This window comes from Bidens hawaiensis, unplaced genomic scaffold (genome assembly GCF_021521415.1).
Source record: "Bidens hawaiensis isolate Kalapana, Puna unplaced genomic scaffold, B.hawaiensis_p1.1 tig00025179_1, whole genome shotgun sequence".
In the NCBI taxonomy this organism is placed as follows: domain Eukaryota; kingdom Viridiplantae; phylum Streptophyta; class Magnoliopsida; order Asterales; family Asteraceae; genus Bidens; species Bidens hawaiensis.
In genome coordinates, this window is record NW_027494004.1 from 117,355 (window position 1) to 188,043 (window position 70,689).

The following is a 70,689-nucleotide window of genomic DNA, read 5'->3' on the forward strand; positions in this document are numbered from 1 at the left end:
GTGACTAGCTGATCACGTTGCTTTCCGTGTCCTATACACTTCCCTTTATGAGTCTATTTGTGCTGGTTCTACTTAAGCGGTTAGTCAAATCAAACAATCAATTATTCCTATCCCTGTCGTTCACATATCTTTTCTTTCTCATTAACATATATCATTTAATCATACACTTTACCTTTACTGATCTTGCTTGAGCGACACATGGCATTCTTGAACTGGCATCTTCTTTCCTTTCTTACTTAAATCCCATTCTCTGTTCGAGTCTAAGCATGTAGGATGCTTAAATCTCTCGAACTTTGCTCTGATACCAACTTGTAAGGCCCCGTTACCGGTAGCCCTACTTTCATGTTGGATTTACTCATAAACGCAGTTCTAAATATCAGAGTTAATTAAAACATTCGCGGAATATAAAAGCTTTCATAAAACATTTCATAACAAAACAAATCTTGTCTTAAAACATCATTTTGTCTTTCAAAATAAACGAAACATTAAACTTAAACGTCTTGAGTCTTCCGATGCCAGCCTCTTATTCAGTGCCACGTGTCTCCTCAAGCGAGCTGCCTCATCCTACTCACCTGCGTGCATACTAAAAGTCAGCTACGCTGAGTGAGTTCTAGTTAATCATACACTATACAATACACATAAACTTATATTCTTTCATTCATACTTTCATACTTTCTTTTGTATTAACTTACTTTCATATCTTACGTTATAAAGAGCATTACGCCCTACATTCCTCGAGTATTATTAGGGCTCGGTACCCTCCTTCCTCGAGTATTATTAGGGCTCGGTACCCTCTTTCCTCGAGTATTATTAGGGCTCGGTACCCTCTTTCCTCGAGTATTATTAGGGCTCGGTACCCTCTTTCCTCGAATATTAGTAGGGTTCGGTTCCCTAGTTCTCGAATATTAGTAGGGTTCGATTCCCTCTTCATTACCATACAACCATACATCATACCTCGAGTATTATTAGGGCCCGGTACCCTCTTTGTAACCATACAACCATCCTTTCCTTCTTTTATTAACTCTATCACATTCATACACATAAGCATACATATCATACTTACCTTATACTTAGCGTTACAACCTGACAGTACGTGCAATATCCGAAGATCGTTCACGTACCGTCAAGCCATCATTCATACATATCACATCATTCACACAAGGCATACACTTATCTCTTAGGATAAGCGTATTAACAAACATATCGAGTATGCACACAGCCCCGAAAACATAACACATAATTGGGGCTAGAAACTCACCTGAATCCTGTTACGCTCTCCGTTAATAGTTATTCCCTTCTTGAGCTGTGCACGGCTAACTGTATAATATTTACACGTATCAATTAACTACTACTACTCATGTTGTATTTCTATCTTTATATGACCCACAACGAACGGGGGTCCGGGGGCAGCGCCCTTGGCAGCGGGGTCTAGGGGCGGCAGCCCCTAGCAGGGTCCAAGGGGCAGAGCCCCTGGCTGGGGTCGAGCTGCCAGGTCAGCTTGGAAAAATTTTATTTACATTAACTGTCTTAACACATTTTCCATTAGGTTTTTAATTTATTTTCTAAGCGAACTTAGCTTTAGGCGAAGTTAAACCTTAAGCGAACTTAGCTTTAGGCGAAGTTATCAGTTAGGCGAACTTGGCCGTAGGCGAAGTTATCAATTAGGCGAACTTGGCCTTAGGCGAAGTTATCAATTAGGCGAACTTGGCCTTAGGCGAAGTTACCAGTTAGGCGAACTTGGCCGTAGGCGAAGTTATCAATTAGGCGAACTTGGCCTTAGTCGAAGTTACCAGTTAGGCGAACTTGGCCGTGGGCGAAGTTAAGCTTTGAAGGCGAAGTTAAGCTTTTGCAGGCGAAGTTGCCCAGTTCGCAGGCGAAGTTGTTCAGTTCAGCTACAGGTTTGGTTTTTATCAAGCATTTAGGCGATTTTAATACCCTTGTTATGGTTCGACATCACCCACTAACGTTCCCTAACCATTTTCGGTCGTATATATATCCCGTATATACTATAAAGCTTGGATCTTTAAGCTTAAGGACATTCAAAAGGCTAAACGTTCAATAAAACGTAAACTTTAAAGGTCAAGAACATACCTTTAGCGCTCGTTCGATCTTGGTTAGCTTGTTTATGCATTCTAGATCTCGTGTAATAAGATCTAATACCAACTAACGTTTACTCTCTCTCGGGTCTTGCTCGTTTATGGTGTGTGTGTGTGTTTGGAGTGTGTAGAGATTATGATGGAAATGAAATGAGGGTTTAGGGTTTTAGGTTGGTTTAGGGGATATTTATATCCCTTAAAGCCCATGGACCTAAGGCCCATTCTCATTTAACCCATCTCAATTAATCTAAATCCATGATCCGTTCTTTACTCGATATTAATTAATTAATAACGCGAAATCACTAAACGTGACTTTCTTTATTCAACATTATAAATTTTAGGATGTTACAAGTCTTCCCTCCTTAAAGAGGTTTCGGTAACTATTACTTAAACAAACTAGGGTAGAACTTGCGCATCTCATCCTCAGCTTCCCAAGTAGCATCCGATCCTTTGCGATGTTTCCATATCACTTTTACCAAAGGTATAACCTTGTGACGAAGCTGCTTCTCCTTGCGATCAACGATCGCTATCGGTTGCTCGATGTAGTTCAATTGTTCATCAACCTCAATGTCCATCAATGGCACGTGAGACGTGTTATCAGCTAGACACTTCCTCAGATGAGAAACATGGAAGGTTGAATGAATTCCTTCTAACTCATCGGGTAAATCCAGTTTATAAGCTACTTCACCCACACGATCTACAATCTTGAACGGTCCAATGTACCTCGGACTCAACTTTCCTCTTTTCCTAAAACGGATAATCCCCTTCCAAGGCGAGACCTTGAGCATCACATTGTCACCAACGTTAAACTCAATTGGTCGTCGCCGCTTATCTGCATAAGACTTTTGTCTGTCTTGAGCGGCTTTCATTCTTGCTTTGATCTGATCGAACTTTGAAGACGTTTCTTGAACCACTTCTAGGCTTCCCATTTCTTTCTGACCAATCTCACCCCAACACACTGGGGTTCTACATCGTCTACCGTAAAGCATCTCAAACGGCGGCATACCAATACTTGAATGGTAACTGTTGTTATAGGAGAACTCTGCCAGATGCAGATGATCATCCCAACTTCCACCAAAATCTAAAACACAAGCACGTAGCATATCCTCAAGGGTTTGGATCGTCCTTTCAGACTGTCCATCGGTTTGAGGATGATACGCCGTACCGATGTTCAACCTCGTCCCCATAGCTTCATGGAATTTCTTCCAGAACCTCGAAGTAAACCGTGTATCTCTATCAGACACGATCGATAACGGTACTCCATGCTTGGTTACAACTTCTTTAATGAACAAGCTTGCTAACGTTTCTGACGAGATGGCCTCTCGTATGGGTAGAAAGTAAGCACTCTTGGTCAAACGGTCCACAATCACCCAGATGGTATCATGTTGCTTAGCTGTACGGGGTAGCTTAGTTATGAAATCCATGGTAATGTGTTCCCATTTCCACTCAGGTATCTCTAGCGGTTGCATCTTCCCATAAGGCTTGTGGTGTTCCGCTTTGACTTGTAAGCAAGTTAAGCACTTACTAACATAATCCACTACATCATTCTTCATTCCTGGCCACCAGTAATCTCTTTTCAAGTCTTGGTACATCTTTATAGCTCCAGGATGGATTGAGTACCTTGACCTATGAGCTTCATCTAAGATTCGACTTCTAAGATCACCATGGCGTGGGATCCACATACGGTCGAACCTAGTCTTAACTCCATGAGTGTTTTCCATCAACTCATCTTGCTGGCCATAAATCCTTTCTTTCTTTACTAACCCTTCATCTACTAACACCTCTGACTGCACCTTGATGATTTCTTCAAAAAGACTTGGGTTCATGATCAACTTGTATGACTTCACTGTTGCAAGGACTTCCTCATTCTTACCACTTAGCGCATCAGCGACCACGTTAGCTTTACCGGGGTAATACTTAATCTCACAGTCGTAATCCTTTATCAATTCTAACCATCTTCTCTGCCTCATGTTCAATTCTTTCTGCTCGAAGAAGTACTTTAAACTCTTATGATCTGTATAGATGGTACACTTAGTACCGTACAGATAATGCCTCTATATCTTAAGAGCATGCACTACAGCTGCTAACTCCAAATCATGCGTCCGATAAGTACTCTCATGGACCTTAAACTGTCTAGACGCGTAAGCTATCACCTTCCCTCGATGCATCAACACGCGACCTAACCCTTGATGCGAGGCATCAGCACAAACAACGAAATCCTCGTCACCATCGGGTAGAGCAAGGATTGAAGCTTGCGTGAGCCTCTTCTTTAATTCTTCAAAGGCTTCTTCTTGAAACTTTCCCCAACTGAATACTATCGACTTTCGGGTCATACCGGTCAGCGGTGCGGCTATCTTGGAGAAACCTTCGATGAATCTCCTATAGTAGCCAGCTAACCCTAGGAAGCTTCGTATATCAGTCGGATTCTGCGGAGTCTTCCAATTCGTTATCGCTTCAATCTTAGCTGGGTCCACGGTAATCCCTTCCGGATTAATCACGTGACCTAAAAACTGCACTTCTCTTAACCAGAACGCGCACTTCGAAAACTTGGCATACAACTTCTCTTTCTTCAGAGTCTCCAATACCTCTCTCAGATGCTCAGCATGGTCAGACTCGCTCTTTGAATAAATCAATATATCATCAATGAAGACGATAACGGACTTATCCAACATCGGTCGACACACCCTATTCATCATGTCCATAAATGCTGCAGGAGCATTTGTTAGACCGAATGACATTACGAGGAACTTGTAGTGTCCATACCGCGTTCGAAACGCTGTCTTAGGGATGTCTGCCTCCTTCACCTTCAGCTGATGGTAGCCTGATCTGAGATCTATTCGTGAGAACCAACTTGAACCTTGCAGTTGGTCAAACAGATCATCAGTCCTTGGCAAAGGATATCTATTCTTTACCGTAAGCTTAGTCAACTCACGATAGTCTATGCACATTCTCATATTTCCATCCTTCTTTTTCACGAACAATACTGGTGCGCCCCACGGGGAAACACTCGGTCTGATAAAACCCTTGTCGAGGAGTTCTTGCAGTTGGGACATCAATTCGGTCTTGAAGTTATCAGTTAGGCGAACTTGGCCGTAGGCGAAGTTATCAATTAGGCGAACTTGGCCTTAGGCGAAGTTATCAATTAGGCGAACTTGGCCTTAGGCGAAGTTACCAGTTAGGCGAACTTGGCCGTAGGCAAAGTTATCAATTAGGCGAACTTGGCCTTAGGCGAAGTTACCAGTTAGGCGAACTTGGCCGTGGGCGAAGTTAAGCTTTGAAGGCGAAGTTAAGCTTTGAAGGCGAAGTTAAGCTTTTGCAGGCGAAGTTGCCCAGTTCGCAGGCGAAGTTGCTCAGTTCAGCTACGGGTTTGGTTTTTATCAAGCATTTAGGCGATTTTAATACCCTTGTTATGGTTCGACATCACCCACTAACGTTCCCTAACCATTTTCGGTCGTATATATATCCCGTATATACTATAAAGCTTGGATCTTTAAGCTTAAGGACATTCAAAAGGCTAAACGTTCAATAAAACGTAAACTTTAAAGGTTAAGAACATACCTTTAGCGCTCGTTCGATCTTGGTTAGCTTGTTTATGCACTCTAGATCTCGTGTAATAAGATCTAATACCAACTAACGTTTACTCTCTCTCGGGTCTTGCTCGTTTATGGTGTGTGTGTGTGTGTTTGGAGTGTGTAGAGATTATGATGGAAATGAAATGAGGGTTTAGGGTTTTAGGTTGGTTTAGGGGATATTTATATCCCTTAAAGCCCATGGACCTAAGGCCCATTCTCATTTAACCCATCTCAATTAATCTAAATCCATGATCCGTTCTTTACTCGATATTAATTAATTAATAACGCGAAATCACTAAACGTGACTTTCTTTATTCAACATTATAAATTTTAGGATGTTACAGATATAGGAAAAATGATCGAAGAAGGAGATTTTATACCAATAAATGATTTTCAAGAAATAGACTCTGATGAAAGTATATTTATTTTAACTGAAACAGAATATACGTCATCTGAAGATGAATAGATTGGATACAGCCTCTAGTAGTAAAATAAATAATAACATAATCGATTGTCAAAATGAACAATTATGAGAATATAAACAAGAAATTTTAATAGATAAGAAAAAGCTTAAGCAAATACAACATGAAAATTTTTCGTTATCAAACTATTCAGGATTTAAATTGAATACTTTACTAAGATTAGGAATAAGACCTAGAGATCATCATTTATATTATGGATTAAACATTCAAGAAATGGCTCTAGATATTAATATAACATCCAATAAAGTTATGATACCTTTATTATCTAAAAAGGATATTCAAGAAAAAATACAAAAGGTAAGACCAGAAATAAGAAATACTTTAGGATGGGTTCACGTTGGAGCCATCCAAATAATAATAAAATCCACATTTAAAGAAGGTATAGATACTCCTATAGAATTAGCAATCATGGACAATAGGATCCAAAATAGAGAAGAAGCGTGTCTTGAAATATTAAGAGGAAATTTACAATATGAAAAACTTAAATTTAATATTTATCCAAGAATTTCCTATCATATTCAAGACAAGGATTTTGATAAAACGTTAAGTTTATTACAAGATTTTAAAAGAAAAGATTTCTTTAAACAACAAAACAGGCCATATTCTATTACATATGCTATCTCTTATGCAATATCGAATACTCATCATTCCGATTGTTTTAGTATAAAAGACACAATAGATTTTCCTTTTTTATTTAATGATGTGTGTCAGATACAAACGCCTACCTTACCTAAAATAGAAGAAATAGATTCAAGACCATTAAGTCTTGATTTACAAGATAAACCGTTATTATTATCTAATAATGTTTCTTCTAGATTATCATTTTCTAATAAAAGTGTAATTAGTCACCCTTTAATAAGAGATACAAATTCTAATAGATTCTCTGACATAATTAAAGCAAAAGAAGATACTATAAAAAATTACAAAATAAAAGGAGAATACTTTAATGGAAATAAATATTCTCATGTAAACATTTTAATAGATACAGGTGCAAATGGAAACTATATAAATTTCAAACTTTGTAAGAATTTACAAAAATATCCATTAGACGAACCTCACCAGTATACTAATTTTAATGTTGAACTACATGAGATTAATGAAGCTGTGGAAACAATGATAAAATTTGGAGATGAAAAAATTCCATTAAGATTACTAATAAGTAATGAGGATGAAAACGACACATTAGAAATTATGTTAGGATTGACATTTTTAGAAAATGTTAAACCATATCAGATAACCTCCTACGGGTTAAAAATAACACTATATGATAAACTAATATATATACCAAAATGACAAGCCCTAGAAGTATTTATATTCCAATAGGAATCACTTATAAAGATTATAAAGCCGAGTATTTTGCAGCTTACATAGATAGTGGTTCAGGATTAAGTATTTGTAAACCAGAATGCTTTCCAGAAGAATACCATAAGGATTTAACACCTTGTAATGGTATTAGTTTTTCTAAGGATATAGTCTCTTTAAGAAGAGGAATAAGAAATCCAATAATATTGTTAGGATCATATCTAGTTAAATGTCCTTCGTTCTACTTTTATGATTCAGGATCAGACGTATTATTAGGAAGTGATTTTTTAGAAAGATTTAATAAGATAACTTTTGATATAATAGCATATAAAATAATATTAAAAACACCATGCCACCACTTAATAGTTGTTAAAAGAATAAAAAATGCATACGGAAGAAAATTTCCAATTAATTTTACAAAACGCGTCAGCAAGCGTGGTGATATAGGCTACAAACCAAACCCAAAACTTGAAAAAGGAATCCCGATTTTACAATGTTACCCAGAAAAACCATTAGACTATCAAGTAAATCTAAGAAATTTAGATATCCATATTGAAAATATAAAGCATAAGCTTAAACAATGTTATACAGATAATCCATTACAATTTTGGAATAAAAATCACATAACAGCAAAATTAGAAATGAAAGATAAAGATAAGGAAATAAGAATAAAGCCCAAGAGATATAATCCAGAAGACCAAAAAGAATTTAGCACCCAATTAAAAGAACTTTTAGATTTGAGATTAATTAGAGCTAGTCACAGCCCACATAGTTCTCCTGCATTCCTGGTAAGAAAACATGCAGAAATAATAAGGGGAAAACCTAGAATGGTAATAAACTATAAAAAATTAAATGATAATACTGTTTTTGATGGATATTTCTTACCTCATAAAGAAAGTTTAATAAACTGGACTAGAAATAAAAAGATATTTTCTAAGTTTGATTGTAAAAGTGGATTTTGGCAAATAAAAATGCATCCTGATAGTATTAGTTATACTGCATTCTCCACCCCTCAAGGTCAGTATGAATGGCTTGTGATGCCTTTTGGATTAAAAAATGCACCACAGATTTTTCAAAGAAAAATGGATACTATATTCAAAAATTACGATTTTATTTTTGTTTATATTGATGACATTTTAATATTATCTGATAATATCAATAATCATTTAAAACATCTTGATATATTTATAGATTTATGTATAAAACATGGTTTAGCCCTATCTGAACGAAAAACTAGCTTACTAAAAGATAATATTGATTTTTTAGGAATGAAAATAGATGGTAAAGGAATAGAACTCCAGAGCCATATTCTTGAAAAAATTATATCCTTTCCTAATAAATTAATAGATAAAAAGCAAGTACAAAGTTTTCTTGGTATATTGAATTATGCTTCAGATTTTATTAAAAATCTCGCAGATATAAGAAAGCCTTTTCAAAACCTATTAAAGAAAGATAAGATATTTAGTTTTGATAAAAGCTTAGAAGACCAAGTGAAAAATATAAAAGAATATTGTAGGAACTTACCAAAATTACAATTACCTAAAGAAAACGATGATTTGATATTAGAAACAGATGCTTCAGAATATTATTGGAGTGGGATACTTAAAAAAATAGACTATGACTCCGAAAATAAAAAAGTTGGTGAAAGCATTTGTAGATACTGTTCAGGCACTTTTAGTGACACTGAAACAAGATATCATATTAACGAAAAAGAGCTTTTAGCAGTTGTAAAAAGTTGTCAAAAGCTTTATTATTTTCTATTACCAGTTAGATTTTTACTAAGAACTGATAATACACAAGTAAAAGCTTTTATAAAAAACAATTTGCCCTCTAAACCTGAGTATAAAAGGTTAATTAGATGGCAAACTTTACTATCCGAATATAATTTTGATATAGAAATAATTAAATCTGATAAAAATGTATTAGCAGATTTTTTAACCAGAGATGGAAGATCATGAGATAGCCCAAAAAATGGATAAGCATATTGAAGACATGGATAGGCAGGTGGTGTCTATAAAAGAAATAATGAAAGATATGAAAGAGATGCTAAGTTATTTTAGCACTCTCCCTGAACAGGTCTCAGACCTAAAAGATTTGATCACAAGAAATTGTCTTCTTATAGACTCAAAAATAGTCTTTTATGAATATGATAGCATGATATTGAAATCTTTGGTAAAGCACCAAATAAAAGAAAGAGTGGATTTATCTCCTATATATAAGGAGGTGAAAATAGAAAAAAGAGATATCCCGTCATCTTCAAAGGGAGTTCAAACAATAGATCTTACTTCTGATCAAGATGAACCTAAAGAAAAACATTTTAATTTTAAACCACATTCTGGGCAGACTTCAAATTTTGATAATACTTTCCAAAGGATACCAACTCAACAAGATCTTGTTGAGCAACAGTGGTTTAAAATGAGAGATTTATATAACCTTAAAAATACAGATATAAGATATGTTGATTGTACTGGGGTTTACCCCAGAAATAATTACTTACAAGGTAATTCCCCTGAAGAAATAAGATACTGGTATGATTTTGGATCAATAAATTCAATATATCTTACATCACCAAATTTCCCAGAAATTTCCTTTTTACCAAAATGGGTTAGGGACGGAGTAAGGGACAGTTATTTATATAACTCTACTATTACTCCAAGTGATGTTATGGTGTTAAAACTATTTTCTGCAGGGCCTGATTTTTATAAAAACAATAATTACCCTGCATATCATCTGATTATAATAGAAAAGGTTCATGCATCTCTTTCTTACAATATAGAGACAGAAAGATTAAAAACTTTTCAAAGTTTTAATGAAAATGATATTCATAACAGAAGAGCACTTGGTATGTAGATAGTTCTTTGTACTTTAGAAAATATTTTTAAAAGAGAATTTAGAACTTATGGAGGAAGTAAGATGCATTCCTCTGTTATGATAGCTCCAGCAAGGAGAACTCCTCCAGCAGCTAAAAAATATATAGAGGATAAAATCAGATTTTTGGATACTGGTGTTATAGCATCAAGTCCTCAAGCTCAATATAAACTGTGCTTAACCAGAAAACATCAACACAATGTTTGTCAAGCTTGTTCTAAGAAAAAGGACAATATGATTATTGATTCTCCTAAAGAGAGTCAAACATCATCTGAAGATTAAGATTTTAATTAATCTTATAAAAATAAGATTTCATAAATTAATGATTTAATAAATAATGGATAAACTCTCATGAGATACATACAAAAGTTGGAATACATGGATCATATAAATCCAAATGTTAGAGTTCCCATAGGGAACATGGATGCAAGAGAAAAGAAAAGCCAAAGTTCAAGTTTCCATTTTGAATCTCAACACCAAATTCAATGATCTGACAATAGAGAATTTCAAGAAAAAGAATATCACATGGAAACAAGATATAGATGACAAAGTGGTGAAGTCTATCTAAAGGGATAAGGGGCCTATATAAGAAGAAAAAGAAGGAAGAAGAAGATCATCGGGCCTGGAACAAAATTTCAAAAAAGAGTGTTTAAGCTTTCATGTATTAAAAATAAGAGTGTTTGTATTTACTTATGTACTTTCTTTCACATCTTCATTGTAAAATACCCATCATGAAATAAAAACTTTCACTTTCCTTATAATACCTTTGAGTGTTCTTCCTATTTAGAAGTATTTCTCTTTTAAAAAGAGGAAATCTCCAACTACGAACTGTTCCTTTTTACCATACACCGGAAGTAGGAAACGAAGCCTGGTTGAGCTGAATATTGCTGAAGGAGCCAGAGAGGAGTTACCTAAGGCTACTTAGGTTTGGTCTGGAATAACCTAGTAAAAAGACTCCTGGTGTAACCCGGCCATATCTTGGTCAAAACGGGAAAAAGGTACGGAAGCATGTTGGACCCTTGTTCTTTTTAATTTTAAAATACTTTTAAATATTTGAATCTCTTGGATCTTATAAGGAAAATTCTCATAATTAATTTGAAACAGAGATATAAATACTTGCCTTAATAATTTTAAATTACACTTAAAAATAATCCCTATGTGTTTAAATTTTGCATACTTATTAAATATATGTTATAATATGTGGTTTATAAAATTCATAAGTTTCTTAAACTTAGATATAATCTTAAATTTCATGGATAATAACTTACTTGAACTAATAATCTTAAATCGTTATAGTTAAAGAATACCAATAATAATAGTTAAAGAATAACGATCTTAGTATTATTATTAATAATACTAATATAGTATAATACCAATAATAATAGTTAAAGAATAACGATCTTAGTATTAAATAAAATGTTGTTGGTAAAAATAATAATAATAATAAATAATATTGATAGGAAATAATGATACCACCCTCGATGTCGGTTCGAGTTCTAAACGAGTTCGCAAAATAATTTTAATAATATTATTGCTAATAATAAATGATAAAAATATAATTTCTAATAAATAATAATAATATGATCTATAATAATAATATTAACAACTTTAATCTTTATAAGAATAATGATACTAATAATAATATTAATAATAGTAATAATAATACCAAACTAAATTTTGATTCGATTTCTAAACGAGTTCACCATTTTAAAAATCTATTAATAAATAGAACATTTATAGTACTAATAATTAGAATTAGTAATGATATGCATTTTTTTATAAAGAGTTAGTAATAATAATAATAATAATAATAATAATAATAATAATAATAATAATAATAATAATAATAATAATAATAATTGTTAAAAATAATAAGTTTTATATATTTAAATAGTTTTATACTAATTATACGACTTTTAACAACGATAACACAAAATCGGTTTTAATGTGGGACTCGAACTCGGGTCTTGACGAGACGACTCAACAATCTAATCTCCAAACGCAATTTGTTAACAAACCAATTCCATATTTTATATAACAAATTAAAACCAAACTCTTTCCCACAATGTAAACACCGAAATCCTAAATTTATTTACCTTTTAGAGGTTCGCGATTCGTGGCTGTATACCGGGAAGGAACCGAGTCGATTACCGGGTCATCGGAGGCCGATTCCGGCCGCTGGAGGTGCGACGGAATATCTATCCAGAGAGAGATAGAGATGGGGAGCGAGAGAGAGACAGAGACGGAGAGAGAGAGAGAGAGAGAGAGAGAGAGAGAGAGAAAGAGTTACAGAGAGAGAGGGAGAGAGACGGGGTGAGTGCAGAGAGACGGAACTCCGGGAAGCCGAGAGAGGGAAAAGAAAGATGGTGGTGGTGTCGGGCCGCCGGAAAGTCGAGGGAGGGGAAATGAGGGGTGGTCAGCGTCGGGTTTACGGAGGAGGTGGGTGGTGTGGTGGTGTCGGAGAACATGGGAGAGGGTGGCCGGAATCGCGTCGCCGGTTTCCTGCCGGAATCCCGGGCTCGCCGAAAAACGGCTACAAGGAAAAGTGGCGGCTGGTTATTTTTAAGCTAGGTTTAGGTTTTGTGATATATATATATATATAACATATTTTCAAAATCACCCCCTTAAGTTTGGTATTTAGTTTATAATGATTTAAAATTTGTATAACTTTAAAGAAATCCACTTTAGTCCCTAAAGTTTACTTAACCAAGCTTATAAATTATAAATAATTGTATTTGACAAACCTCGTGCACACTAGAGTTATATTATCAGTGATTTGATAAATTTCCGGTTCGGATTTACAAGCTTAACCAAAATTACGAAGTATAACTTATTAAATAAAACTCGAATAACAAACAAAATCGACATGTTACAAAAATGATTACAAAAACGAATATAAAACGAGACCAGAAATTGACGAATGTCACAGAAAGCTTCGGCAACTTCGTTTTGTTCTCAAATTTCATTGGCTTACTCTTCTTCCATCGGAATCGTGCCTTGAAAAGGTGGAAAACTTGATGAAGCTTGGTTCTTGAGTTTCTCGAGGTATTGCACATAAGGATCAACAGAACCACAGCTTGGGTTTTGGGAAGAGAGTGATTCCTCCATTGGTGTTGACATTTCATTGGGATTATCAGGGTATTTCTCTTCCGGTTCTTCCTCAGATTCTTCCTCAGGATCCTCTTATTCTTCAGGGTCCTCGTCTTCCTCAGGTTCCTCTTCTTCCATCAGTTGAGCAGTCTCCTTCACAATTGGGGGCATTCGGAAACTTTCATACGGCATCATCACTCTCATCTTGGGTTTGCGGGATGGTCCTTCCCCATTGTTGGTTTGGGAGTTAACAGAATCAAATGCAGAGCTTCCAGTATGCCATCTTCGTTGATCGGAATGGCATTGCATCCAGTCAGATGAGGGAGATCTTGGTTCCTCCTTGATTGGTCAGTTGGAGAGGAAAGCATATGATGTGTGAGGATTTTGAGGTAGGTATGTTGGAACTCCAGTTGGGTAAGGTATCTCTGATGGTTGGTATGTGGGGATCTCTGATGGGCGATATGTGGGAACTTAAGATGAATGTTACATGGGTATGCTTGGCGGATGGTAGGTTGAGTGTCTCGGCGCTTGATATCCTTGCCTTGATGTATCGTCGGGCAGATTGATCGGATTTTGTTCAGTACCGGGGAATTGAAATGGTTTGATTAGGTCATGTTCCACGTCTTGATCGAAAAATGCTTCATAATAATCTTCACTCATGTTATCCTTGCATAGTGGTTCGGCAATTTAAGCCTCCTTTGCTTTTCGCACATAGTTCTCCATCATGCTCTTGAACGACATCTAATATTTTGGGTGGTTTAGAGTGAGGAGGGAAAGAAAAGGTTTACCAGCCTATCTTATCCCTATTTCAAATAAACAAGTAATGAAATTTTCCAATACTTGGATCGAAGCTTAGGGATTATCTTGTAATACCTAATTCGCTAAGATCGATGGCTCTGATACCAACACTTGTCACACCCCAAAACACTGCCTAGGCGTATGACACATATGTTGGTACCACAATTGTAATTAAATCAGAGTTACGTTTAAATAGCGGAAGACTTGTAAACTTGTGGATTAAAATGTAATATTTACATATTCAAAAGACGGGATTTAAAAGTTTCCCGTTTAATGTTTTAAGATTACTTGTTTTACATAAACCACCATTATCATTATATTATGTTTAACAAAAAGATCCGAGCCATCGGATATCTTGAGCACTTCGTTTTCTCCAAGCGCTAACCTTGATCACCTGCAAAATGTAAGAAAATACGTCAGCAACGAATGCTTGTGAATATGCTGACGCTAAAAATATTTTCTTTACTTAATCACCCCTCGAGACTATGTAGGTCTCGGCCCAAAGTGGCTTAGGAATAATCAAGTTAAAACAATACAATTTATAAACTCAAGTCTCTATACTCGGTTCCCCCAACAAACACCGCAACGTTCGACAAGTTGAGTGCCTATACGTATACACAAGGTCATACTCCCAGCAGGCGAGCGTAATTATGACCAGGTGTGATGTGCCCACCACATATGTAAGGATCCAGACAAGCGACGATAGTCTGAGGCCAGTATTTATACCCTTGTTTATAAATGTTTTAGAGACACTTAGTCTCATGTAAAGTTTTTCATATAACACGTTTGACTCGTTTGAAAACAAGTTTGTAAAAGTTGGGGCGTATTCATCTTTTCGATTTGGATCAGCTTCAAACACCGTCCGAGAGTCTTTCCCTTGCTATCTCGCACATATAGTACGAGTATAACCATTTGTTAGTCGGATATACAATCCGGCTTAAGACCTTTAGTCTTATTTTATAAACTTTACCTCGATGAACCTTTAGTTCAAAATCTCTTTTACTTTAAATCTTTTAGTTTTAAAAGTAATTTATAAACCTTTAGTTTATTTATAAAACCCTACATTTCTTCTTCTCTAAGAAACGTATTCTTTTCTTTTTCTTATTATTTAAAAATAGTTATTATTACTTAAATAATATTTTTATAACAAAGAATATATATATATATATATATATATATATATATATATACTTGCACACATAATACATGTTTATCAATATTCATAATTCTATCTTTTATTCTTTCTTTGTTATATTTTCTTTTCTTTTATCGAGGTATCGAGTATAACAATTAAGGTTTGAGCCTTTTATAATATTATATTATTATTTTCATCGGCGCTACGCCTACCTTTCTTGGCTTATGGAAACCCTAACTACTCGAGCAACACTCCAACTCCGCTTCACCTTCTTTTCCTTCTCGATCAACACTTCTTCTCGTTACTCTTTCCTTGGCACGCCAAACGACAAACACCAATATTTCACCACTTGTCGGCACGCCTTACGAGACTAATAACCATGATGTCGGATATAACAAACGTCGGTGGAATGTGGCACGAACTTCGAGGAAATGAACACGGAAATCGAGGAATCAGTGTACGGTTTTCGAGGTGGATCGAGGGTTTGATTATGGAGTTCTAGTGAGATGTTAGAGAGAGAGAGAGAGAAGTGAGCTGATTTGGTGTGGGAAATGAAGATCCCGGACTTGCTATTTATAGGCAAAATTTGGAAGCCCATCGCGATACGCGATTCTCTCCTGGTCACCCGTCGCGTCTCGCGACGTAGCCCAGGCCAGTCACCATATAGGTCTGCCACGTGTCGCCATGCGGCAGACGGTGTGCCACGTGGCAGGCGACGTGCCACGTGTGGCCTCGTGGCGGGACACGTGGCCTACGGTGCGCCACGTGTGGCCACGTGGCAGGCCACGTGCCTCGTTGTCAGACAACCCATCGCGATACGTGATGGGTCAGGAAAACCAGAATTTTTATTTTTTACCCGATGGTTTGGATTTTGACAGATTTAATCCCTAAACTTTGGAAATTTGACATTTTGAACTCAAAATTTTCACGATGTTACAATTCATAAGCTAAACACTTTCGCAGATTTGAGACATGGAACACGTCGTGTATCCCTTGCATTTCCTCGGGCAGTCGTTAACGGTATGCAACAGTGCCAATTCGTTCGAGTACCTCAAAGGGTCCAACGAATCGAGGACTTAGCTTTCCTTTATTTCCGAAGCGAGCGGCGCTTCTCCATGGCGAGACTTTTAATAACACTTTGTCACCAATATTGAATTCCAACGGCCTACGACGGAAATCGGCGTAACTTTTTTGACGATCACGTGTCGTCTTAAGTCGTTCTCGGATTTGGAGAATTTTGTCGGTGGTTTCTTGGACTATTTCGGGTCCAGATAGTTGATTATCTCCGGTTTCAGACCATCACACGGGCGTTCTACATTTACGACCATATAATGCCTCAAATGGTGCGGCTTGAATACTCATGTGATAGCTATTGTTATACGAGAATTCCATTAGGGGTAGGTGGTCATCCCAACTTCCACCTAAGTCAATCACACAAGCACGGCGAATGTCTTCCAATGTTTGAATTGTCCTTTCGCTTTGCCCATCAGTTAGTGGATGACAGGCGGTGCTAAGGTTTAGCTTTGTGCCTATGGCTCGTTGGAAGCTTTTCCAGAAGTGAGATGTAAAACGACTGTCTCGATCAGAGATTATAGACAACGGTATTCCATGCAAAGCAACGATGTTGTTTACATAGATACGCGCTAATCTATCAATTGAGTACGATTCATTGATGGGCATAAAGTGCGCGGATTTTGTTAATCGATCCACGATAACCCAGGTAACATTATGCTGTCGAGTCGTTTTTGAGAGTTTAGTGATGAAATCCATGGTTATTAACTCCCACTTCCATACTGGAAGTTTGGGTTGCTGAAGCAATCCCGAAGGCATTTGGTGTTCAGCCTTGATTTTTAAACATGTTAAACATTTCGCCACATGCGAAACGATATCCTTTTTCTTCCCATTCCACCAGTAGTTTGGTTTGAGATTTTGATACATTTTGTCACTACCGGGGTGTATCATGTATTTGGACTTATGAGTTTCGTTCATTATTCTTTCATGCAAGTCTCCAACAATTGGTATCCAAATTCTATTACCGAGTCTAAGGATACCATCGTTAACCTTAACTAGTAAGTCAATGGTGCCATTTTGTTTTTCATTGGAGATCTTATTTTCATTGATCACTTGGACTTGAGCGGATTTGATTTGTTCAAGAAGGTCTACTTGAAGTATAGCCTTAATGCTCGAACTCTCTTCGGATTTTCATGTTCCTTACGACTTAAGGCATCGACCACAACATTGGCTTTACCTTCGTGCTAGACGATCTCGTAGTCATAGTCGTTTAGAGTTTCCATCCATCGTCGTTGTCGCATGTTAAGCTCATTTTTGATCGAAGATGTGCTTTAAGCTTTTATGATCGGTATACACGATAAATCTTACTCCATAGAGATAGTGCCTCCATATCTTAAGTGCAAAGATTATGGCGCCTAACTCTAGACGGTGAGTCGTATAGTTCTTTTCGTGCACCTTGAGTTGACAAGAGGCTTAAGCGATCACTTTCTTACGTTGCATCAGTACGCATCCTAAGCTGGAATGAGACGCGTCACTAAAGACAACAAAGTCTTCGGTACCTTCTGGCAAGGCCAGTATAGGTGCTTGGGTAAGCTTAATGCCTCTTGTTGTTTAGTTCCCCATTCATACTTGATGTTTTTATGAGTCAAAGAAATTAGGGGAACTGCTATGCGAGAAAAATTTTCAACGAACCTTCGATAATAGCCGGCCAAACCAAAGAAACTCTGAATCTCGGTTGGCGACTTTGGAATTTCCCACTTTGAAATAGCTTCAATTTTAGGAGGATCACCTTGAATACAATTCACATATATGAGATACCTAAGAAATTGCACTTCGTGCAACCAGAACTCACATTTTGAGAGCTTGGCGTACAATTTCTCGGTTCTAAGTATTTCAAGTAAGGTTCGAAGGTGATTTTCATGATCATCCTTAGACTTAGAATAAATAAGTATGTCGTCAATGAATACGATTACAAATTTATCTAAGTAAGGCTTTCATATTCGATTCATCATATCCATGAACGCGGCTGGCGCATTAGTAAGTCCAAATGGCATAACGGTGAACACATAATGGACATACCTTGTTCGGAACACAGTTTTAAGAATATCCCCGGATTGGACTTTGAGTTGATGGTAACCAGAACGAAGATCGATTTTAGAAAAGAAACTTGCACCTTGGAGTTGGTCAAATAGATCATCGATTCGAGGGAGTGGACAACGATTCTTGATTGTAACTTTGTTGAGAGCTCGGTAGTCGATACACATCCTCATGGATCCAACCTTCTTCTCGATGAATTAAATTGGCGCTCCCCACGGTGATGAAATTGGTCGAATGAAACCCTTCTCAAGCAGTTCGTCGAGTTGTTTATTTAATTCCTTCATTTCAATTAGAGCGAGACGACAAGGAGATTTGGCGATTAGAGTAGTACCGGGAATGAGATCGATCCTAACCTCTACATCACGATCGGGAGGGATTCCAGGAAGTTCGTCGAGAAAAACAACAGCAAAATCGGAGACAATAGGCATGTCCTTGATCTCCTTCGGTTTGGATTCTTCAGTGACGTAGGCCATGAATTCTAAGCATCCTTGATTTAAACATTTGTTTGCCCTAATCATTAAAATTATGCTAACTTGGCCAGCGTCTTTGTCCCCTTCAATTCGAATGGTTCGTTTATCATGGGCTTGAAGTTCAACGGTTTTGCTATTGCAAATGATCTGAGCATGGTTGTTGGATAATCAATCCATACCAAGTACAATGTCAAAACCAGCAAGAGTCATTGGCAATAATTGAATAGGCAGAATATAACCAGCTAAAAGAATTTTTCCGTTTTCAAGGGCTTCGGAGATTTTGACTATTTCGCCGCTAACAGTCTCAACGCTTAGAGTTTTATTTAGTTTTGTTAAAGGTTCGTTTAATAGACTACAAAAGTTATAATCTATAAAACTTAAATTGGCACCTGAATCAAACAAAACACTAGCATATGTGTCATTGACTAAAAACGTACCGGTGATGGTTTCCGGCATGTCAGCAGCCTGTTTCGTGTCGAGGACGAAGAGTCTTGCATTACCTTTCTTTTTTTGACCACTTCCACCCGCACCACCAGTCGCGGGTTTGTTCCTGGGGAACTCGAAGCTTAGATGCCCCATCTCCTTGCAATTGTAGCATGTCATTTTCTTTTTCTAGCAATCGACCATTGTGTGGCCGGGTCTATGACATGATTCACAGACAGTTGCTGTAGAAGATGATACATATCAGCATTGTCCTCGGTGGCGCTTTCTGTAGATCTTACAAAATTGTGCGTTTGAATTGAATCCAGTTCGGGTATGATTTGCGCCTTTTCCCTTGAAGTGGGTGCTTCCTCCAGCCTTCCCTTGGTTGTTGGTCATCGTAACCTTCTTGTCTTCCTCTTTATTGCGGACAAGGCTGCCCATCAAATATCCAGGAATCAGCAGTTTGAGGAAGATGAGACCTCACCATGTCGCGGATTTCCCGCGACAATCCCCATATGTATCATGTTACTTTACTGGACTTAGGGTTAACTAGCTGGGGAACAAGGCGACAGACTCATGGAATTTCGTATTGTACTCACGGAGATCTGTCCCTACGACTTTATGGTTTAGAAATTTGGTTTGGATCTGGTCAGTTTCATGCATAGGACAAAATTTTGCCATCAACATTGCTTTGAATTCTTCCCATGAAAGGTTGTACAGTACTTGACGTCCTTTGCTTAATATCAGCGTGTTCCACCATTCCAAAGCCTCACCTTTGAACATCTGGACGGAGTATTGTATCTTCTCTTGATTAGAACACTTGCTTATGATAACAATTGATTCCATATCCTCGAGCCATCTAATAGTCATAATAGCCCCCTTGTCTCCATGAAATTCTTTCGGCCCAAAATACTTAAAGTCTTTAAACGAGCAGCCTCCAAAATTCAATTTCTTAAACTCTTGACGAATTCCACCATCGGCATTTGACTCGTGAAAACTCTCCTCAACATGGGATGGTTTCGGACGGGATTTAACAGATTTACGGGAGAGTTCAACGGATTAAGAACGTTTAGAGTGCTTAGATTAAGATTTAGCTTCGGATTCGTTCCTAACTGCTTCTTTAACATTCGTTGAATTTGATTCACGTATTTATCGGGAATTTGTTTATCTTGTTCTTTCTCAGGTTCTTTCCCCTTTTCTTTTCGATTGATAGTTTCTTTTCGAGCTTTTTCAATATTTTTGCTTTGTTGTGACATTTCTCTTTATCTATTCAACTTTTCTTTTTATCTGAAATTTAACAAATTCCTTTTCTTTAAATACAAGTTTTATTCATTTATTATAACATTTATATATATTAAAAGTTTGATATATATAATTTTACAACACACACTTATATATATATATCATTATCTGATATATATATACCTATCCTTAATACTTAGGATGTTTCAACGCCCTTTATTACATCACACGTTTACAACATGCAACAAACAAACACATATTTTACAACAACATCACATTAATATTCCTATTCGGTTCTTCTCCTGGGTCTCTAGTCTCTAGATACTTCTTTACCACTTTGGTCAAATTTTTACATTTCCGAAGAAGCTTGTCTCCTATCTTCTTCTTCTTCTTTTTCTCATCCTCCGATATCTTCTTTCTAAGGTCATCAGTCTCATGTAAGGCTCGGTCCAGGTGTTCTTCTTATGATTGAGGGATCTCATTGGGGTATCCGCATCTTGGAGGTGGGTCACGATAACCCATCATCACTATGTCATAATGGTTCTTCGGATCTGGATATGGAGATGCAGTCACATCAGAGGAGTAATTGACAAAGGCTTCAGTCGCTTCATTTTGTTCTCGAATTTCATTGGCTTGCTCTTCTTCCGTCGGGATCGTGCCTTGGTAAGGTGGAAAACTTGATGATGCTTTATTCTTGAGTTCCTCGAGATACTACACATAAGGATCAATAGATCCAAAGCTTGGATTCTGGGGAAAGAAGGGTTCCTCCACTGGTGTTGTCACTTCATTAGGGTTCTCAGGGTATTCCTCTTCCGGGTCATCTTCGGATTCTTCCTCCGGATCCACTTCTTCCTCATGGTCTTCTTCCTCCTTTACTATCTAGGGCATATGAAAACTTTCATACGGCATCATGACTCTCATCTTGGGCTTGCAGGATGGTCCTTCATTGTTGAGATGTGAATCAACGGAGTCAACAGCAGAGGTTCCAGTATCCCATATTATTTGGTCCGAATGACATTGCATCCAATCTGATGATTCAGACAGAGGTTCCTCTTTGATCGGTCGGTTGGAGAGAAAGCGTATGATGGGTGAGGGTTTGTTGGTATGTATGTTGAATCACCAGATGAGTAGTATGGCAGAATCTCTGATGATTGATCTGTTGGTATCTCAGAAGGATGATATGCTGGGGCTTTGGATGGGTGATACATGGGTATGCTTGGGGTGGTAGCTTGAGTGCCTTAGAGGATCATTTCTTGGCATGGGTGGACTATCGGGTAAATTGAGTGGACAATTCTCGGTTCCATGGAAATATATTGGCATGGGTCGCTCAATATATTGGTCTCGGTTAAAGAAAGCCTCATAATAGTCTTCACTTGTGTTATCATTGGGTAGTGGTTCAGATATTCCAGCCTCCTTTGCTTTTCGCACATAGCTATCCATCATCTTCTTGAAAGACATCTAATACATTGGGTGGTTTAGAGTGAGGAGGGAAAGAAAAGGTTTACCAGCCTATCTTATCCCTATTTCAAATAAAACAAGTAATGAAAATATTTTTCCTATACTTGGATCGAAGCTTAGGTGTTATCTTGTAATACCTAATTCGCTAAGATCGATGGCTCTGATACCAACACTTGTCACACCCCAAACCACGACCTAGGTGTATGCCACATATGTTGGTACCACATTTGTAAATAAATCAGAGTTACGTGTTATTAGCGGAAGTCTTAGAAACTTGTGGATTTAAAAATATAATATTCACATTACAAAAGACGGGGTTTAAAAGTTCTCGTTGAATGTTTAAGATTTCTTGTTTTTAGTTTACAAAACCACCATTAACATTATATTAAGTTTAACAAAAAGATCCGAGCCATCGGATATCTTGACCACTTTGCCATTCCAAGCTATAACCTTGATCACCTACAAAAGTGAGAAAATACGTCAGCAACGAATGCTGGTGAATATGCTGACGCTAAAAATATTCTCTTTTACTTAATCACCCCTCGAGACTACGTAGGTCTCGGCCCATCGTGGCTTAATAATAATCAAGTTAAAATAACACAATTCATAAACTCAAGTCTCTACACTCGAAACCCCTGCAGACACCGCAACGTCTGACTAGTTGAGTACCTATGCGTATACACAAGGTCATACTCCCTGCAGGCAGCATAATTGTGACCAGGTGTTATGTGACCATCACATATGTAAGGATCCAGACAAACGTACATGATAGCCTGAGGCCAGTGTTTATACCCTTGTTTATAATTGTTTTAGAGACACTTAGTCTCATGTAAACTTTTTCATTTAACATGTTGACTCGTTTTAAAACAAGTTTGTAAAGTTGGGGCATATTCACCTTTTCAATTCGGATCGGCTACAAACACCGTCCGAGGGTCTTTCCCGTTGCTATCTCGCACCTATAGTACGAGTATAACCTTTTGTTAGTCAGATATACAATCCAGCTTAAGAGCTTTAGTCTTTTATAATCTTTACCTTGATTATTTTCTTTTCGTGAACCTTTAGTTCAAATCTCTTTTCTTTACTTAAAAACCTTTAGTTAAAAAGTAATATTATAAACCTTTAGTTTATTTTCATAAAACCCTATGTTTCTTCTTCTTTACAAAACGTATTCTTTTCTTTTCTTTATTATTTAAGAATAGTTATTTATTACATAAATAATATATATAACAAAGAATATATATATATATAGGGGGTGGTTAATGTACACTAATATACTATCACACATTACGTACGAGAGGATCTAGAGCGTACAATAGAACGCGGTGGCAAAGTTGTAATTAAAAAGAAATTGACAATATACCGGTTATCAAAAGGGCAATTCTGTCCAGATAATATTTCAATTTAACCTCCCACTCCGCGAATCAGTTCTCCAGTTCCCCCCAAATTAGTTTTCAAACACCCCTAATTTGTTCCTCAATACGTTTTTGAAGTAAACGGAGTACCTCGAAACACCATGGAGTTGAATGCGAGCTCGGCCGGAAATCCTAATTCAACGAAGCTTGTTGTTAAGGATAAAGAACGAAGGCCGAAAGCGATCAACGACAGACATCAAAACGTACAAAAATCTGGTAATACATTTCTAATTTGTTACCCTAGAACATATATTGAATTTGGTGTGAATTTGTTTGTTGTTTTGATTTGTAACAACAAACAAATTAGCATAAGCTATTACTAAGATTTTTTTTATTTTGAAACAGAACGTGTTTAATATTCAATTTTGTTTAGTAAAAAGTGGGTGGGTAAATGTGAATTATCAACAGAACGTGTTAGAACGTTTAAAAATGCATAGGTGTTTAAAGCTTGGAATAATAGAGGTTGAAATCATGAGAACGTATTAAGCTGTTACTAATTAGGTGTGAATTTGTTTGTTGTTTTGATTTGTAACAACAAACAAATTAGCATAAGCTGTTACTAAGAATTTTTTGATTTGAAACAATGATCATATTTTTTTGTAATGAAGATGTTGAAAAGAAAAAAAGAAATGCAGAACCAAGTGAGGAAAATGAGCATGAACGTGAAAATAAGAAAGTTAAAACAAAACAAGCCGAAGAAAGAAATTCCGACTTCGACTTTGAAACACCAATCAAATCATTGAAATTCAAAAACAAAAAGGTGGAACAAAAGCAACATGATAAAAAGAAAAAAAAGGAAAATCAGAAGCCGAGTTTCACAATTCTGATTCAGACTTTGAAACACCAAAGAAAAAATCCTAAAGGCCAAACCCTCAAACAACACGTTGTAGAAAACCTTTTCAAGAATATATAGATACAAAGCTTTGGATGAAGTGTGCACCAAGTAATATTTTTGAAGCAATTAAAGTGATGAATGAAAAAGAAAAAAAATGGATTGAAGAAATAGGATTTGGGTCATTGTTAACAATGAAGATTACCTCAATACCTGGTCGATTGACATATTGGTTGGTTATGAACTATGATCCTGATCTGAATGAATTAAATATGGGAAACCATATTGTTAAGATAACACCACAATTAGTTCATGAGGATTTTGGGATACCAATTGGTGAAGAAACATTGGTAGAAAAAAACAGACCAAAATTGGGCTCAAGCATTTGTGCAGACTTGTTTATAAATCAATTTGACCATTCAAGGATAAGTATTAAAAATGTCTTGGATAGAATGAAAAAACATAATGGAAAAAGATATGATTTTAAACTGAATTTCCTCGTGTTGTTCAACACATGCATTGGGTTGATAACAAAATCTACAACAGTCAATTTAATGTTTTTCGCATCGATTGATGACTTTTCAAAAATCTCAAATATGAATTGGTGTAGCTACATGATTCATAATTTGAAGAGATCAAAAAATGAATGGAAAGGTATAAAAGAAAATAGAAAACAAGAACAATTCAATGGTCCGACAACATTGCTTGCAGCGATTTACACACACGAGTATCAGAAACGTCATGGAGCATTTGAGAAGCCAATCAGAACACCATCAATTAGCTACATTACCACAGCAACTCTTGTGAGCATGGATAGCTACGTGTATAATAATGGTCCATTAACTGATACCGAGGAGGACAACGAAGACTCAAGTAAGTAACTATAGCTTTCTAATTTTAAAAATATGACTACTAATGCTATAATAATTTAATCTTTGAAAATACCTAAATAGAGAATCATGGTCCTTCAAATATTGAACCAACTGAAAAGGGTAAGGTTCTGATGATCACTGCATCTTGCAATGAAAAAGTGAGTGAACATAAAACAAGCCATGTTCAATTAGTGCAAAAAAATGTGACTGAAGTGGATAATGCTATGATGAAAACTACTGCTGCAAACGAGAATGAAATAGTTGAAATTGGTCATGGTAGGTAACTATAAACTTTATAATGTTAAAAATATTACTACTGATGCTATATTAATTTTATCATTGAAAAAACCAAAAAAAGTGAACGATAGTCCTTCAAATATTGAACCAACTGAAAAAGGTAAGGTTCTGATGATCACTGGAGCTTGCAATGAAAAAGAAATAAAAAATGATCAAGTAAGTGAACATGCGACAAGCAGTGTTCATAAAGGTGGGAAAAATGTGACTGAAGAGGATAATGGTATGTTGAACACTAGTGATGGCGAGGATAATGAAAAAGAAGAAAATGAAACTGCCAAAGAAAAAAAACAAAATGAAAAAAATTATGAAGATTATTTACAGATGCCTATAGGAACAGCAACTCAATAAATAATAGACTACTACAATACCCAACCAGAGTTGTCTGGATTGTCTGCATATATGCCAAAAGAACGTTTCACCAAAGAGGAAGAGGTAACAGTTCTAAACATACAAAACATTTTTTTGTAAAAATATTAACAAAAATATTTATTGCAGAATTGGAATAAAGAAATGGACAACAAGTTAGAGGAATTTGATAAAATTGTCTCTGAAATTAATGAGTTGGTAAAGAGTGGTAAAGAAAAACATGGAACAAACATATTGTTATTTGATAGGTGTTGTGCTTGGGAAACTAAATTCTATAAAAAAAGGTTGTTCAAAAGAAGCACCATTTGGATCTCAATCTGAAGGAGCAAGTCTAAATGAATCAGGTAAACACCATTTTTTTAATTTATTTGTATAATACAATACCTAACCAACACCCATTTATAAAATTATAGTTGCAGCAGTTGATCTTTCAATAAATCAAAACAAAGCTGGTTTGGAGTCATGGTATGCTAACAAGGAAGACAATGAAGGTAAAACTAGAACGTTCTAATACATTCTAATACGTTTTAATATGTTTTAGACCTTTACATTTTAATTGTTTTTATTTATTATGTAATTATATCAAAAAGATGTGAGCCAAGACAATGAGGTAGAAAATGATGTTCAGAATCAAGTTGAAGTAAACAAGGGGCAATGGGTAAGTCAAGGTAAAAAATACCATCTTCTATATACGTCCGTATGCGTTCTGCTTGTTTGTACTTTCTTATATGTATAATTTCTTATACGTTATGCTTAAAATTTTTATATTTATTATGTGTGTAAATGACAAAGATGATGTGAGCACCAAAAATATGAGCCTTGACCATGAGAAAGATGTTCAGAATCAAGGCAATGTAACAAATGAAAAAGATGAGGAATTAAATGATGTTGAGAATCAATTTGAAGTAACCAATGGGCAAAGGGTAATTCAAGGTAAAAAAACCATCTTCTTTATGCGTTCTTATACTTTTTTATACATATACTTTCTTATACGTTTTGCTCCTTATATGTTTTGACAAAGATGATGTGAGCAACAAAAATATGAGCCTTGACCATGAGAAAGATGCTCAGAATCAGGGCAATGTAACAAACGAAAAAGAAAAATATGATGGTAAGAAATTTGCTTTATATGTTCTTATACGTTCTACATCTCTACAATTTAATTTTTTTTATTTATTAGGTATTGTAAATGACAAAAATGAAATAGAAAATGATGTTGAGAATCAAGTTGAAGTAACCAAGGGGCAAGAGGTGATTCAAGGTAAAAAATACCATCTTCTATATACGTTCTTATACGTTCTAATGATATACATGTAAAATTTTTAGATTTATTAAATGTGTATAATGAAAAAGAAAAAAATGACGGTAAAAAATACCATCTTTTATATACGTTCTTATACGTTCTAAATCTCTACAGTTTAATATTTTTTATTTATTAGGTATTTTAAATGACACAGATGTTCAGAATGTTATCCAAGACGTACAATGAGAATCCAAGAACCTTAGCCAATGAGGTAGGATAAGATGTTCAGAATCAAGTTGAAGTAACCAAGGAGCAAGGGGTAATTCAAGGTAAAAAATACTATCACATTTATACGTTCTTATACGTTTTATCCCTCTGCATTTAAATTTTTTTTATTTAATATGTATGTAAATGACACAGATAATGTGAGCAAAGAAGATGTTAGTCAAGTCCATGAGAATCCAAAAAACTTAACAAAAGAAGTAGAAAAGGACGTTGAGATTGTTGATGCCATGAGAAAAAAGGAATTGGAAGAGAATTTCAAGAAAATTTCAAAAAAGGTGGTAAAACGTTCTGATATGTTCAAAGATCACAACCTAAAATTTTAATTGATTTTTTATCAAAGAAAATTGCTAAATACTTTCCAATACGTTCTAATTAAAAAAAAATTCAATTGCAAAAAAAATCCATTGACTGATGTAGCTGACAAAGGATGTGAGGATGACAATGGTATAAGACAAACAACTGATATAATTCAAGGTAATTTTTTTAAAAAAACTATTGATTATAGTACATTTAAGGTAAAAAAAACTTATAAAAAAATTTGCAGTGACAGAAATTGAAGAAATGAATGAAGAAAAGAGATATAGTCAAGGTAAATTCAAAATTTTGATAAAACTGTATTGAAGGAATGAGAAAATAGGTAATGATACACTTGATTTTGAGAAATACAGGTACATCAACACAAGAAAATGCTGATAGACAAACGGAAGAACCCATTTGAGGTAATTAATAAAAAAACCTGTTCTTTTAAAATATTATTTAAAAAATATACTAACAAAAAATGGTATGTAGTTACAGAAGTGGAAGAATTGAATGCAGAAATTGGTGATAAAGAAAGTGTCAACAACTCTACTCAAGGTATTAAAAAGTTTTATATATACAATCACAAAAACACACACAACAAAAAAAAGTATAGTATAACTTAGTCGTATTATAGGGCTGGTTGATGTTAATATTGATGAAAATTATGAATACGACAGTGAAGATTTGGATACAGTGATAATGAAAACTCCGTTTTTCAATCAATTAACAAAATTTTGAACTCCTGAATCTAAATCAAAGAAATTACCCCTTGTTGCTACATATCCTACACCAGCTGCAAGTTATCATAAAATAGATAAACTACAGCGAGAAGAAAGAGAAAAAAGGCTAGCACCGGCCTTGAAATCACCTTATTTGAACCGGGAAATTGGAATGACTGAAAAAATAACAATAGATGAGCGGATTGTTTCAAGATTTGTTATTGGTGATCTTTCTGATAAACATAAATTTGAAGTGATTTACAGGTCAGAATACGTCACTACTTTCAAATTTGTGTTTAAATGCTTTTGTCCAGATATATATATCTTGTCTGGTGCTATGGACATTTACACATTGTTGTTGAACCATGAAGAGAAGAAGAGAGATGAAAAATTATCCCCGTTAAGATTTATTGCTACATCAACGCTTATAGTAAGTATTGCACCTTTATTTATACGTTAACAAAAATGTATACACATATTAATTTTATCAAATTTTATTTTTTATTCATGAAGCCAACTGAATACTATTTGAAGGGAGCTAACGTCAGCGAATATAAAATACTGGAAGTTTTCACAGACAACCTTGACAAGATAATGGCTTTGCATAAATTCAAGTCACTCGAACCAGTTACACTGTTTGTTGTGCCAGTACTATATGAATACCATTTCTATGTGGTTGTTTTCAATTTGAAAACAGAAACAATTGAGCTGATTGACAACATGGCTAACGACGATATATCAAAAACTGCTCGCTTTAAATCAGCTCAAGAAAAAGCAGATGCTACAAAAAAAGCTTTGGAAGAAAGATATACGGGTGTCCCAGAAAAACTGGTAAAACATTTAAACAGTCTGTAAAACTGATTTAAATAATATATATAAAATAATTAATAGGTTGATTGCCCGCAGAGGGATATTTTTTGCATGTACTTATCGAGAAAGAAGCACCCAATTGCGCCGAGGTTGGATATATCAGATATCAAGAGGCTGCAGATGGATTGGAGAACAAAAAACAACGAACTCGATTGTGGTGTCTTCGCTATAAGACACATGGAAACTTACAAAGGGAAGTATCCGTGGACATGCGGATTTTATAAAGAGTGTCCAAGACAAAAACGACAATTAAACGATTTGAGGATAAAATACTTGTCAAAGGTGTTACTATCCGATATCAACAAAGCCAAATCAGATTTAATTAGACTGGCAAAGAAATATGATGCATTACCTGAGAAAAAACTGTTCAGTAACAAAGATTTAACTGCTAAAATTGATGAGAGGCAAGATAATTAGAAACTAACCTTTATTATGTTTGTATGGAAATGAACTTTATTTTGCAAATACGTTCTAGATAGATTTTGTTTGTACGTTCAAGTTAACAGACCTTGTATGAAAATATGATGGAGTTTAATTAGATTTTGCTTATACGTTTTAGTTAACATATCTTATTTTTGCTTAATTGTTTATAAGATAACAAAGAGTTATTCTATATTGCTAATACGTTCAAGTTAGATTTTGTTTTTACATTCAAGGTAACAGATCTTGTATGAAAATATGATAGAGTTTAATTAGATTTTGCTTATACGTTCTAGTTAACATATCTTATTTTTGCTTAATTGTTTATAAGATAACATAGATTTATTCTATTTTTCTAATACGTTCTAGATAGATTTTGTTTGTACGTTCAACTTAACAGACCTGATAACAAAGAGTTATTCTATATTGCTAATACGTTAAAGTTAGATTTTGTTTGTACGTTCAAGGTAACAGACCTTATACATTCTAATTAACATATCTTATTTTTGCTTAATTGTTTATAAGATAACATAGATTTATTCTATTTTGCTAATACATTCTAGTGTCCAAACTTAAGCAAACACTTTGATTTGTTGATTTTATTAAACTTTTCAACTTCAACTTCTCATCCATGAAAAACTGAACACAAACCCTAAAAATTGTTTCACTGGATGGCATATGAAAACCAGGAGGTTAAGATGCCCGAACAGATAAAACATACCTCTAATTGCTAACCTTACCCGAATAACTCAGTCTAGCACATACCTTACCCGAATAACTTAGCCTATCGCAAACCTTACCCGAAAATTGTTCACAATACTCAGTCAAGTATACTTTGATGCAAAGTATGCTCGAAAACCTTTAAGAAATACAAAGTGTGCTAGGAGTGGATTCCTAACACAAAGTGTACTCGGAAAGTCAATTTGAAATTACCAAGTATATTAAGGGAACATATGAAAATTCAAAGTGTGCTCGAAATATAAGTGTGCCCGGGAAACAAGGTTTACCCGAAAACACTTATAATTTCAAATAATCATAATCACAAAAACACATAGCTTGCTAGAAATGAATTTAAACTGTAAAACAAACACCTAAGTGTAACATCCTGAAATTTCCAAAATAATATTAATTATATTATTTAATAATAGAGGGAAAGTTTACTCGGGTTATCGGGAAATAAATAAATAGAGTAGGAGTTGGTATGGGTCGGGCTAGTGTTGGGTAATGGATATGGGTTATGGACTTGGGCTATGAAGGAAAGAGGGAAGGACCATGGGCCTAAGCCCATGATCCATAATTATATAAACCTTAAACCACCAATTATCTTTCATTTCTCATACTCCATAGACCACCCAAAACACACACTTAGTTCTCTCTCATTCCATTCTTTCTCTCTCTAGCCGAAACCAAGAAGAAGAAGAAGAAGAAGGATCGATTTCCGACCCGAGGTAATGATAGTATGTTATTGTAGAGATACAAACCCGTTAGATTTAGTTGCGAAACGACGAGCCGACACCGTTAAATCGTTTAAGTCATGAGATCCGGATGGAATCGGGTATAAACCGAACCTAAGATGAGCTTAAGGGTCACCCTAGCTCAGATCTGGATCGAACGGGACGAAAAACGGTGAAAATGGTGGTGAAACAAGCGAGATCTCGCTTTTTCGGTGAGATCCCGTTATTCCGGCATTGGCGGCGCCGGAAAGGCGGCGCCGAAGATTCTGGTACGAGGTTCAGATATTGTCAGGGAATGTTCTGACCTTACCCTAGTTCGCTAACGGGAAGTTAACGAACTAGAGGTGTTTCGCTAAGAGGTTCGCTAAAGAAAACCTAACGAATTAGACTTACTTCGTGTTCAATTCGTTAAGGGAAGAAGATAACGAATTACCTTTAATTCGTTATAGCCATTCGTTAAAGAAGATAATGTAGGTTCCCTGGACGGATCGCACGAGATATCTCCGTCTACTCAGGTGCGGAATCCCTTCGTAGATCGTTACGAGTATAGAACACGAGTCACACGAACACACGAGACGAACACACGTTATATATTATAACTCAGACACGTGATGTAATATCACTGTTACAGACTCTCGTCCTCACGTTACAATGAACTCGAACTACTGACACGAACTTAAACAACGATTACAAACCAAGCCGTAACCTAGGACTATTTATACACGACAACTTCGCCTGGCATGTTCAGGCGAAGTTGTCCATAACTTCGCTTGACTAACAAGTTCGCCTGTTAAGCGAACTTGTCAGTAACTTCGCTTAAACATACAAAACATAATTAAACATTACAGACTCGATTACAGACACTAGACTATGAACTACTAACATTATGCACCAACAGATAACGAACTAGAAGGGTTCAATTCGTTAAAGAAGGGCCATTCGTCAAGGGTCCCATTCGTTATAGGGTTCAGTTCGCTATAAAGGTCAATTCGTATTAAAGTAACGAATTAGCCAGAGATAGAAGTAACGAATGAGATCCAAATCGTTAAGGGACTGTAACGAACTAGATGGTTAACCTAATGACAGAAATGGTCCCTGGACTTGGAAAGAATGAGATAATTACGTATTAACCCTTGGACTTTGATAAATTATGAAAGATGCCTTTAAAAGGTTAACAAGTAAAGATTAACTAACCGGGTAATGATTTAATGAAGTAAAACCGGCTTAGACACGTAAGACTAATTAAGTAGCAATGAGAATGGCTAGAGTAGTATTTGATATTCAATTATTAAACAGTTAGACACGCACAGCTCGAGAAGGAATAACCAGTAGCAGAAGAAGTAACCAAGTTCAGGTGAGTTTCTGGCCTCATTTCCTTGTTATGTTTTCGGGGCTGTGTGCATACTCGATGTGAAGTGTGAATACAGTTACCTTAAGTGGTAAGTGTATGCTATAGATGTTATACGATGTAGCCATTATATAATGTTTGTCGGTACGTGAACGATCTTCGGATATTGCACGTATCGCCAAGGATAGTGATTGCCAAGTGGTTATTAGTGTGTATGAATGCTATGATGTGACTTTCTTATTATGTAAATGATATAAAGCGTGTTGTAGACAAGTAGAGGTAGAGCGTGTTAGAAGTGGCAAGAGTCTAGTAAGAGTGTTAGTGGCATGACGATAGTACGTGGTAGGGTAAGCCTATACGTGACTACTTTATTAAAGTGGCAAAGTGGCATAACGTTATACGTTATTAAAATGGCAAAGTGGTAGGTATAAATAAGAGGCTAAGTGGTAAGGTGAGCAGGATAGATAGTGAACTACGTGTCTTCGGATACGTATATGATGCATGTAGTGGTTGTAAGATAAGTTGCTTGATTAACTAGAACTCACTCAGCGTAGCTGACTTTTAGTATGCACGCAGGTGATCAGACCAAAGAACATGAGGATGGCACATGCCATGGATTGAACGGCTTGCATCTGAAGATGGAAGAAAAGATGTTTTAGATTTAATGTTTTGTAATGAATTATTTAAGTTGACGTTTCTGCGAAAGTTTTAATTAACTCTGATTGTAAGAACTGTGTTTATGAGAAAATACGACGCAAAAGTAGGGCTACCAGGTACGGGGCCTTACACTAAGTGTGCTAGAAAGATCAAAATCACTAAAGCTTGCTAGTATATCACACTAAATCACAAAGCTTGCTAGAATCATACTAAATCACAAAGCCTGCTAGGGAACAGTGCAATCAATCATATCAACTAGTTTGCTAGAAATAGATGTACTTTCAAACAAATCACTCAAGTATGCTCGAAAGTCTTAACTATATAAAATCTTGCTAGAAAGCATCATATTCAAACATACACATATATCAAGCTTTCTAGGAAAGTAGTAGAGTAGTGAACTCTACCCGAAAAGTGTAAGTACTTCAAAGCATGCCCGGAATTAATAAACTTAGATAAAAACATCTAAGTGTGCTCGGAAAGGTTATAAATCCCTTAATATACTTGGAAATATGATGGAGTTTAATTAGATTTTTCTTATACGTTCTAGTTAACATATCTTATATTTTCTTAATTGTTTATAAGATTACAAAGAGTTATTCTATATTGCTAATACGTTCAAGTTAAATTTTGTTTGTACGTTCAAGGTAACAGACCTTTTATGAAAATATGATGGAGTTTAATTAGATTTTGCTTATACGTTCTAGTTAACATATCTTATATATGCTTAATTGTTTATAAGATAACAAAGATTTATTCTATTTTGCTAATACGTTCTAGATAGATTTTGTTTGTACGTTCAAGTTAGATTTTGTTTGTACGTTCAAGGTAACAGACCTTATACGTTCTAGTTAACATGTCTTATTTTTGCTTAATTGTTTATAAGATAACATAGATTTATTCTATTTTGCTAATACGCTCTAGATAGATTTTGTTTGTACGTTCAAGTTAACAGACCTTCTATGGAAATATGATGGAGTTTAATTAGATTTTACTTATACGTTCTAGTTAACATATTATTTTTGCTTAATTGTTTATAAGATAAAATAGAGTTATTCTATTTTACTTTTACGTTCTAGTTAACATAAAAATACCAAATAACATAAAACACATAGAATGTTATCAAAACCACATAAAAGATAAAAAAAAATACAATAAAACAGGCAACAATTATTAGGTAACCATAACACACTTCCTAAAATCCATTGATTACATGACAGATTTAAGAAACTCTGTCTTCAATTCAATAGAGCAGTTCAGAAGTTTAATCGCCTTACACAACTCTTTTAACTCATCTACTTCCTTTTTACCTGTGTCAATCAAAAACAAAACACACAAATAATTAATAGTAATACCAGGCATGTTTGTTAGCAACTTTGTTATTTCATCCCTCATATCCATGTTTACACCAGCGGTGATGATAAACTCATGTTGTAAAGCAGCCCGATTCTTTGTATCCTCAAGGATTTGAGCTTGAATCTTGTAACATCCTACTTTCAGTTATTATAATAAAAATAAATTTCGTTATTTCATAGTGGGTCGTTATCGGTTTAGATAAATAGAATACGAGTTGGGCCAGTGCTGGGTAAATGAATATGGGTTATGGACTTGGGTTAGGAAAGAAAGAAGGAAAGACCATGGGCTTAAGCCCATGATTCATAAATATATAAACCCTTAATATCCATTTAATCCTCATTCACACATATTCCATACACCACCCAAAACACACACTTAAGATTCCTCTCTAGTTCTTCCTTATCTCTATCCGAAATCAAGAAGGAAACCGAGCACCGATCCGAGGTAACGATAGTTTAATATTGTATGAGCTTAACCCGTTAGATAAAGTTGCGAAACAACGAGCCGACACCGTTAAACCGTTTAAATCACGAGATCCGGGTGGAATCGGGTATAAACCGAACCTATGATGAGCTTAAGGATCACCCTAGCTCAGATCTGGATCGAACGGCGCGAAAAACGGAGAAAAACGAGTTAAGAATCGTTTTTCCGGTGAGTTCGCGTTTTTCCGGCGGCTTTCCGGCAATGACGGCGCCGGAAAGGTGGCGCCGGAAAAGTAATACGAGGTTAAGGGTATGTCAGGGAATGTTCTGACATTCCCTGGCCTAACCCTAGTTCGCTAACAGGAATTTAGCGAATTAAGGGTGATTCGTTAAGTAGATTCGCTGAGGAAAGATAACGAACTAGCCTTAGTTCGTGTCCTGATTCGTTAAGGAAAAGATAACGAATTAACCTCCCTTTTCGTTATAGCCATTCGTTAAAGGAGATAACGAATTAGAAGGTCCAATTCGTTACTTGAACTGATTCGCTATGTGGATTGGTTCGTACAAGGACGGATTCGTCAGAGGTCCAGTTCATTGAGGGTTCAGTTCGTTACAAATGACCAGTTCGCTAAGATAAGTCAATTCGTTAAAGACTGAATAACGAACTAGAAAGTTTAATAAAATGACAGAACAGTCCCTGGACTTAGAAAAAGAATGAATTAATTACAATTCATCCATTGAACTTTTAAGTAACATATTATTCAATGATTCAAAATGCTAATGGAAAATGTGTTAAGACAGTTAATGGAAATAACGCAGCCAGGGGCTCTGCCCCTTGGACCCTGCTAGGGGCTGCCGCCCCTAGACCCTGCTGCCAGGGGCACTGCCCCCGAACCCCCGTTCGTTGTGGGTTATATAAAGATAGATATACAACATGAGTAGTAGTAGTTAATTGATACATGTAAATATTATACAGTTAGCCGTGCACAGCTCAAGAAGGGAATAACGATTAACGGAGAGCGTAACAGGATTTAGGTGAGTTTCTAGCCCCACTTCCTTGTTATGTTTTCGGGGCTGTGTGCATACTCGATGTGATAGTTAATACACTTATCTTAAGTGATAAGTGTATGCCTTGTATGATTTATGTATGATGATTGCTTGACGGTGCATGAACGATCTTCGGATATTGCATGAACCGTCAGGTGGTAGTTAAGATATGATTGATAAGTATGATGAGAGATATGATGTATGTATGAATATATGATGTATGCATAATGTATGTATGTTATGATGATGGTACGTGGACGCTCTTCGGAGATTGCACGTATTGTCAAGGAAAGTATGTATGAACAGGTATGGTACAGTTACACGAAACAAAGGGACCAGACCCTAATAATATCGGTGATGTTAGGGACCAGACCCTAATAATATCTGTGATGTTAGGGACCAGACCCTAATAATATCTGTGATGTTAGGGACCAGACCCTTATAATATCTGTGATGTTAGGGACCAGACCCTTATAATATCTGTGAGGTTATAGGGCGAAAGGCTCTTTAAAACGTATGATTATGTATGTAAAGGAAGTATGAAGGTAATAATGAAAAGTATATGCACTTACGTGTGTATGTAAGAAAGTTAAGAGGTTAAGTATGAAATGTAAGAAGGTATTGTATGATTATGTGATTAACTAGAACTCACTCAGCGTAGCTGACTTTTAGTATGCACGTAGGTGAGTAGGATGAGGCAGCTCGCGTGAGGAGACACGTAGCACTGAATAAGTGGCTGGCATCGGAAGACGCAAGACGTTTAAGTTTAATGTTTTGTTTATTTTGAAAGACAAGATGTTGTTTTAAGACAAGAGGTGTTTTGTTATGAAATGTTTTATGAAAGCTTTTATATTCCGCGAATGTTTTAATTAACTCTGATATTTAGAACTGCGTTTATGAGTAAATCCAACACGAAAGTAGGGCTACCGGTAACGGGGCCTTACAAATCTGTTTCAACAACAAATCCTTAGTTGATGAAGAAGACAATGAAGATGAGGAATCCATATCTTGTTGTACTGAGTTTTGTGTGGTGAGATGAAAGGTGTGGTTGTAATTAAATAGATAAAATAAAGATACATAAAGACAAAAAATAACTACAGTAAAAATAAATTATTGAGAAAAAGTGAATCCTTTGTAATTTAATAATTTAAATATCTGACACCTATGAAACTATGAAGACAATTACACGATCCAATACATTATCAAACTACATGACCACTGCATGTAATTAAATATCTGACAAAAACGTTCTCATACGTTCTATACCAAAACATTAAACAATTGGGCACAAAAATAACACTATTGAAGTGACAACTGCATGTAATTAAAAAAAAATATCATCAGATTTTAGTTTAATTATAAAATATGTTAAATCTCCAACCAATTACAACACAAAGAAAAAAGAAATTACAAATTTCATTAATACGTTCAACTACTCACTTTGAAAAAATTGGCAATGCAATCATGCCTAATAAAATGTTAAGATGCCTAGATATAATTAAACTCAGTTCAAAAAATTAAGAAAAAATTGTAATAACTTCATTCACCAACCAAAAAATCAAAAAGAGTCTATAAAAAGAGAGCAAACGCATCCCACAAACACACAACAAAAAATTGAAAAAAAAATGGATTCTGGAAATGTTACTGTTAAAAGCATTTTCTGAGCAAGAATCAACATGGACCTTGAAAAAGACTGCAATCAGCTACGAGTAGTCGAAGATACAAAGAGGTGTGTGACATATGAAGCAACAAAAATTGATGCTCTGCACCAAGAAGTTATGAAGCAACCAGATAGCACATTCAAGACACAGGCAATAACCTACCTGGAAAAGCAAGCTTCGTACTATGGTCAGCTTCAAGATGTGCTAGAGAGAACAGCTCACAAGGTAACGGTGAATAAAAGAGTAAAGCGTGAAGGGGCCGAAGAGATCCTCGACAACAATTAGGGTTCCTGGTGACTTCTGGTGTGGTGGTGTGGTGTGGTGATGGTGTGGTGTGGTGGTGTGGTGTTGTGTGGTATGGTGGTGTGGTAGAATAAAATAAGTTTGTGAATAGGTTCGATATGATCCTCTTTTGTAACCTCCTTTTTCAACCGGATTTAATATAAAATCTATTTAGTATCAGTTTATTTACACGTTCTTATACGTTCCATTATACAAACTTGCACGTTCCATGAAATATAAAACATAAAAAGTATAAAACAGAAAAAATATAAAACAAACCATAACGCTAAAATATATTCTTCTTGAAGTTGAGGACAAGTTTGACTGTTATGACCCTGTTTATGACAAACTTTGCATTCCCTAAATTTCTTCCCAGACCGACTTATAGCAATCTCTTTCGGAGATTTGATCCGTTTATGTAACCTGCAACCCTTATTTTTAATACCATTAGGCACACGGACAGTCACCTCTGATGGTTGATCATACCCTAGAATAGCAGCAAACCTATCCCTTTTTGATAAATGAGTTCTTTTGTATCTTGTCTCATTGGCTTGTTTGATCATAATATTCATTTGATCCCTGACTTTAGTTAGTTCATCAACATCAGTTGCATAGCTATTTATGAGATACTCACCAGCCAATGTTATTTCCCTTGAGATATCTTTGACTTTTAAATATTTGTCATTACCAAAAGTTGATATTGGAGCAGTTCTAGGATTAACACCAGCATCTCTCTTCCAACGATCGACCATGTATTTCTTTGGAAATCTTGTAACTCTAAAGAAATTTAAAATATAAAGGCTTTGACGACACAATAACCCATAATGTTCAAATCTTTTGCATCCGCATGAAATCGTCGAATCAATTCCTTCCTCACCTTCCTTCTTAAACAAAACCTGACACACAAAAATATATTAAAACACTTTAAAACATTTTGTCAAAAATCAAATAAACTTACAAAAAATGTTTTAAGACGTTCTAGAACGTTCAAGCAAAAAATAAATAGAATCTTTAACTAATTCATACTTCCAAACAGCCTGGATCGTATGCATTAAAGTCAAATACTTAAAACCTCACAAAATCTTCTTCTTCAGCTGATTTCAAACATGCTACACCGCTCCTAATATGATACATTTCATCTTGGAAATCATTAAAAATAGCTTTTGTATACATCAGTTCTGCTTCCTTCTCAAAAGGGTTTTCACTAACCGAATCTGGATGCGTATACCTTGTATCATGATAATTTTTCCTACCATTGTGCCTTTGTATCTCCATACAATGATCAAAATGACTAAAGAACTCAACTAGTGATAACTGTGAGTTAGAAACTTGACAAAAAATTGATTTTCACTTTCTGATCTCGATGTAGTTCTCATAAGACCAGACTACGGTTCATCCATATAATAAGCAGGAATCCAAACATATCTCATTTCAAACATATCACACAACCATTTATTTGTTTCAAGATCATATTCCTTCATTATAAGTTCCCATTGTGTTTCGAATTCGGATTGAGAAATTGCATCCGTCCAAACAATATCACATATTCTACGTTTAAAATCTTCATTGTTACAAAGGGTAGCACCAACCTGATGTAACAAAAAATAATAATTTGGTAATAAATCAACCTCAGTAAAAAAATGTTCTTATACGTTCTTACACGTTAAAAGTATGGACGGATATAACACGTTCTTATACGTTAAAAAATACACACTGATGCATGCTAGTTTGTTTTACACGTTCTAACACTAATACAAATATGACCTAAATATACTAAAACAGTAATATGTTTATACATCCTTAAACGTTCAAACACATTTAAAAAATATACAACTATCAAATAGTGATGGATTCTAATGTGTTTAGACATTCTAATACGTTCTGAAACATATGCATAGTACTTTGAATACATTTAAAGTTACCTTATCAGCAAGTTTTTTCATAATGTGCCACATACATAACCGATGTCTCGAGTTTGGTAAAACTAAGGAGATTGCTTGCTTCATTGCTGGATCTTGATCAACAACCACCTTTGGGGTAATACCGAAATAATCAAGAAAAACTTTCAAAAGCCATGAATAAGATTCAATAGATTTAGATGATAATAACGCGGCACCAACTATAACATTACGACGGTGATTATCAATGGCAGTAAATGGTACAAAAACCATATTGTACCTGTAAAAAACAAAATTATAGGAAACGAATTAAAAAAAATATGTAAAAATAATAAAAAAAAATTAAAAAACAAATGTATTAAATTGACATACTTGTTGGTCTTAAATGTGGCATCAAATGATATGATATCTCCAAAAGCCAAATAATTTTTCTTTGAAATTTCATCCGCCCAAAATAAACGATCTAATTCACCATTAGAATTAACAGTTGACTCAAATGAATAACCATCACAACAGTTTTTCTTCCCACTTAATCTTTGTACAACCATTTCCGCATCATACTCCCCAATATAACAAGTTAGACTCTGTTTGAAATTCTTACAATCGTCTTTTGTAGCCCTAACTTCCTCAAATCCTCCATACTTTGTCCTCGTAATATTAAACGCCTTAACAGGTCCCAAATTCAATGTTGACAACTCATATATAATATCTTGTTGTACATGAGTCAACTTCCTATTTTATCGAACAAAATGCATATCTTTTGCATCCACCAGTTCATGATTATGTCCTTCGACAAAATCGTTTATTTCAAACTCAAACCGTCATCAGATTTTAGAAAAAAAATGAGCTCGACAACCACACCGAATTTTTGGTTTCTTCCTTCTTTTATAATACGGTCTATTGGAACCATCTTTTTCACCTATAGAATCATAACTGTTTGCAGGTTTATGACCTTCTTTCGAACATGTAAAATATTTAGACTTTAATAAACCGTCATTCATATACGAACCTTCTTTACGAACACAAAACCAGCTTTCTTTGCATATTCACAATAGAAATCATATGCATGATAAACAGATTCAAAAATCATTCCTTTTACAGGTTTACAAGATGCATTAACTTGCGGTATAACAAGATCTGATGAAGTTTCTGAGAAACAAAAAGCAATTAAAGTCAAAAAAATTCGCCTAAAAAAACATCTAATTACAGTTTAGAAAATACATACGAAAATAAATATAATTTAAAATATAATCAAACGTCAAACATAAATTAATACGTTATAATATGTTCTAACCGAATCACAACTACTAACCAATTATACGCTCTCATACGTTCTAAATTGAAAAACACCAATCCTATCCACGATTTGCTATTAAAACACATAATTTGAAGTCTAATCGAATCACAATTAGTTGACAAACTATAAAACACAATATCGATCACAAAATTCAACAGAAAAATAACCTAAAAATCAAAAAAATTAATTTATCCGTCGATTAAACCTACAGTATACAGCTAAATAAATAAAAATTGATTAGAATTAAACCTACAATTACTTACTTTGATGATCGTAATACATGACACTAAAAATCAACGAAGACCGTCAAAGCTAATCGAACAACAAAACTCGCCAATTGTTAAGCAGTTTTTGGGTACAAAGATCAAATTGAATAAAACAGGGTATATGCAAAAACCGTTTAATATACTGGCGCGATTAACTTTTAAAAATAATGTAAAAAGACAAAAACACCCTTCTGTTAACTTACGCGATCAAATTAATCAAATTGGTAATCAAGGATAGGAAGCCTCGCATACGTAATGTACGATAACCAATTTTTGTATTGGATCCTTTATCTATATATATATATATATATATATATAATCACACACATATATATAATTATTCATAATTTCTTTCTTTTATTGTCTTTTATTTTATCGAGGTATCGAGTATAACTCGACTTAGGGTGTTAAGCCGTTTATAATATTTTATTATTATTTTATTCGGGCATCATGCCTACCTTCGATGGCTTAAGAATACCCTAATCACTTGAGCAGCACTTCAACGCCGCTTCGCCTTCTTTATCATCTTGATCAACTCTTTTTCTCGTCACTCTTTCCTTGGCACGCAACACGATGAACACCAATACTTTACCACTCGTCGACACGTTTTACGAGGCTAGTCGTCATGATGTCGGGGATGGAAATCTCCTTATTTATTGGTACGTCGGTGGAAAGTGGCATGAACTACGAGGTAACGGGCACGGAAATCGAGGAATCGAGGAACGAACTTCGAGGTGGATCGATAGTTTTATTGTGGGATTCTAGAGAGATGTTAGAGAAAGAATTGTATGTGTGAATTGAGGTATAAGAGGCATGAACCCGTAACCCTCTATTTATAGGCAAACCAGTGGGCCCATCGTGATACGCGATGGCCCTTTGGCTAAGCCCATCCCGTATCGCGATGTAGGCTTGGCCAGTCCCCACATAGACCGGCCACGTGGCGACACATGGTAGGCGTTGTGCCGCATGGCGGACGTGTTGCCACGTGGCGAACGTTGTGCCACGTGTGGACACGTGGCACACCACGTGCCTTGTTTATCAGACAACCCATCGCGATACGCGATGGATCAGGAAAACAGAATTTTCAATTTAAACCCAAGGTTTGGAATTTGACATATTTGGTCCCTTGACTTTGAAAACTTGATGATTTGAACCCGAAACTTTCACGATGTTACATCCTCCCCACCTTGAAATAAATCTCGTCCTCGAGATTGCTTCTTTAGAATAAGTGCGGGTATTTAATTCTCATTTCGGATTCGAGTTCCCAAGTGTATTCGGGCCCCATCGGGAGTCCCACTTTACTTTTGTGATCTTTATCGCCGGTCCCTTTAATTTCATTAGTTTCAAATCTTCAATTTGTATTGGCCTTTCAACAAATTTTAAGTTTTCGTTAAATTCAACATCTTTAAATGGCATAGATAAAGATTCGTCAGCTAAACACTTTCGCATATTTGAGACATCGAACACGTCGTGTATCCCTTGCATTTCCTCTGGCAGTCGCAAACGGTATGCAACAGAACCAATTAGTTCAAGTACCTCGAAGGGTCCAACGAATTGAGGACTTGGCTTCCCTTTCTTTCCGAAGCAACGACGCCTCTCCATGGCAATACTTTTAATAACACTTTGTCACCAATATTAAATTCCAATGGCTTACGACAGACATCGGCGTAAGCGTAACTCTTTTGGAGATCACGTGCCGTCTTAAGTCGTTCTCGGATTTGGAGAATCTTGTCGGTGGTTTCTTGGACTATTTAGGGTCCAGATAGTTGATTATCTCTGGTTTCAGACCAGCACACGGCGTTCTACATTTACGACCATATAATGCCTCAAATGGTGGGCTTGAATACTCGTGTGATAGCTATTGTTATATGAGAATTCCATTAGGGTAGGTGTTCATCCCAACTTCCACCTAATTCTATCACACAAGCGCGGAGCATGTCTTCCAACGTTTGAATTGTCCTTTCGCTTTGCCCATCAGTTTGTGGATGATAGGCGTTGCTAAGGTTTAGCTTTGTGCCTAAGGCTTGTTGGAAGCTTTTCCAGAAGTGAGACGTAAAACGACTGTCTCGATCAGAGATTATAGACAACGGTACTCCATGCAAAGCAACGATGTTGTTTACATAGATACGCGCTAATCTATCCATTGAGTACGATTCATTGATGGGTATGCAGTGCGCGGATTTTGTTAATCGATCCACGATAACCTAGATAGCATTATGATGTCGAGTCGTTTTAGGGAGCTTAGTGATGAAATCCATGGTTATTAACTCCCACTTCCATACGGGAAGTTCGGTTGCTGAAGCAATTCCGAAGGCTTTTGGTATTCAGCCTTGATTTTTAAACATGTTAAACATTTTGTTGGAATTACGTATGCCCGAGACACATACTTATATTAATGTGGCTAACTGTGTTTGATCCAAGTCGGGTCATACCCAATAACAAGCTAGACAACACCAAATGTATTCTTTTAATGATTTGATCATTTAAACGAATACCGAACACTACGCGTTTAGAAAATTGGTTTTCTAAACAATCACACTTGAGGATTTAAATAAATTATCTGGATAATTTGTTTATATAAATTAATTATTTAATTGGTTAAATAATTATATAAATGTATGTACATTTTATAAAAATGAGTTTTATAAAATGAATGGAGATGTTTTAAATGGTTAAAACAAAACAAAAAAAAAAAAAACATCAAAACCGTCCACCCCTTAAGTGGGTGGAGATGTTGGTCCAATCCTAGGCCTTGCTTTCTTTTGCAACTTATGATGGCCACTTTAAAGAACCTCCATACACATTACATGCATAAGCTTTTTCTTTTGAAATTTTTCAAGTGTTGAATCAAGTTAAAAACATTCTCTCTTTCTCTCTCAACCCTCACGTTTTTTTTTCAGCAGAAAGTTGGGAGTTTTGTGAGCTTGTATAGTGTTCAAATCCTAGCAACTAATTGGTGTTGTTGCTACAAAGCTTGGGGTATACAAGCTTGAGGGTTCCTACCTTGCAACCTTGCCATTTGGAGACATCATCTTCTTCATTCACCTACATCTTCTTCTAAAGGTAGAAGAGGTACATTTTACATTATGTTAGCATTTTGTTCTTGTAATATTGATCCTTGTATTTCGGGTTTTAGTTTTACATAATGGTATGTTCGTTAAACAAGTTCTAAAACTAAGCTTCCGCTGCGTTTTTCATGTTAAAATGGTTAACTTGAAACTTTGATAAACTTGTTTAAAACCCAACAATGGCATCAAGAGCCGGTTACAAGGACTTATGCTTCTTTTGTGTTCATAAATTTCGGATTTTTTCATGGGTGAAAAGGGAGGTCCGAAAATTTGGTGGATTTTACCCCTCATGGTTTTGTAAGATCTTGACATGCATGGAAAGATCTTAGGAAACCATTTAACATTTGGATGTTGAAATATCAAAATTGTAAAAATTTTGGGGGGGTGGCCGTAGCCTCATGGGGGGGGGGGGCCGAATTTTTTTTTTTTGTTGAAATTTGGGCATTGGTTGCTTAGGTTGCATGCTTAGAACATTTGGTATGTTTGGATGTGTCATAACCGAAACCTAGACCTTGGATGTGTTGATTGTTGTTTTGTGTATGTTGATTATGTTTATTATTCAATATGGTTGTAATAATTCATAATCTTAGGCTTGTGTAATTTATTTATTCATAAGTTGGTATGTAATAAGTAGATTAGTTGCATTTTCTTTTTTTAGAAAAATATGTATTAGGATACATTTTGTAAAAATTAGAAGATGCAAGATTTGGTGAAATTGGTTGGGCCGAAATTTTTGGGCTTGTTAGGCCTCACCGGCCCATCATGGGATTCAAGCCCATTAGGCCCATAAATTTCACTCTTGGGCCCAAGAAGACTTTTGGAAGTTTGGAGCCCATTAACAAGCCCAACAAGAACACAACAACTTGGAGAGGATACTTGAAGCATTTGGATGCAAGGTCAAGTGGGAGTCAACATTCCATCCTTGTGTCATGTTTTGTCCCTTAGGTGTGACTTATGACCTACACTTGTTTCGGCTAACAAGTATGGTCAAATTTAGTGGTTTTCGGTTATGACTATTTTTTGCATGTGTATACTTGGTTGTTTGTTTTACTTTATGTAATGTGTGGTTGATAGATATTAGGATATCCAAACCGTCACATAGGAACGACAACAAGCATGAAACGGGTTCTAATATATATTTGGTAATATCGCGTCAATTAGTTTAATCAAATGGGTTTATTAAAACTAAGCGATCACTCACATATAATAAAATTGGTTTTATTATAACTAGAACCTTGAAAATTGGTTTTCAAAATCGCCATATTACTAAATGCATGTTAGGATATGGCATAATGTTTTTCAACTAGAATATTGGAAAAACTTAAAAAAAAAAAAATCCCTTTTTCATATTACCAAGGAAACAAGTCTAACACCATCCTTTTGTATGACACTTAACGTATTAGGGAACTTTAAATGGGATAAAGGTCACCTAACCATTTTGAGCAAACTAATATACTTAGGGTAATATTAACATATTTGTGAGATAAAGGTCACCTAACCACTTGTATGTTAATCTTACATGTTTATACAAGAAGGACGACTTGAATTGGAAACCATGTGATAAAGGTCACCTAAGCATGGGATCCAATGGTGTTGATGGGATAAACATGCCAACACGAAATAAGGATTTCGAATGGTCCCATACCTCTAGAAATTGCAAAGGGTTGCAATTGTCAAGGTTGACTACCTTGTTAAATCAAATAAACGGGATAAAGGTCACCTAACCGAAATTTGATTTATCGTTGGATTCTAGAATTTAATTATTATTTTAAAATCTGGAATAAAAGGGTATTAATAATTAAATTGTTTATAATACTAAAATAGAACTTTGTTAAATTTTGTAGATGGCCGCTAACAATACAAACACCTCTACCCATAACACCCGTAACCTATCCTTAAGAACCATCCTTGAAAAGGATCGTCTAAACCATAATAACTTTATGGATTGGTATCGCAACTTGAGAATAGTTCTCAAGCAAGAAGAGATATCATATGTCTTAGACGATCCCATTCCCGACGAGCCTGACGTGGAAGATGAGGAGGCTTATAACGATTGGGTCAAGTACACCAAAGATTCGGTGCAAGCCTCTTGCCTCATGTTGGGGACTATGATTCCCGAAATCCAAAAGGATTTCGAGCATCATGGGGCATACGACATGATAACTCAATTGAAGGAAATGTTCCTTCAACAAGCTAGAGCGGAACGTTTCGAAACGGTTCGAGCGTTTCATGCATGTCGTATGGAGGAAACCCAAACCGTCTCATCTTATGTCCTAAAGATGAAAAGCTACATCGAAAAGCTTCATAGGTTGAATTGTCCCGTGTCTAATGAGTTGGCTAAGGATTTGATCCTCAACTCTTTGACCAAAAAGTTTGAAACCTTTGTCATCAATTATAACATGAATGGGTGGGACAAAAGCATTGGTGAGCTTCACGCAATGCTAAGAACGGCCGAAGCGGGAATGGGTAAAAAGGCTTTACCCGTTCTAACAATCGATGAAGGAAAAAGGGGACATAACTCCAACCCCAAAGCAAGTGTTGCTAAGGGCAAGGGCCACGTCCGAGGAAAGGGAAAGAGGAAAGCCATCACGCCCTCCAAACCGAAGGAAAAGAAGCAAAAGGTTGCGGCGCAAGATCCATGCTTTGAGTGTGGAGAGATAGGTCATTGGAAAAGGAATTGTCCGACCTATCTCAAAGCGTTAAAAGATAAGAGGGATGCGGTGCAAACCTCAGGTATTATCTTTACTATACATGTTGAACTGAATGTTATTTCTTCAAATACATGGGTACTTGATACCGGATGTGGAACTCACATTTGCAATTTGTTGCAGGGGTTCAAAAGAAGTAAACAACTCAACAAAGGGGACATTAGTCTCTTTATGGGCAATGGAGCAAGAGTTGAAGTCCAAGCCCAAGGAGACTACATGTTAAAGCTTCCAAGTGGTTTGGAAGTAATTTTGAAGAATGTTTTGTATGCTCCTAAGTTAAGGAGAAACATTATTTCCGTGTCCCTTTTAAAACAATGTGGCTTTGATTTTAAATTTATAGATTATGATATTCATGTTTTGATGAATGGCATATTTTATTTTAAAGCTATACCCATGAATGGTATATATGAAATAGATCAAATTGGTACGTCACATAGTAGTTCAATATACAATGTCAACACCAAGAAACCCAAGAAGGACTTGGGTGATTCCTATCTTTGGCATTGTCGCCTTGGACATATAAGCAAGAATCGCATGCAAACTCTTCGCAAGAGTGGTATTCTAGAAACAAATGAGTATGATTCATTTGATGTATGTGAATCTTGTTTACAAGGCAAAATGACAAAGCAACCCTTTAATAAAACTTTTGAAAGGTCAAAAGAATTATTGGGTATCATGCATTCGGATGTATGTGGTCCTTTTAGACCAATGACTAGGAATGGTGAAAGATACTTCATTACCTTTATTGACGATTATAGTCGATATGGTTATGTGTACTTAATGAAACACAAAGATGAAGCTTTTGAAATGTTCAAAGACTTCAAAACTGAAGTAGAAAGACAACTCAAGACCACAATCAAAGTACTTCGTAGTGATAGAGGAGGTGAATACCTAAGTGGTGTTTTTCAGGATCATCTTAAGAGTTGTGGAATTATTTCACAACTTACTCCACCTGGAACACCACAACATAATGGTGTGTCTGAAAGGAGAAATCGTACCCTATTAGATATGGTTCGATCGATGATGGCTAGAAGCACTTTACCTCTATCATTTTGGGGCTATGCTTTACTTTCCGCTGTTCGCATATTGAATATGGCTCCAACCAAGAAAGTGGAGAAGACACCTTTTGAAATATGGCATGGAAGGGTTCCATCGCTATCATTCTTAAGAGTTTGGGGTTGTGAAGCTTATGTAAAGCAATACACCCCAAACAAATTAGAAGTCCGATCCACTAAGTGTATCTTTATTGGTTACCCTAAAGATGATTTAGGATATTACTTCTACGACCCAAGTGAGCAAAAGGTTATTATTGCTCGAAAGGGTGAGTTCTTGGAAACTAAGTTCCTTAAGGAAGGAACTAGTAGTAGAACAGTGGAACTTGATGAGGATCAAGAACCACAAGATGATACACAATTGGTTGATACTAGCACTCAACAAGAGGTTGTTGAAAGTGATCAAGTGGTTGATCAAAACACACAAAACGTTCGCAGATCTGATAGAGTTAGCAATCCACCTGAAAGATATGGATTTTTTGTAGAAGGTTGCTACGTGGTAGATTCGGATGAACCAACCACATACCGTGATGCAATGTCCAAGAATGATTGTGACAAATGGCTTGAAGCCATGAACGTTGAGATGCAATCCATGTATGACAACCAAGTTTGGGAATTGGTTGAACCACCACTCAACTCCAAAGCTGTTGGAAGTAAATGGGTTTTCAAAAGAAAAACGGATATGCATGGAAACTTGGATACTTATAAAGCAAGACTTGTAGCTAAAGGTTTCACTCAAACTCAAGGGGTTGATTATGATGAAACTTTTTCTCCTGTGGCAATGCTAAAGTCTATTAGGATATTATTTGCCATAGCTGCATATTATGATTATGAAATTTGGCAAATGGATGTCAAGACCGCTTTCCTAAATGGATATCTTGAGGAAGATGTCTATATGGTTCAGCCTGAAGGTTTTGTCGATCCGAAACATCCTAATAAAGTATGCAAGTTAAAGAAATCAATCTATGGATTGAAACAAGCATCTAGAACTTGGAATCATCGTTTTGATGAAGAAATCAAAAATTTTGGATTCATCAAGAACGCTGATGAGGCTTGTGTGTATAAGAAAGCTAGTGGGAGTATAATTACCTTCTTAGTATTGTATGTCGATGACATTCTACTATTTGGAAATGACATTCCAACCATGGAAAGCGTTAAGGCTTGGCTTGGAAGTAGATTTTCCATCAAGGATCTTGGTGAAGCTGCCTATATTTTGGGAATAAAGATCTATAGGGATAGGTCAAGGCGCTTGATAGGTTTGAACCAAAGTACATACATTGATAAAATCTTGAAAAGGTTCAAGATGGAAAACTCCAAGAAAGGTTTGGTACCTATTCAAAGAGGGACTATATTGAGTTCAGCTCAATGTCCAAGCTCAAAGGGTGAGCAAGAGATAATGAAACAAATCCCATATGCTTCTGCTATAGGATCCATCATGTATGCGATGATATGTACTAGACCGGATGTGTCATGCGCTTTGAGCATGACAAGTAGATACCAACAGAATCCAGGAAACAGTCATTGGATGGCTGTTAAGAACATATTGAAATACCTTAGGAGGACTAAGGATATGTTTCTGATATATGGATCTGGTGAGGAGGAACTCGCTGTAAAAGGTTACACGGATGCGAGCTTCCAAACTGATCGAGATGATTCTCGATCACAATCTGGGTATGTGTTCACTCTTAATGGAGGAGCTGTCTCTTGGAAGAGCTCAAAACAGGAAGTGGTAGCATTGTCCACTACAGAATCAGAATACATCGCCGCTTCATTGGCAGCTCAGGAAGCTGCATGGTTGAAGAAATTCATTACTGATCTAGGGGTGGTCTCTACCATTCAAGACCCCCTAGAAATCTTTTGTGACAACGAGGGTGCGATTGCTCAAATCAAGGAACCTCGTTCGCACCAAAAGACAAGGCACATTGAGCGGAGATTCAACTACATAAGGGATGAAGTTGAAAAAGGAAAGATATGTATCCGCAAAGTTGGAACTGATCAAAATCTTGCGGATCCATTCACGAAGCTCCTAGAAAGACCGAAACATGAGCGTCATGCGAGTGGCTTAGGACTTCGATATTCTAGTAATTGGATTTGATCTATTTTGTATTTACGTTTAAAAGACTTTTGTAATTTAACTCTTTTATATGATTATGGAATATTGAGTTAAATTCTAATTTTGCATGTTTAATCCATGAATAAGTTAACTTATTCTAAAAGTCCGTAGTCGATCACATTTGTGGGAACAAATATGAAGCAAGACTATTATGAACTAGGATTGGTGGATATTCATAAGGAATGAATATGGAGCATAGGTTTGCTGCCAAGGTTCATAGATATTTGTGGGATACAAATATTGGACTGACCCGCTCTCAATTATTACTACATGGAGTCGATGGACCTGATCATTAGTAATTTTTGAGTAAAGGAGAATTTCATATTATCCTTAGACCTGAGATGTATACTGGGTCTTGATTTTCACCGAGTATTACACTTTGACTCTCCCCTTCGCTATTCGTAAAAGATGGTACATAAGGATGAGCTCGGGTGGAGTATAAAGTGATAGTGAGAGGCGTATACAGTCAAGATGGAATTTGTTCCTCTTATGTGTTGAGAGTTTAGATGTCTAAGGCCTGATAAAGTTGAATTGTAAAGAAAATGATCACCTATGTCTCTTAGATTCAACATGACATCTAGTAACAAAGGGATATAATGATAGATTCACCTAAATCATATCAAGTAAGGGACTTGAAGGGATGATGTTATTGAATGGCACTTCGTCAAACACATTAGGGGTGGTGAACTGTTGTTAGGCGGTATTCACCACTTGCATTAATTTTCTATGTATCTCGTGCAAGTGGGAGATTGTTGGAATTACGTATGCCCGAGACACATACTTATATTAATGTGGCTAACTGTGTTTGATCCAAGTCGGGTCATACCCAATAACAAGCTAGACAACACCAAATGTATTCTTTTAATGATTTGATCATTTAAACGAATACCGAACACTACGCGTTTAGAAAATTGGTTTTCTAAACAATCACACTTGAGGATTTAAATAAATTATCTGGATAATTTGTTTATATAAATTAATTATTTAATTGGTTAAATAATTATATAAATGTATGTACATTTTATAAAAATGAGTTTTATAAAATGAATGGAGATGTTTTAAATGGTTAAAACAAAACAAAAAAAAAAAAAAAAAAAAAAAAACATCAAAACCGTCCACCCCTTAAGTGGGTGGAGATGTTGGTCCAATCCTAGGCCTTGCTTTCTTTTGCAACTTATGATGGCCACTTTAAAGAACCTCCATACACATTACATGCATAAGCTTTTTCTTTTGAAATTTTTCAAGTGTTGAATCAAGTTAAAAACATTCTCTCTTTCTCTCTCAACCCTCACGTTTTTTTTTCAGCAGAAAGTTGGGAGTTTTGTGAGCTTGTATAGTGTTCAAATCCTAGCAACTAATTGGTGTTGTTGCTACAAAGCTTGGGGTATACAAGCTTGAGGGTTCCTACCTTGCAACCTTGCCATTTGGAGACATCATCTTCTTCATTCACCTACATCTTCTTCTAAAGGTAGAAGAGGTACATTTTACATTATGTTAGCATTTTGTTCTTGTAATATTGATCCTTGTATTTCGGGTTTTAGTTTTACATAATGGTATGTTCGTTAAACAAGTTCTAAAACTAAGCTTCCGCTGCGTTTTTCATGTTAAAATGGTTAACTTGAAACTTTGATAAACTTGTTTAAAACCCAACACATTTCGCCACATGCGAAGCGATGTCCCTTTTCATCCCATTCCACCAGTAGTTTGGTGTGAGATTTTGATACATTTTGTCACTACCGGGGTGCATCATATATTTGGACTTATGAGCTTCGTTCATTATTCTTTCACGCAAGTCTCCAACAATTGGTATCAAAATCCTATTACCGAGTCTAAGGATACCATCGTCACCCTTGACTAGTGAGTCAATGGTGCCATTGCGTTTTTCATCGGAGATCTTATTTTCATTGATCTCTTGGACTTGAGCAGTTTGGTTTGTTCAAGAAGGTTTACTTGAAGTTCTAGCCTTAATGCTCGAACTCCCTTCGGCTATTCATGTTCCTTACGACTTAAGGCGTCGGCCACAACATTGGCTTTACCTACGTGATAGACGATCTCGTAGTCATAGTCGTTTAGAGTTTCCATCCATCGTCGTTGTCGCATGTTTTTTGATCGAAGATGTGCTTTAAGCTTTTATGATCAGTATAAACGATAAATCTTACTCCATAGAGATAGTGCCTCCATATCTTAAGTGCAAAGATTATGGCGCCTAACTCTAGATCGTGAGTCATATAGTTATTTTCGTGCACCTTGAGTTGACGAGAGGCGTAAGCGATCACTTTTTTACGTTGCATTATTACGCACCCTAAGCTAGAATGAGACGCGTCACTAAAGACAACGAAGTCTTCGGTACCATCTGGCAAGGCCAGTTTAGGTGCTTGGGTAAGCTTATGTTTAAGTATATTGAATGCCTCTTGTTGTTTAGTTCCACATTCATACTTGATGTTTTTACGAGTCAAAGAAGTTAGGAGAACTGTTATGCGAGAAAAATTTTCAATAAACCTTCGATAATAGCCGGCCAAACCCAAGAAACTTCGGATCTCGGTTGGCGACTTTGAAATTTCCCACTTTGAGATAGCTTCGATTTTAGCAGGAACAACTTGAATACCATTCACATTTATGACATGCCCAAGAAATTGCACTTCGTGCAACCAGAACTCACATTTTAAGAACTTGGCGTATAATTTCTCGGTTCTAAGTATTTCAAGTAAGGTTCGAAGGTGATTTTCAGGATCATCCTTAGAGTTAGAATAAATAAGTATGTCGTCGATGAATACGATTACAAATTTATCTAAGTAATGCTTGCAGATTCGATTCATCATATCCATGAACGCGGCTGGCACATTAGTAAGTCCAAATGGCATAACAGTGAACTCAAAATGGCCATACCTTGTTCGGAACGCGGTTTTCGGAATATCCTCGGATTGGACTTTGAGTTGATGGTAACCAGAACGAAGATCGATTTTAGAAAAGAAACTTGCACCTTGGAGTTGGTTAAAGAAGAAGAAGAAGAAGAAGAAGAAGAAGAAGAATCAACGTTGGTGGTGGTTTCAGTTGAATGTGACAGTAGATCTAGGGTTATATGGAAGATGAATAATGTGTATTTGAATTTGAAATAAAGAGAGAAGAGAGAAGAGAAAGTTGTATCATGGTTAAAGCTTCCAGTGAAAGACTCACATGAAGCTTCTGAAGAAAGATAGGAGGGATAAAACGGAAGGTGGTGTGTAGCTATTTTATTTAAATTTAAATGTTAATAAATATTAATCTATATCTTAATTTTCTTAAATTATAGATTAAAACATGAGAGTGCCACTTGGCACAATATTAGGCCAACTATGAGGTTTGTGGTTCAACTAACATTTTTGTTTATTATAATAGTAGATGATAATGTTTTTTTTATATGTTACAATAATTATTTATATAAATTGTCATACGTTGTTTACATTAATCATTTAAAAAAAATCATTTATAAGATTACCTCTGACAGAGAACGGGGCACCCATATGGGGAGGGTACATGGCTTTTAAACCATATGACAACACCACCGCCACCCCAAGTGGGTATGGTTTATTGCTTCATTCCATGGCAAATGTTTGCCAAATAAACTTGATTCATTGTTGACTATTGAAGAATTAAAATGAATTAATAAAGTTTTAGGGTACTTAGTTAGGGTACAAATTATATAATCCTACTAAAATTTATGTGATAAATTGGATGTGGCTCAATGGTAGAACACTCACTTTACAAGTGAGAGGTATGGGGTTCAAATCTCACCATCACCAATTTATATAGGAGATATGAGGGATGACCATGGCTTGCCAGGGTTCGAGTCCTGACTCACCCGGTTTTACCGGCTCCTCGCTGTCGTGCCATTTGGCAGGCGTGGGGGTCGGGTTTTATACGGTGAATCCCTCAATAGGTGAACCGCTAGGGGCTTCGTCCATCCGGACTAGTGGCAGGCTCGGGCTACCTTTAGCCAATGGGGGTCGCGTACGGAGTACCCGGCATTACTTAGTTGGTTGTTAAAAAAAACTAATAATTTGTATAAAATACTTTGATTAGACATGACAATTTAATGATTTATGATACAACCCTTTAACATGATATCACTTGTTACCATAAGGAGTTAAACTGGATAGGGTTTAGGATAAATGAGGGATATAAATCACAATACAACACACAATACGACACAATACCTTTGATGTTGACCAGATTACCTTTGATGGCGGTTGCTAAACGGTAGAGGTGCTTTTTAAGCAAATATTTGAATATTTATTATCAAATACTTAGTATCAACTAAAACAATGTTACAAGAAAGTTGCCAACGATCTTATGTAACACATCCATAGGGGGAACCAATATATGCCTGTGAATGTAAAAAATAAAATTATATTCAAACCCTTAGATAAAAGGTTTTGGTTCTACACTTCTACTACTCTCATTGTGTGAATATATATATATATATATATTTTGAATATCGCATAAAGATTAACCATCATATTACACTGTTTAAACCTACTTTAATGGATATAAGATATTATTTCTGTTAATGTTGCACCCGAAACATCACGAATAACGGAATAGCCGTATCAAACATCATAAGTTTCATAATGAACCAAGAAAAAAAGGTTTGTGTCTAGTAATGTTTTTTTATGTTTATTTTCCATGTTGGACTAATGGGCTGCTAAGGAGCCGAGCTTTGCTAAGTTTCTGGGCTTTGGAGTGTAATTGAATGCTAATGTGTGGTCAACTTTTATATAGTAAAAACTAAAAGGGATATGAGTAATCGTTGCTTACGTTCTTTTTCACTTATCAAATTTAAAATTTATTATTTTCACACTCTTGTTTTGTTTATAATTGTGATGTATGTATATATTTAAATCTTTAAGGGTATGTTTGGTTGGAAGTAATGGAATGAAGAGGGAATAGAATGAGAGAAAAAATGGAATGAACAAAGAAATGAAATGGATCATTACCAGTCATTTGTCTTGTTTGGTTAATCCATGAGAATGAAATGAAAAATTAGTTTATGTTGTTTGGTATCTAAAAAAAATTGTATTAATGAAATATAAATAATAAAAACATTTCTATCTCAAATATATTTATTTTTTTACAATAAAAAAAACGGAAATGGCGACGGTGGTGGTTTTATCTTCAAAGACGAAAATGGTGGTGGGGGTGGTGGTGGTGGCAGCGGCGCATGGGTGGCGGTGGTAGCATTGGTAGTGATGGCGATGGTAGGGTGGTGGCGACGACGGTGGTGGTCAGGCAGCGACGGTGGTGGTCAGGCAGCGACAGTGGTGGTGACGGTTATAGTCAGGTGGCGGTGGTAGCGCGGGTGGTAAAGTGGTGTTGTTGCCGGCGGTGGTGGCGACGGTGGTGGTGGTGGCGATGGTAGTGGTGGTGGTTGTTGTTAGGTGATTGTGGTGTTGAGAAAGTAGGGTGAGGGAGGAATGGAATGAAAAAAAAGAAGGAGGTGGGAAGGAATGGTTTTGATGGAATGAGATTCCATGTGTAATGGCTGATTCCATTCCATTGAGCAATCAAACACCACTTTCTTCATTCCCACGTAATGAATCATTTCATTCCTCATGTCATTCCTGCATAGCGAACGCTACCTAATAGACTTATGGTTGATTATTTTGTATCTTTTACATTTAGCGATTTGGTTTTGGTCAAAAATATTTTTTCTTAATTCATAGTTTCCTTGAGTTTATGTGGTTCGATTCTATTTTCTCGACGCATAGCATGGAGTATGAAAACGTATAATGGTTTCATGAACATTCATCATTTATCCAATAACCTTGGTTCGTAAAATGCAATACATTTGAGAAATTGTAAGAATGTAGACTTACATGAAAAACTATCCAATCATAAAAGCCGGTAGGTACAAAGAAAACCTTACCCGTATCAGCTGAAGGCCCGAAGTTGATTTCTAAGTGGGTTCGCGAAGGGCTTGGCCCGGTAACATAAGAAGGTGTTGTTTAGCCTCTTAAGTGATAATTAGGGTTAGCCTGTTAGTTTTCTTGTTTGTAAAGTTTGGTTTACTTTGTAAATACATCATTACCAAGTAAGAGTTTGATGATTGAGTGTTATCGTTAGAGGTGCACACAGAAACCGGTTAACCGGTTTGTAATCGGTTACTAACTGGTCCATTCCTAACCGGTTACTAACCGATTCTAACCGCCGGTTAGTAACCGGTTTATATTATTGATAAACCGGGTATAAACCGGTTAACCGATTTTTTTATTATTCTTTTATTAAAAAACGGGTTCTTTCTGGTTATTAACCGGTTAACCGGTCGGTCTAACCGGTCAAAACCGGTCACTACCCTACTTTGAAAACCGGTCTAACCCATTTATCGTATAAAAAAACCGGTTAGCATATTAACCGGTTAGTGGTTAATGATGGTTGGTTAATTTGTATATGCTTTAGTTCGTTTATTTATTAGTTTAACTGTTTATTTTGGGGACTTTGATACTTCATATGTGTTTATTGTATTTCAGGTCATAGGCATTAAAGTACTTAATTTGGACATGCTGATGCACGTGATGAAGACCCGGGACGTCCAACACGCAAAACGAGGAAGAACAAATGATTTATGTTGATGACAAGGCCCATCGCGATACGCGATGGGCAGGCTTGAAGACCCATCGCGTATCGCGATGGGTGCTAAAATGAATGTTTGACTATCGCGATGGACCAGTGAAGACCCCATTGCGTATCGCAATGGGTGGCTCAGACGGGATTTTTAGGGTTTTATATTATTGTCATCAAGCTCGACCCTATTATCTCATAACCTATTCCAGGCGATTTCCAGAGCTAAAGAGAGGCGATTCCATCATTCTGGATCATACCGAGGCCGTGTTTATGTTCCATAACATCATTATTGACGATTCTATGACGTCGAGGCTTGGCTAATATCTCCGATTCATTCCTGGGATGTAGAGTTTGTATTTATTGTAGTTTTGATTGTAACCATGAACATACTATTTGTAATTGTCTTTAATTGATCTATGAGAATTGATATTTAGTATTACTGTGAATTCAATCGGTTTAGGTTTACGCTGATCAGAACGAATAGTTTGTCGGCTGCTATAGTAATTGCTCATAAGGTTGTTTAACTAGATTGAATACAACGAAGCATACAATTGCCCTTAGTCGAGTCACACTGCAGGGACCGTTTGATAACCAGTGTCGTGTGTTAGCGATTGTTGGTGCCTAAGGTTTAACTCGTTAATCAGTCTTTAGTCAGTTTGTGATAATTAATCTGTTAGGTTGCATGAGAAACTGTTTAATTATATTCTTGAACCCTGGGTGTTTTGGATAAAAGTCTGCTAAGGATAATATATCCAAATCTGTAATTGTGAGGTATAGTGCTATGATAATAATAATAATAATGAATATGTGAACAAAATGGAGATGAACACCGTGATTTGTTGCGAGAAAAAACCCCTTGATCTTGATTAGATCAAAGGAAAAAAACCCCCGGGTGATGACAACTTGTCTATCACCGATTTATTAATGTAAAAATCGGGTTACAAAGGTGGAGATAATGATCAGTGTTACAATGAAAGCTAAGTGTGCGAGTTATGAACGAGAGATTTCTCAGGTGTGTGTGTGTATACAAGTGTCCTCTAACTGATCATAATCTCAGTTATAAATAAAACTAAAAGCTAACTAACTCCTATTTTTATGCCACTCTTCCACTAGCTTCATCCATGTTAGTGCACGGTTTTGCGTCTAGATTCTTTGCATTTATCGTTAACGTTATTGTTTATTAATTAATGTAATAATTAATGTTTATTATTATCTAGTTCGCTAAGTTAAAGGCTAGTTCGCTAGGAGATGTTAGCGAACTAGCCAAGTAATGTATTCCCTCCTGATTCGTTAGGGGATGTTAGCGAACTAGCCAAGTAATGTCTTTTCCTCCTGATTCGTTAGGGGATGTTAACGAATTAGGGGGTGTTTCGCTATGATAATGTATGTAACGAAGGAGAGGCTGGTTCGCTAGGGGATGTTAGCGAACCAGATCACCTTCTATATATAGTGAACTCCTATTCACAATTAATATAAGTTTTGAGCTAATTAACGAACTGCTGGCCTATCTCTCTCTCAAGCTTCATCTAATGTTATACAAACGTTACTGATAATATATATACATATATACAACACTGAATCGATGTGAATTATGAGCTAGATCTAGTGCTAATCGGATATTCACAGATCTGAGATCTGTTATTGTTATTGATTGGTATTCCGGGTTCCAACAAGTGGTATCAGAGCTGTTGGTGCTCGACTTACACTTGATTTGGTGTTTCAATTGTTATTGTTATTAAGTTTTTCGATTTTACAGTTTTTGAATCGATTTTGGTTTGAATTGGTTGAATTATGGACGAATTGGATTGAATTCGTGTTGGTTAAGGTATTGTAGAGGTTCGGATTAGAGGAATTGAGGTTTGATTTGGATTTGAGTGGTTTGATATTGATTTCGGTTAAGTCCAAAACAGGGAATTGTTATTGGTCAAATTGGTTTGGCTATTGATGTTAATCGGTTACGAGATGATTTGTATCGGATTAGGAATTTGATTACGAGAAGATTGATAGGTTGATTGTGCGTTTTGGTTGAGTAATGAGAAAGTATTACAGATTTGCATATTTCTGAGTTTCTGGGTTGATGTTCATAAGTTTCTGGAAAATTCACTTTGAATGTTTGAAGATTTGAAGATTCAAAGATAAATCTGTTTCGTTATCATCTCCCTGGTGATTCGCTATATGTTTATCTGTGATTCGTTATCAATTTTGCTACTTCGCTACCTAGTTCGTTAACCAATTCGTGTGAGTTATTGATTCGTGTAATCTAGTTCGCTATCTAGATTAACCGATTCGTGTGACACGTGTTCTTCTTGAAATTTGTGTCCTAACAACCTTTGCCACGTGGCATAAGGTGTTAAAGTTTGTTACAAACGGTTGTAACAACCTGATTCGCTATAGTGTGATTCGCTAATCAACTGTAGCTGATTCGTTATCTTATTTCGCTAAGCATTCCTTAGTGATTCGTTACTGATTATCATCTGATTCGCTAAACTAATTCTTTGTGATTCGCTAAACTAATTCTTTGTGATTCACTAAACTAATTCTTTGTGATTCGTTTGGTCAATTCGTTAAGTTGACTTGTGATTCGCTAAGTTGACTTGTGATTCGTTAAACCTTCATCTCATTCGTTATCTGTTTCACCATTTGGTTGATTCGTTAACCTTATTTGTGATTCGTTAACTTTCAATCTTAACTTTGTTAAGACTTGATTCACTATAACTATTCACAGTTCGCTATAACTGTTCATTGATTCGTTAATCTAATTCACTATTTGATTCGTTAAACTCTGTTCACAGTTCGCTATAACTGTTCACAGATTGTTAATTTTTATTTGTTATACCCTTTAATTTTTGAAATTTTTCAAAAATGGCCGGTATGTATGCATTAGCGTCTCAAAACATGTTAATGCAACAGATGTTGCAACTTGATACCGAGATAGGTTCGCATTCTAAATGCCCAAGATTGATGAAGTTCATTGACTTTGCCAAGTGGGAACCTCGATTTCGTGCACATTTGGGATCTGTTCATCCTGATTGTTCTTACTGTCTTGATGAAGTTTATGTGGCACCAATGATTGGTGATGATACTATTGGGTATACTCCTAAAGCTGTTTCTCAATACTCACAAGAAGAGAAGAAAGCTTTAGAAATCGAGATAAAAGCCTATTCTACTCTGACTATGGCATTACCAGAAAATATCTTTCATCAAGTTGGTAGTATCAAGAGATGTGCGTCTTTATTTCAACATCTACGTATGAGAAGCATGGGAAACACAGCTGAGAGTAAGAAAGTGATGCTCAAGTTTCAGTTTCGAAACTTTAATCTATTGAAGGGAGAAACAGTTGAAGAGATGACTACAAGATTTAGTCATTTAATTGCTGAAATGGACAAGATGAAAATGGAAATTTCTGAAAGGGATAAAATTGAGACTATTAAAAGTGTGCTTCCAAGTTCTTACTCAACATTTCTAATGGTTTTGAAAGAGAATGACTATTTTGTGAATGAAGACTTGACGGCACTTGAATTTCTACAAAAGATTGAAGCTAGAGAATACGATCTTAAGTGTCAAAAATCCTCCAAAGAAAATCAAGATCCAGCTTTCTATGGTGGAAGTATGTCTCTCAGTTCAACGATCTCTCCAATCACTGCTTTTCTTACTCATGCTGCAAGTGAAAAAGAATCAACTATGTTGAATGATCCAAAAGTTTGTTTCTACTCTGCTGGTAATTCGGGTGATTCTGGAAGTTCAACTAATACAAATCCATTTGCTACACCACCTAGTGTTAATATGAAGGAAGCTGAACAAAACTTTGCTTTTCTGACAGCTTTTATGTTTTCATATGAAAACTTAGTGAGTAGTAAGATTGCCAAAAGTGATTTAACAGATGAGGACTATGATCAGATAGATCTAGATGATCTAGTAATCATGGATTTAAAATGGAACATGGCTATGATCGTCCGTAAAGTTAAAAGATTCATGCGGAGAACTGGAAAAGATCTTCCAGCTTTAAACAAGAAGTTGGGTTTTGACAAATTAAAAGTGAAGTGTTATAATTGTCAAGAATTTGGACATTTCGCGAAGGAATGTGACAAACCAAGGAAAGAATACACTGGTCCTCGTGATCAAAATCAAAATGCTTCTTCTTCATGAGGAAGTGATGCTGAAAAGAAATCATCTTCTTCTACAACACAAGCAATGTTAGCAGATGGAACTAATTGGTCACAACGGTTACTATGCAATGATGTTCAAGCAAATTTGGCTATGTTTGGGTTACATAAAGATTGTCAAGATGCAACTGGTAGTGAGATATCTTCCGATAATGATTCTGGATCTGATTCTGACGACTCTTGCGACAAACCTTCTGAATCAATGTTTGCTTGAATGGCCAAGATCAATGAGGTTAGTAACTCTATTTCTGCTACTTCATTTGTTAAAGCATCATGTGTTGACTGTGAATCTAACAAATTTAAGTTAGAAGCATTGAAAAATCAAAATGATATTCTAATAAGAGAAATTGCTTCTCTTAAGGATAATTATCGACAATCTCTTGAGTCTCAAATGAGATCTCGAGAAAGGATGGAAGCATTGTCGACAAGTAACCACGATCTCAAAGCCGAGTTATCTGTGAAAATGACCATTAATGACCAAAAGTTTCAAGAGATTTTGAAACTTCGTTCAAAGATAACTGAGCTTGAGAATGAGGTTCTTGAGTTGAAGAACAAATTGGGGAAATTTAGAAATTCATCTTTTCTGTTGAACGAAATCATTGAGGTATCTGGAAAACAAAAGGATTCCAAGAAAGGTATTGGTTTTGTTGAAATTCCACCACCTTTTCGTAATGATTATAAAATTAATCCTTTTGCAAGAAAAGAAGAGGATTTGATTCAAAAAGATTCTGTGATTTCTGAAAAACCTAAATTGGTTAAACCTGAAATTGTCAAACCCCAAGTTGCTCCTCAAAACCTCATGTGGAAAGTAAAAAGATCTTTGTTGAAAATGTTAACAAAGTGATTACTGAAGATGTGTTTGAAGCTGAGATAATACACAAGAATAAGAACATTCATAGTTCTAACCATATTCTTTGCGAACCTCAAGAGTTTGAGGAAGCTGTGTATGGTTCATTCAAATCTCAAATGAACAAGGAAGAAACTGTGAAAAACAAACCAGTAAGGGCAAAGAAGTCAGTTAAACCAAAGATTTCTGACGAGGATTTAATGCGTTTTATTAATCCTCCGAGTTCTAAGTCTTCATCGGCTAGAGTTTTTAAGTTAAAAGAAATGGATACGATGTTCACTAAAAAAGATATTCCAATAAGTATTATCAAACCTGAACTTACTGAGAGTGTTTTTGTCAATGAAACTTCAAAAATTCAAGAACTTGAACATGTGTATGTTCAAACAAAAACATCAGTTCAATATGACCCATTGACTAAGGCAAAACAACTTTTAAAACAAGCTAAGAAAATTAACTTTGTGAAGTCAACTGGGACAGATACACTAAAAAGTTTTTCGAACCGTTCTAATTTAGATTTTTATTTAAAGAAGAAATCTGAATTATCTGATGAGTTTGTTAAGAGCATGACTAAAAATGTGAGTCATCATCAAACTTCTGGGTCATTCATTCCAAATACCTTACAACAACATCGTGCAGACATGCGAAGTTGTTTCTTATGCGGTCAACAGGGTCATGTTGTGAGGAATTGTAATCAACAGAACTATCAGAATCTTCATCCTTTTATCAAGGACAAATCTAAGCCAATTCCATTGGTCAAGGAGATTTTGAAACGACCTGTGTCGTATGCTGATGATACTCATATTTTGTTCTCTAATGTGAATCCTCGAAAGGTTCTTCATGTCAATGAGACACATGGTCAAGTGACACCAAAATTCGTTCCAATTGAACCCATATGTCAGAACAAGAATTCAAACATTGTTCAGGCAGCTTACTTAAGACGAAAGTCTAGGAAGCCGGTAACTTATTCACAAGTGGCTGAACAACAGTTGAAATCTGTTAAAGTTAATGATCAAAGAGAAAACCAAAAGGTGCCCAAGATAAAGGCCTGGGCTGCCTTTTTGAACTAATCACTTTTGTTTGTGTGTAGGGTTCATCCAAGACCATCTCTGGTGAAAACTGGATCATGGATAGTGGATGTTCTCGCCATATTACTGGAAATCTCAACCTCTTATCAAATGTGAGAAATATTCAAGGAGGTTATGTAGCATTTGCTGGGAATTCTGGGGGTATGATCACACAAGAAGGTGAAGTGTCGAATGGGAATATTACATTTGAGAAACTAAATTATTGTGATAAAGTTGATCATAACTTATTGAGTGTATCACAGATTTGTGATAAAAAGTACACTACGATATTTACTGACAAAGAATGTTTTATCTTGAAACCGGGTTATGTTAATCCCGAGGACATGGTTGTCATGCGATCACCACGATCAAATGATATTTATGTCTTAAATATGAGTTCTAAGGTATCCACATCAATCGAAACATGTTTTGTCTCGAAAGCAATCAAGAAAGACTCGATTCTATGGCATCGTAGAGGGTCACATACATGTTAGAAAGATGAATTATCTAATGGCAAATGACTTAGTTAAGGGTGTCTCGTTAAAGAATTTTAAGTTATCCGATCACTGCGTTGCATGCAAAAAGGGCAAGCAGAAGAAGAAGACACATCCCTCTAAGTTATTGAATTCCATTGATACTCCGCTAGAACGACTTCATATGGATTTGTTTGGTCCAGTGAATCGTGCGAATATTTCTGGAGACTGGTATTGTCTTGTCGTGACTGATGATTATTCGAGATATTCGTGGGTTTTATTCATGAGCTCGAAAGATCAAACACCGGTTTTGGTACAACACCTTATTACTAAGATCGAATCATTGTATAAACAAAAGGTGAGGAGAATTCGGAGTGATAATGGAACTGAATTCAAGAACACTATGTTGGATTTCTTTTGTATCCAAAAGGGAATTCACCGAGAGTATAGTGCACCTTACATACCTCAACAAAACGGTGTTGCTGAACGGAAAAATAGAACTCTGATTAAAGCTGCACGCACAATGCTTGCTGATTCTAAGCTTCCTGTCCAATTCTGGAATGAGGCAGTGAATACAGCTTGTTATACGCTTAATCGAGTTCTAACTGTGAAACGACTCAAGAAGACAAGTTACGAGCTCTTAAATAATAGAAAGCCTAATTTAAAGTACCTGGAACCATTTGGGTGTCCGTGTACAATGTTGAAGAAGGATTCGGGTAAATTTGAAGAAAAAGCTATCGAAGGGTATTTTTTGGGATATGCGTCTCCAAAGAAAAGGGTTTTTAATTTCACATCTGGTTGTGTTGAAGAATGGTACCATGTGGACTGTCAAAAGTACACTACTCCTTCACAAGGGAAAGGTCCAGACTGGATGTTTGACTACGATAGATTATTTAATTCATTTACTCCTTCGACTGAACACATCGACGAAGATCTGGTTCAAGCATACTTTGAAGATCATTTGACCATTCCAAGATTTTCAAATTCTAATGATGTTGAAGCTCAACCAGATGCTCCAACTGAAGAACCTCAAGTTGTTTCTTCAGTTGCTATTGATAATGTTTCTACTTCTTCTGATGATGATCAAGCTGAAGATCAAGTTATTAACCTTGACAGTGATAATGTTTCATCTCCCAATTTAGGTGAACATTACACTAACTTATTTGATAATGTTGTTGTTCCTGAGAATCCCACTCTTCGGATTCATGGATATGATCCACAGGAAAACATCATTGGAGAACTTGATGTGGGCGTTCGTACACGTCATCAAGTTGCTTCGTCAAGTGATAATAACATATTGTGTGCTTACACTAACTTACATTCTTCGGGAATTGTAAATCTTGCTAAATTCTCTTGCTTTCTATCTCAAGTTGAGCCAACGACAGCTCGTAAGGCACTTGAAGATCCTTCTTGGGTTGAAGCTATGCAAGAAGAATTACAGCAATTTGCACGTTTGGGTGTTTGGGACTTAATAGACAAACCTGTTAGAGTCAAGAATGCCATTCCGACTAAGTGGGTATTTAAGTGTAAGAAGGATGATCGTGGGGTAATTGTGAGAAACAAGGCACGTCTAGTGGTGCAGGGATTTCATCAGCAAGAGGGTATTGATTACACTTAGGTTTATGCGCCAGTGGCAAGATTAGAGTCGATTCGAATCTTCCTAGCTTATGCTGCTTACAAGAACATCAAAGTGTATCAAATGGATGTTAAAAGTGTTTTTCTTAATGGTGAATTACACGAAGAAGTGTTTGTTTTACAGCCTCCTGGTTTTGAAGATCCTGATTATCCGGACCGTGTTTACCGATTAAACAAGGCCATGTATGGTCTTCATCAAGCCCCGAGAGCTTGGTATGGCACGCTCGCCGACCATCTGACTGATAATGGCTTCAAACGAGGGACTGTCGACTGCACTTTATTTCATAAAACTGTTGGTGATTATCTTCTCCTAGTCCAGATTTATGTTGACGATATTATTTTTGGGTCTACAAACGACACATTGTGTAAGGAGTTCGAGAAGTCCATGCAAACAAAGTTCGAGATGAGCTCAATGGGAGAGATGAATTTCTTTTTAGGGTTGCAGGTTCACCAGTCTGCTCACGGAATTTTTATTCACCAGACTAAGTATGTGAATGACGTCTTGAGCCGATTCAAGATTACTGCCGGAAAAATCCCTTCTACTCCTCTTCTAGTAGGGCACAATTTATCACCGGATGAATTGGAGGATTCCGTTGATCCTACCCTCTATCGTGCCATGATTGGTTCTTTAATGTATTTAACGGCTTCTCGCCCTGATATTATGTTTGCTGTTTATCTTTGTGCTAGGTATCAAGCAAGTCCACGAGTGACTCACCTAGCTGCAGTCAAGAGAATTCTTCAGTATTTGAGGGGAAATCCAGACATCGGGTTGTGGTACCCCAAGGATGAAATTTTCGATCTTACTACTTACTCAGACTCAGATTATGGAGGATGCAAAATCAATTTCAAATCTACTACAGCGGGATGTCAATTTTTAGGAAACCGGCTTGTTTCCTGGCAGTGTAAGAAGCAGACAACGGTCTCCACTTCAACCGCCGAAGCTGAGTATGTTGCAGCCTCGAGTTGTTGTTCCCAGGTTTTGTGGATACAACAACATCTTCGCGACTACGGTTTGAAGTTTCTTACTACTCCTATCCTGATTGATAATTCTGCTGCTATTTGTATCACCAAGAATCCCGTACAACATTCTAAAACGAAACATATCGAAATTCGATATCATTTTATGCGGGATTGCTATGAAAAGAAATTAATCGATCTTGAGAAAGTGCACACTGATTTTCAAAAATCCGATCTATTTACCAAAGCTTTTGATAAAACACGTTTTAATTTTTTGCTTGGTTTAAATGGATTGAAGACCCTTGCTGAGATCCTAAAATTAGGATAATTATCTTTAAATTGCTTTATTGTTTTAGCTTAACTTCTTTATGTTTTTAGGTTTTAGGGGGAGAATTTTAGAAAATTCAAAAAGATTGTGCTTTGAGTTTGTATAGATAAAATCCAAAAACATTAGAAAACATAGAAAAATCAAAAATATTTCTTTCTTGTTTTTAATCTGAAAAATCAAAAACATTTGAAAAAAATAGAAAATCTCAAAAATATTGTGATTTGTGTTTGTGCAGAAAAATTTCTGAAAAACTCAAAAAGAATGTGATTTACGTTTGTATAGAAAAATCCGAAAATTCTAAAAGATTGTGAAGTTTATTTTGTTTATAAGAAAATTGAAAATATAAAAATATTGTGTTTTTAAAGTCTGTATAGAGAAAAACCAAAAAGATTTTTGCAGACATTTTAGATTATTTTCTCGCAGAAAATTATGTCGGTTATTTAAGTTTGTGAAGCATGCTTGCATGTCTTGTTCCTGTTATTCACTTGTGAATTGATGGTTAGCCATTTATTTATAAACTTAAGTTAACTGGGGCAATTAAATTTATCTTTTCTTTATTTTATGCTCCTCAAAATATTTTTTTTTAAGCTAAAAGAGAAAATGATAGTACATTGATTATTTTGACCCCAAATCCAGCAAAAAGTAAGCTTAAAAGACTGTGTGCTTAATTGCATTGGTGCATTGGTAGGTCTTAAAACAACCCAGTAGAGTAAAGTATGTGATATAAACATAAAGATACGCCAAATTGAAAGGGGTGTTGGTCTCTAGCAAAAGTCTCGGTGAGGATGGCAGAAATGTAATAACCAGTCATACTCAAGCCTTATATTTGTTGATCACCCAAAAATAAAATAAAGCAAATAACAAGCGTTAAGATTCTGGACACTGTGAGTCTTTATGCGGCTTAACCGTCTGGGTATTCATAGGCATGAATATTTCACTCGCTTTTTAGAGCAAACCCAAAGTCATTAAACTTGATCACCGCTGTACTTCGTACAATTTAAATTACTGACTTGATCAAAATCCGCAGTTAGTCATACATTTGTTCCTCCCTTGCGCGTGTCTTAATACCATTAAGAAACAGACCCCAGGGGATACAATGAATGTAAGCCAACAGATGGACTCGTGCATACTCACTCACAGTAAAGGAAACTTGATGCATTGCTCAAAATTTCAAAATTGGTATAAAAAATTTTGATCAACATTATAATGGTTTAAGTCAAGTTGGGGTGATTTGGCAAAAATCAAATTAAGCTTGAACCGAGATTAGGGGCTGATAGTTTCTGATATTCTGTGCTTTAATTGAACAAATTAATCATATCACAAAAATACTTGAATATGTGTTATTAGATTTATGTGGACAACAATACCAGTGACCGAATTATCGCCAGTCATAATATCGCTGAAATATAAAACTGTGTTGAAAAGGCAATTTAGTCAATATGATTCTCTGCTCAAACTCAAAAAAAAATAGACAATATTCACAAAAATATGTACTGCTTTTGATAAAATCATTGAAAAACACAAAAAGATTGTCTATTTTTAAAGGATCGGATATTCTTTTGTAAATACATTCTTTAATTCTTTAAATTTTTATAAAATACCAAAAATATTTTCGTCTTCTTTGTACAAATTATTTGAATTATTTAAGTTATGTTTCGGAAAAATGAAACGTTTTTAAAGTATTTGGTTGTCGGGATAAAATGATTCTCGGTAACCTAATTTATTTAATTTATTTATTTTATTTAATTTATTTAATTATTTAATTTATTTATTATTTAATTTGAAATTAAATAAAAGATTTGTTAATTAGAATCTAATTAGTTATTTATGGATAACGAACTAGGTGATTCTTTAGCGAACTAGCTTCTGGTTCGCTAACCTAATTCGCTTCCGCACTCTGTAACGAATCATCCCTTCGTTATGCATATTTAACGAATTATGACACGAATTATGTCTTGATTCGCTACCTTTAATTTAACGAATCAAGTAGCGATTCGCCAACATAAGGTAACGAATTGAGTTAGCGAATGGGCTAATTCGCTAACTTTAATTTAAACGAATCGTCTGATTAGTACAAGTTGTACCTCGGGTTGTGTGCAAGGTTATATAAGACAAGAAAACGAACAGTTTTTCACTGTTCACCTTCTTCCTTCACCTTAAAGTAACCTTATTCAAAATTTTTCTCTGAAATTTCGATCTTCACATTTTGACATTTCTAAGATATCTTTGGATTCCTAAGGTAAAGATGTTTATGGCGATCTAATTTTCGTTAAAAATGGCTAAGATTTGATAGTTAAATTATGAAGTGTTAAGGGTTTAAGGGTTTCCGAGTTTATAAACCCCATTTCGGTATAATTTGTGTTGACATGCTTGTTAATTTAGATATCATTGTGATCGGATTGTGATTCCGATACCCTTGGTGAACTCTAATCAACATTTGATTATTGTTTGCTAGGTTAATTATGTGTTCATGGTTTCGGTTTTTATGGTCTGTTCATTTAATCTAAGTATCTCGTGATGCTGAGTCTCAATCTCATCCATCTTAGTTTACGAGTAGAATTTCGCATTCAATGAGATCATTATTTTGATAATTCGACGAGGATTATGGCCTAATTGTATCTGGGTTTATAATGTTGACTATTGTTGTTCATCTTAATTTTGACGTTGACCAAGGTGGTCAAAGAACAAGTCTTAATTATTTTGACCATTCGTTAATCTTAGCGAATTGGGACTGTTTCGTGTCCAATTCGTTAAGATCTTACACGAACTAGCTAAGCGAATAAGATGTTACACGAATCAGATATGGATTCGCTTAAAATATAACGAACTAGAGTTTAGTTCGTCAAAATTAAATAGCAATTCGCTATGTTCAGTCCGTTAAAGTATTTACTTGATAGCGAATCGCCTGATTCGTTATCTATTGCAACGAATCAGTGTGATTCCCAACGAATGACATTTATTAATTAAATTAATTTCAATATTCATTTAATTTAATTAAAGGATTTAAATCGTCTAATACACGTAATTAAATTAATTACACATATCTTTTAATTATATATTTTATATCTCTTCTCATATTCGATTTTATTTATACAGTAAAACATGGCTGATCAAGAACAACAAAATCAACCACCACCAGAACAACCTCCACAAGGACAACCACCACAACAAGATCAACAAGCTGAAGTGATCTTATTGCCGTTTGATAAAAAGCACAACATTTGTGCTTATGTTGATCAAGATGTGACTGATTTGGAAACGTTTGGAGCTATGTTGACTTTCTTACGACGTTCAAAGATACACTATGCAATCACTGCTAAACATAAAGTGTATCTTAGTATAATCAGGCAATTTTAGAACACGGCGGAATATGTTGAGACAGATAAATTGGTTCGAGCTACAATTAATCAGATTCCAATTACGATTGATGTTGAGGTCATTCGCCGGGTACTTCAATTTGACGATAATGATGATAACCCGAGTGAATTTGACAAGACATTGGTTAGAGGTTTATTCACACGCTTGAACTATGGTGGTGATATTCGTAAATCTATGCTGAACAAGAACGGGTTGTGTCCACCATACAAGTATCTGTTGCATGTTCTACTTCATTGTATGAGTGGACGTCGCGGTGGATTTGAAGAGTGTCGCCTAAGTTTGGAGTCGGCGTTTGTTGCCCTAATCCTAAACAAGCCCTTCAACTACTCAGAACTCATCTTTGATCATCTGAAAGAACAGGTTCAGCAAACTCTACAGTCAAAGAAGTTCTTGATGTACCCTCGCTTTTTACAGCTAATCATTCAGGATTTGATTCCGAATTTGGTGATTGATCGAACGTTGGTGAACGATGTTCTTGATATGGAACATATGAAAGCTGAAACGGTGCATCGTATGTTAATTTATAAAAAGGAAAAGCCACAGGACAAACGGATGATTGGTCATATAATCAATCCGGATTATGTATGTCCTCCTAATGAGCGCTGGATCCACAACGATTCAGATTCCGAGCGTGAAGGGGGAGAAGGTGGGAACAGTGATGGTGGAGATGATGATGGGAATGATGGTGATGGTGGAGCTGGTGAACGAGCTCTAAAGAACAACAAGATGCAGTTGATGCGGCTCTAGCTGCCACCATTAAAGCTTAACTAGAAAGAAAACGAAAAGGGAAAGCGGGGGCAACTGGTGAGTCAAAGAAGCCTCGTGTGTCCGTTGGGGCTGGAGTAATCATTGGAACCCCACCACCACGTCAATCAACTCCTCAACGCTCGGCAGTGCCACCTACTACTAGCACTCCGATGCTTACTTTGACGACGACGTTGGTGTCACACGAGAGGCTCGG

At 35.9% G+C, this 70,689-nt stretch overlaps 1 protein-coding gene across 1 annotated transcript; it reads right to left on the reverse strand.

Moving 5' to 3' along the window:
• Positions 1 to 34,325: 34,325 nt before the first annotated feature.
• On the reverse strand, positions 34,326 to 40,330 carry LOC143570987 (protein FAR-RED IMPAIRED RESPONSE 1-like). Its single transcript, XM_077056506.1, has 6 exons — positions 40,155 to 40,330; positions 39,807 to 40,062; positions 38,962 to 39,198; positions 38,330 to 38,780; positions 34,472 to 34,606; positions 34,326 to 34,426 (listed from the first exon to the last, which is right to left on the reverse strand). Exons 1-6 carry the CDS (start codon positions 40,328 to 40,330, stop codon positions 34,326 to 34,328), a joined length of 1,356 nt encoding a protein of 451 aa, XP_076912621.1.
• Positions 40,331 to 70,689: the final 30,359 nt, after the last annotated feature.

Bases quoted from the DNA above. Each gene is read 5' to 3' on its own strand.
- LOC143570987 (XM_077056506.1), bottom strand. From the start codon at position 40,330: ATGGTTGTACAAAGATTAAGTGGGAAGAAAAACTGTTGTGATGGTTAT. The intron at 40,063-40,154 runs GTATGTCAATTT...TGTTTTTTACAG, and splicing joins GCCACATTTAAGACCAACAA to GTACAATATGGTTTTTGTAC. The intron at 38,781-38,961 runs GTGAGGTTTTAA...TTTGTGTGTCAG, and splicing joins CAGCTGAAGAAGAAGATTTT to GTTTTGTTTAAGAAGGAAGG.